At 43.5% G+C, this 72,089-nt stretch overlaps 2 protein-coding genes across 2 annotated transcripts; both read left to right on the top strand.

Moving 5' to 3' along the window:
• The first annotated feature begins 30,542 nt into the window (after positions 1-30,542).
• Positions 30,543-31,061, top strand: LOC146867038 (protein LDOC1-like). The gene has a single exon (XM_085619605.1). The coding sequence runs from the start codon at positions 30,543-30,545 to the stop codon at positions 31,059-31,061; it is 519 nt and encodes a 172-aa protein (XP_085475731.1).
• Positions 31,062-36,081: 5,020 nt separating this feature from the next.
• LOC146867037 (protein LDOC1-like) lies at positions 36,082-36,600 on the top strand. The gene has a single exon (XM_085619579.1). The coding sequence runs from the start codon at positions 36,082-36,084 to the stop codon at positions 36,598-36,600; it is 519 nt and encodes a 172-aa protein (XP_085475705.1).
• Positions 36,601-72,089: the final 35,489 nt, after the last annotated feature.

Here is a 72,089-nt window from a genome sequence, read left to right as displayed (position 1 = left end):
GGGAGCCATTTTTTGGTGCAGAAGCAGACTCTTAGCACACAGCCAGCTGCTTACCATGTGGAATCATGCACAGTATTCACAAGCGAGTGGGGTTTGAGGTTTCAGTCAGTAATGCAAATACATTCAGCATCACTAAGGCTGGTTGCCCTTGCTGGAGTGTAGGCAGTCACCCAGGTTACAAATGGTGCTGGTCTGAAAAAGCAGTTTGGACATGTGCTTTTTAAAAAATCTGAAAAGTGGATTCATAATGTGTCAGTCTGTAAAAGTGTTTATCACTTGCCAAAAAAAAGAGCAGTAAGTGTGCTTTCAAATTGGCAAAGAAATTTCGTTTAAGGGCCTAATGTGAAAACATGACTCTGTGTGCAAATAGGAATTACAGGCAGAGATTTATTGCGTATTGCTGTGGTGATTTCACAGTTGCATTAGATGGAAAGGGGGAGCCATTTTTTGGTGCAGAAGCAGACTCTTAGCACACACCCAGCTGCTTACCATGTCGAATCATGGACAGTATTCACAAGCGAGTGGGGTTTGAGGTTTCAGTCAGTAATGCAAATACATTCAGCATCACTAAGGCTGTTTGCCCTTGCTGGAGTGTAGGCAGTCACCCAGGTTACAAATGGTGCTGGTCTGAAAAAGCAGTTTGGACATGTGCTTTTTAAAAAATCTGAAAAGTGGATTCATAATGTGTCAGTCTGTAAAAGTGTTTATCACTTGCCAAAAAAAAGAGCAGTAAGTGTGCTTTCAAATTGGCAAAGAAATTTCGTTTTGTGACTAATGTGAAAACATGACTCTGTGTGCAAATAGGAATTACAGGCAGAGATTTATTGCGTATTGCTCTGGTGATTTCACAGTTGCATTAGAAGGAAAGGGGGAGCCATTTCTTGGTGCAGAAGCAGACTCTTAGCACACACCCAGCTGCTTACCATGTGGAATCATGGACAGTATTCACAAGCGAGTGGGGTTTGAGGTTTCAGTGAGTAATGCAAATACATTCAGCATCACTAAGGCTGTTTGCCCTTGCTGGAGTGTAGGCAGTCACCCAGGTTACAAATGGTGCTGGTCTGAAAAAGCAGTTTGGACATGTGCTTTTTAAAAAATCTGAAAAGTGGATTCATAATGTGTCAGTCTGTAAAAGTGTTTATCACTTGCCAAAAAAAAGAGCAGTAAGTGTGCTTTCAAATTGGCAAAGAAATTTCGTTTTGTGACTAATGTGAAAACATGACTCTGTGTGCAAATAGGAATTACAGGCAGAGATTTATTGCGTATTGCTCTGGTGATTTCACAGTTGCATTAGAAGGAAAGGGGGAGCCATTTTTTGGTGCAGAAGCAGACTCTTAGCACACACCCAGCTGCTTACCATGTGGAATCATGCACAGTATTCACAAGCGAGTGGGGTTTGAGGTTTCAGTCAGTAATGCAAATACATTCAGCATCACTAAGGCTGTTTGCCCTTGCTGGAGTGTAGGCAGTCACCCAGGTTACAAATGGTGCTGGTCTGAAAAAGCAGTTTGGACATGTGCTTTTTAAAAAATCTGAAAAGTGGATTCATAATGTGTCAGTCTGTAAAAGTGATTATCACTTGCCAAAAAAAAGAGCAGTAAGTGTGCTTTCAAATTGGCAAAGAAATTTCGTTTTGTGACTAATGTGAAAACATGACTCTGTGTGCAAATAGGAATTACAGGCTGAGATTTATTGCGTATTGCTCTGGTGATTTCACAGTTGCATTAGATGGAAAGGGGGAGCCATTTTTTGGTGCAGAAGCAGACTCTTAGCACACAGCCAGCTGCTTACCATGTGGAATCATGCACAGTATTCACAAGCGAGTGGGGTTTGAGGTTTCAGTCAGTAATGCAAATACATTCAGCATCACTAAGGCTGGTTGCCCTTGCTGGAGTGTAGGCAGTCACCCAGGTTACAAATGGTGCTGGTCTGAAAAAGCAGTTTGGACATGTGCTTTTTAAAAAATCTGAAAAGTGGATTCATAATGTGTCAGTCTGTAAAAGTGTTTATCACTTGCCAAAAAAAAGAGCAGTAAGTGTGCTTTCAAATTGGCAAAGAAATTTCGTTTAAGGGCCTAATGTGAAAACATGACTCTGTGTGCAAATAGGAATTACAGGCAGAGATTTATTGCGTATTGCTGTGGTGATTTCACAGTTGCATCAGATGGAAAGGGGGAGCCATTTTTTGGTGCAGAAGCAGACTCTTAGCACACACCCAGCTGCTTACCATGTCGAATCATGGACAGTATTCACAAGCGAGTGGGGTTTGAGGTTTCAGTCAGTAATGCAAATACATTCAGCATCACTAAGGCTGTTTGCCCTTGCTGGAGTGTAGGCAGTCACCCAGGTTACAAATGGTGCTGGTCTGAAAAAGCAGTTTGGACATGTGCTTTTTAAAAAATCTGAAAAGTGGATTCATAATGTGTCAGTCTGTAAAAGTGTTTATCACTTGCCAAAAAAAAGAGCAGTAAGTGTGCTTTCAAATTGGCAAAGAAATTTCGTTTTGTGACTAATGTGAAAACATGACTCTGTGTGCAAATAGGAATTACAGGCAGAGATTTATTGCGTATTGCTCTGGTGATTTCACAGTTGCATTAGAAGGAAAGGGGGAGCCATTTCTTGGTGCAGAAGCAGACTCTTAGCACACACCCAGCTGCTTACCATGTGGAATCATGGACAGTATTCACAAGCGAGTGGGGTTTGAGGTTTCAGTGAGTAATGCAAATACATTCAGCATCACTAAGGCTGTTTGCCCTTGCTGGAGTGTAGGCAGTCACCCAGGTTACAAATGGTGCTGGTCTGAAAAAGCAGTTTGGACATGTGCTTTTTAAAAAATCTGAAAAGTGGATTCATAATGTGTCAGTCTGTAAAAGTGTTTATCACTTGCCAAAAAAAAGAGCAGTAAGTGTGCTTTCAAATTGGCAAAGAAATTTCGTTTTGTGACTAATGTGAAAACATGACTCTGTGTGCAAATAGGAATTACAGGCAGAGATTTATTGCGTATTTCTCTGGTGATTTCACAGTTGCATTAGAAGGAAAGGGGGAGCCATTTTTTGGTGCAGAAGCAGACTCTTAGCACACACCCAGCTGCTTACCATGTGGAATCATGCACAGTATTCACAAGCGAGTGGGGTTTGAGGTTTCAGTCAGTAATGCAAATACATTCAGCATCACTAAGGCTGTTTGCCCTTGCTGGAGTGTAGGCAGTCACCCAGGTTACAAATGGTGCTGGTCTGAAAAAGCAGTTTGGACATGTGCTTTTTAAAAAATCTGAAAAGTGGATTCATAATGTGTCAGTCTGTAAAAGTGATTATCACTTGCCAAAAAAAAGAGCAGTAAGTGTGCTTTCAAATTGGCAAAGAAATTTCGTTTTGTGACTAATGTGAAAACATGACTCTGTGTGCAAATAGGAATTACAGGCTGAGATTTATTGCGTATTGCTCTGGTGATTTCACAGTTGCATTAGATGGAAAGGGGGAGCCATTTTTTGGTGCAGAAGCAGACTCTTAGCACACAGCCAGCTGCTTACCATGTGGAATCATGCACAGTATTCACAAGCGAGTGGGGTTTGAGGTTTCAGTCAGTAATGCAAATACATTCAGCATCACTAAGGCTGGTTGCCCTTGCTGGAGTGTAGGCAGTCACCCAGGTTACAAATGGTGCTGGTCTGAAAAAGCAGTTTGGACATGTGCTTTTTAAAAAATCTGAAAAGTGGATTCATAATGTGTCAGTCTGTAAAAGTGTTTATCACTTGCCAAAAAAAAGAGCAGTAAGTGTGCTTTCAAATTGGCAAAGAAATTTCGTTTAAGGGCCTAATGTGAAAACATGACTCTGTGTGCAAATAGGAATTACAGGCAGAGATTTATTGCGTATTGCTGTGGTGATTTCACAGTTGCATTAGATGGAAAGGGGGAGCCATTTTTTGGTGCAGAAGCAGACTCTTAGCACACACCCAGCTGCTTACCATGTCGAATCATGGACAGTATTCACAAGCGAGTGGGGTTTGAGGTTTCAGTCAGTAATGCAAATACATTCAGCATCACTAAGGCTGGTTGCCCTTGCTGGAGTGTAGGCAGTCACCCAGGTTACAAATGGTGCTGGTCTGAAAAAGCAGTTTGGACATGTGCTTTTTAAAAAATCTGAAAAGTGGATTCATAATGTGTCAGTCTGTAAAAGTGTTTATCACTTGCCAAAAAAAAGAGCAGTAAGTGTGCTTTCAAATTGGCAAAGAAATTTCGTTTTGTGACTAATGTGAAAACATGACTCTGTGTGCAAATAGGAATTACAGGCAGAGATTTATTGCGTATTGCTCTGGTGATTTCACAGTTGCATTAGATGGAAAGGGGGAGCCATTTTTTGGTGCAGAAGCAGACTCTTAGCACACAGCCAGCTGCTTACCATGTGGAATCATGCACAGTATTCACAAGCGAGTGGGGTTTGAGGTTTCAGTCAGTAATGCAAATACATTCAGCATCACTAAGGCTGGTTGCCCTTGCTGGAGTGTAGGCAGTCACCCAGGTTACAAATGGTGCTGGTCTGAAAAAGCAGTTTGGACATGTGCTTTTTAAAAAATCTGAAAAGTGGATTCATAATGTGTCAGTCTGTAAAAATGTTTATCACTTGCAAAAAAAAGAGCAGTAAGTGTGCTTTCAAATTGGCAAAGAAATTTCGTTTTGTGACTAATGTGAAAACATGACTCTGTGTGCAAATAGGAATTACAGGCAGAGATTTATTGCGTATTGCTCTGGTGATTTCACAGTTGCATTAGATGGAAAGGGGGAGCCATTTTTTGGTGCAGAAGCAGACTCTTAGCACACACCCAGCTGCTTACCATGTGGAATCATGCACAGTATTCACAAGCGAGTGGGGTTTGAGGTTTCAGTCAGTAATGCAAATACATTCAGCATCACTAAGGCTGGTTGCCCTTGCTGGAGTGTAGGCAGTCACCCAGGTTACAAATGGTGCTGGTCTGAAAAAGCAGTTTGGACATGTGCTTTTTAAAAAATCTGAAAAGTGGATTCATAATGTGTCAGTCTGTAAAAGTGTTTATCACTTGCCAAAAAAAGAGCAGTAAGTGTGCTTTCAAATTGGCAAAGAAATTTCGTTTTGTGACTAATGTGAAAACATGACTCTGTGTGCAAATAGGAATTACAGGCAGAGATTTATTGCGTATTGCTCTGGTGATTTCACAGTTGCATTAGAAGGAAAGGGGGAGCCATTTCTTGGTGCAGAAGCAGACTCTTAGCACACACCCAGCTGCTTACCATGTGGAATCATGGACAGTATTCACAAGCGAGTGGGGTTTGAGGTTTCAGTGAGTAATGCAAATACATTCAGCATCACTAAGGCTGTTTGCCCTTGCTGGAGTGTAGGCAGTCACCCAGGTTACAAATGGTGCTGGTCTGAAAAAGCAGTTTGGACATGTGCTTTTTAAAAAATCTGAAAAGTGGATTCATAATGTGTCAGTCTGTAAAAGTGTTTATCACTTGCCAAAAAAAAGAGCAGTAAGTGTGCTTTCAAATTGGCAAAGAAATTTCGTTTTGTGACTAATGTGAAAACATGACTCTGTGTGCAAATAGGAATTACAGGCAGAGATTTATTGCGTATTGCTCTGGTGATTTCACAGTTGCATTAGAAGGAAAGGGGGAGCCATTTTTTGGTGCAGAAGCAGACTCTTAGCACACACCCAGCTGCTTACCATGTGGAATCATGCACAGTATTCACAAGCGAGTGGGGTTTGAGGTTTCAGTCAGTAATGCAAATACATTCAGCATCACTAAGGCTGTTTGCCCTTGCTGGAGTGTAGGCAGTCACCCAGGTTACAAATGGTGCTGGTCTGAAAAAGCAGTTTGGACATGTGCTTTTTAAAAAATCTGAAAAGTGGATTCATAATGTGTCAGTCTGTAAAAGTGATTATCACTTGCCAAAAAAAAGAGCAGTAAGTGTGCTTTCAAATTGGCAAAGAAATTTCGTTTTGTGACTAATGTGAAAACATGACTCTGTGTGCAAATAGGAATTACAGGCTGAGATTTATTGCATATTGCTGTGGTGATTTCACAGTTGCATTAGATGGAAAGGGGGAGCCATTTTTTGGTGCAGAAGCAGACTCTTAGCACACACCCAGCTGCTTACCATGTCGAATCATGGACAGTATTCACAAGCGAGTGGGGTTTGAGGTTTCAGTCAGTAATGCAAATACATTCAGCATCACTAAGGCTGGTTGCCCTTGCTGGAGTGTAGGCAGTCACCCAGGTTACAAATGGTGCTGGTCTGAAAAAGCAGTTTGGACATGTGCTTTTTAAAAAATCTGAAAAGTGGATTCATAATGTGTCAGTCTGTAAAAGTGTTTATCACTTGCCAAAAAAAAGAGCAGTAAGTGTGCTTTCAAATTGGCAAAGAAATTTCGTTTTGTGACTAATGTGAAAACATGACTCTGTGTGCAAATAGGAATTACAGGCAGAGATTTATTGCGTATTGCTCTGGTGATTTCACAGTTGCATTAGATGGAAAGGGGGAGCCATTTTTTGGTGCAGAAGCAGACTCTTAGCACACACCCAGCTGCTTACCATGTGGAATCATGCACAGTATTCACAAGCGAGTGGGGTTTGAGGTTACAGTCAGTAATGCAAATACATTCAGCATCACTAAGGCTGGTTGCCCTTGCTGGAGTGTAGGCAGTCACCCAGGTTACAAATGGTGCTGGTCTGAAAAAGCAGTTTGGACATGTGCTTTTTAAAAAATCTGAAAAGTGGATTCATAATGTGTCAGTCTGTAAAAGTGATTATCACTTGCCAAAAAAAAGAGCAGTAAGTGTGCTTTCAAATTGGCAAAGAAATTTCGTTTTGTGACTAATGTGAAAACATGACTCTGTGTGCAAATAGGAATTACAGGCAGAGATTTATTGCGTATTGCTCTGGTGATTTTACAGTTGCATTAGATGGAAAGGGGGAGCCATTTTTTGGTGCAGAAGCAGACTCTTAGCACACAGCCAGCTGCTTACCATGTGGAATCATGCACAGTATTCACAAGCGAGTGGGGTTTGAGGTTTCAGTCAGTAATGCAAATACATTCAGCAGCACTAAGGCTGGTTGCCCTTGCTGGAGTGTAGGCAGTCACCCAGGTTACAAATGGTGCTGGTCTGAAAAAGCAGTTTGGACATGTGCTTTTTAAAAAATCTGAAAAGTGGATTCATAATGTGTCAGTCTGTAAAAGTGTTTATCACTTGCCAAAAAAAAGAGCAGTAAGTGTGCTTTCAAATTGGCAAAGAAATTTCGTTTAAGGGCCTAATGTGAAAACATGACTCTGTGTGCAAATAGGAATTACAGGCAGAGATTTATTGCGTATCGCTGTGGTGATTTCACAGTTGCATTAGATGGAAAGGGGGAGCCATTTTTTGGTGCAGAAGCAGACTCTTAGCACACACCCAGCTGCTTACCATGTCGAATCATGGACAGTATTCACAAGCGAGTGGGGTTTGAGGTTTCAGTCAGTAATGCAAATACATTCAGCATCACTAAGGCTGTTTGCCCTTGCTGGAGTGTAGGCAGTCACCCAGGTTACAAATGGTGCTGGTCTGAAAAAGCAATTTGGACATGTGCTTTTTAAAAAATCTGAAAAGTGGATTCATAATGTGTCAGTCTGTAAAAGTGTTTATCACTTGCCAAAAAAAAGAGCAGTAAGTGTGCTTTCAAATTGGCAAAGAAATTTCGTTTTGTGACTAATGTGAAAACATGACTCTGTGTGCAAATAGGAATTACAGGCAGAGATTTATTGCGTATTGCTCTGGTGATTTCACAGTTGCATTAGAAGGAAAGGGGGAGCCATTTCTTGGTGCAGAAGCAGACTCTTAGCACACAGCCAGCTGCTTACCATGTGGAATCATGGACAGTATTCACAAGCGAGTGGGGTTTGAGGTTTCAGTCAGTAATGCAAATACATTCAGCATCACTAAGGCTGTTTGCCCTTGCTGGAGTGTAGGCAGTCACCCAGGTTACAAATGGTGCTGGTCTGAAAAAGCAGTTTGGACATGTGCTTTTTAAAAAATCTGAAAAGTGGATTCATAATGTGTCAGTCTGTAAAAGTGTTTATCACTTGCCAAAAAAAAGAGCAGTAAGTGTGCTTTCAAATTGGCAAAGAAATTTCGTTTTGTGACTAATGTGAAAACATGACTCTGTGTGCAAATAGGAATTACAGGCAGAGATTTATTGCGTATTGCTCTGGTGATTTCACAGTTGCATTAGAAGGAAAGGGGGAGCCATTTTTTGGTGCAGAAGCAGACTCTTAGCACACACCCAGCTGCTTACCATGTGGAATCATGCACAGTATTCACAAGCGAGTGGGGTTTGAGGTTTCAGTCAGTAATGCAAATACATTCAGCATCACTAAGGCTGGTTGCCCTTGCTGGAGTGTAGGCAGTCACCCAGGTTACAAATGGTGCTGGTCTGAAAAAGCAGTTTGGACATGTGCTTTTTAAAAAATCTGAAAAGTGGATTCATAATGTGTCAGTCTGTAAAAGTGATTATCACTTGCCAAAAAAAAGAGCAGTAAGTGTGCTTTCAAATTGGCAAAGACATTTCGTTTTGTGACTAATGTGAAAACATGACTCTGTGTGCAAATAGGAATTACAGGCAGAGATTTATTGTGTATTGCTCTGGTGATTTCACAGTTGCATTAGATGGAAAGGGGGAGCCATTTTTTGGTGCAGAAGCAGACTCTTAGCACACACCCAGCTGCTTACCATGTGGAATCATGCACAGTATTCACAAGCGAGTGGGGTTTGAGGTTTCAGTCAGTAATGCAAATACATTCAGCATCACTAAGGCTGGTTGCCCTTGCTGGAGTGTAGGCAGTCACCCAGGTTACAAATGGTGCTGGTCTGAAAAAGCAGTTTGGACATGTGCTTTTTAAAAAATCTGAAAAGTGGATTCATAATGTGTCAGTCTGTAAAAGTGATTATCACTTGCCAAAAAAAAGAGCAGTAAGTGTGCTTTCAAATTGGCAAAGAAATTTCGTTTTGTGACTAATGTGAAAACATGACTCTGTGTGCAAATAGGAATTACAGGCAGAGATTTATTGCGTATTGCTCTGGTGATTTCACAGTTGCATTAGATGGAAAGGGGGAGCCATTTTTTGGTGCAGAAGCAGACTCTTAGCACACAGCCAGCTGCTTACCATGTGGAATCATGCACAGTATTCACAAGCGAGTGGGGTTTGAGGTTTCAGTCAGTAATGCAAATACATTCAGCATCACTAAGGCTGGTTGCCCTTGCTGGAGTGTAGGCAGTCACCCAGGTTACAAATGGTGCTGGTCTGAAAAAGCAGTTTGGACATGTGCTTTTTAAAAAATCTGAAAAGTGGATTCATAATGTGTCAGTCTGTAAAAGTGTTTATCACTTGCCAAAAAAAAGAGCAGTAAGTGTGCTTTCAAATTGGCAAAGAAATTTCGTTTAAGGGCCTAATGTGAAAACATGACTCTGTGTGCAAATAGGAATTACAGGCAGAGATTTATTGCGTATTGCTGTGGTGATTTCACAGTTGCATTAGATGGAAAGGGGGAGCCATTTTTTGGTGCAGAAGCAGACTCTTAGCACACACCCAGCTGCTTACCATGTCGAATCATGGACAGTATTCACAAGCGAGTGGGGTTTGAGGTTTCAGTCAGTAATGCAAATACATTCAGCATCACTAAGGCTGTTTGCCCTTGCTGGAGTGTAGGCAGTCACCCAGGTTACAAATGGTGCTGGTCTGAAAAAGCAGTTTGGACATGTGCTTTTTAAAAAATCTGAAAAGTGGATTCATAATGTGTCAGTCTGTAAAAGTGTTTATCACTTGCCAAAAAAAAGAGCAGTAAGTGTGCTTTCAAATTGGCAAAGAAATTTCGTTTTGTGACTAATGTGAAAACATGACTCTGTGTGCAAATAGGAATTACAGGCAGAGATTTATTGCGTATTGCTCTGGTGATTTCACAGTTGCATTAGAAGGAAAGGGGGAGCCATTTCTTGGTGCAGAAGCAGACTCTTAGCACACACCCAGCTGCTTACCATGTGGAATCATGGACAGTATTCACAAGCGAGTGGGGTTTGAGGTTTCAGTCAGTAATGCAAATACATTCAGCATCACTAAGGCTGTTTGCCCTTGCTGGAGTGTAGGCAGTCACCCAGGTTACAAATGGTGCTGGTCTGAAAAAGCAGTTTGGACATGTGCTTTTTAAAAAATCTGAAAAGTGGATTCATAATGTGTCAGTCTGTAAAAGTGTTTATCACTTGCCAAAAAAAAGAGCAGTAAGTGTGCTTTCAAATTGGCAAAGAAATTTCGTTTTGTGACTAATGTGAAAACATGACTCTGTGTGCAAATAGGAATTACAGGCAGAGATTTATTGCGTATTGCTGTGGTGATTTCACAGTTGCATTAGAAGGAAAGGGGGAGCCATTTTTTGGTGCAGAAGCAGACTCTTAGCACACACCCAGCTGCTTACCATGTGGAATCATGCACAGTATTCACAAGCGAGTGGGGTTTGAGGTTTCAGTCAGTAATGCAAATACATTCAGCATCACTAAGGCTGGTTGCCCTTGCTGGAGTGTAGGCAGTCACCCAGGTTACAAATGGTGCTGGTCTGAAAAAGCAGTTTGGACATGTGCTTTTTAAAAAATCTGAAAAGTGGATTCATAATGTGTCAGTCTGTAAAAGTGATTATCACTTGCCAAAAAAAAGAGCAGTAAGTGTGCTTTCAAATTGGCAAAGACATTTCGTTTTGTGACTAATGTGAAAACATGACTCTGTGTGCAAATAGGAATTACAGGCAGAGATTTATTGTGTATTGCTCTGGTGATTTCACAGTTGCATTAGATGGAAAGGGGGAGCCATTTTTTGGTGCAGAAGCAGACTCTTAGCACACACCCAGCTGCTTACCATGTGGAATCATGCACAGTATTCACAAGCGAGTGGGGTTTGAGGTTTCAGTCAGTAATGCAAATACATTCAGCATCACTAAGGCTGGTTGCCCTTGCTGGAGTGTAGGCAGTCACCCAGGTTACAAATGGTGCTGGTCTGAAAAAGCAGTTTGGACATGTGCTTTTTAAAAAATCTGAAAAGTGGATTCATAATGTGTCAGTCTGTAAAAGTGATTATCACTTGCCAAAAAAAAGAGCAGTAAGTGTGCTTTCAAATTGGCAAAGAAATTTCGTTTTGTGACTAATGTGAAAACATGACTCTGTGTGCAAATAGGAATTACAGGCAGAGATTTATTGCGTATTGCTCTGGTGATTTCACAGTTGCATTAGATGGAAAGGGGGAGCCATTTTTTGGTGCAGAAGCAGACTCTTAGCACACAGCCAGCTGCTTACCATGTGGAATCATGCACAGTATTCACAAGCGAGTGGGGTTTGAGGTTTCAGTCAGTAATGCAAATACATTCAGCATCACTAAGGCTGGTTGCCCTTGCTGGAGTGTAGGCAGTCACCCAGGTTACAAATGGTGCTGGTCTGAAAAAGCAGTTTGGACATGTGCTTTTTAAAAAATCTGAAAAGTGGATTCATAATGTGTCAGTCTGTAAAAGTGATTATCACTTGCCAAAAAAAAGAGTAGTAAGTGTGCTTTCAAATTGGCAAAGAAATTTCGTTTTGTGACTAATGTGAAAACAAATGTAGTAATATATTTAAATAAAATAAAGGAATTTTTTTTTAGTTTTTTTCAGGTATTGCTGAAGAGCAGTGAACAAAATTTAAGATGCCTACAAAATCCAGAGTAAAAAAAGACCACAAAAAAAACCTATATTTGAAGACAACTGGAGGACCTAAGTTAGTTGAAGATGCTCATGTTGCGAAAAAGAAAAAATCTGCTGGTAAGCAGACAAAAAATGTTCTAAAGAACATATTCAAAAAAAGGAAAAATGTACAAAATGTCTGTACTGGAAAGAATGATTTCAATCGAAAAAGACAGGAAAAAATTGAGAATTTAGTTAATGCAAATATACCTTCTGCAACTAAAAAGATTAACTTAAACAGAAAAACAGCGTTTAAAGAGATACGTAGAAAAATGTTTCAGAGAAGAGTTATGTCCAATTTGATAAAGGATGTGAAGAAATATAAGCAGAAGGCTAAGTTTTATAAGAGAAAAAAAGAAATTGAAGCCATTGCAGCAAAGGCATTAGAATTAAAAAGGAAACTATTCATTTTAATTTTGAATAGGATGCGTACATTAGACAAAATGGTTAATGTACTGAAATCACATAGCAAAAGGAAAAGAGTAGTGAACAGAACAAACTTTTCTAAAGTGTTTTTAGGAAAATGGATGCATAGTTCAAGTAGTGAACCTTTTTTTAATGAAGAGAGTTATTTTCAAAGTAATAGTTTGCTGCATGCAGTTGACACCAGAGGTCGTGCTTATGAAGTGAAAAATGGTTGCATAATGGAGAAGGAGATAATGGTTCCAAGAGATGAGGTACAAGTGATGGCGGATGAGGCTATGGGGAGACGTCCTAAAGCCCCAGTGTACACTTGGAATTGTAGTAGTATTTGCACTGTGCGTCAGGAATCTATTGATAAATTTTGTGAGTTTCTAAGAGAATATAGTAAAAAAAGTGTAAAACAGAAGATTAAGGTGCTTCAAAGTTTGGATCCATGCAGAGTGAGAGAGAATACTGGTTTGCAGGGTCATTCTCTGGCTTGTCTATCTAGAAAAGTGTGTAATAGTGTTTTCCATCATTTTAGGATGCTGGCTGTTCATCATACTGAAATGAGAAAGTTTGTGAGACGGTTGTATTTTGCTAAAAGTCCAGCAATAAAGTTAGATGAATTGAATAGGGCTCTGTTCCGTGGAACGGTATCAGATGTAGAGAAGGTTGTTGATGAAATTCAGTTTTGTTACTTTGGTCCTGAACAAAACAGTGCAGAGAAGGACACAGTAAATGAGGAAGAAGTGGAAGAGAATGTAGAACCCTCTGTAAGTAAGACATTTAATGATCACATAACAAAATTTGCAATAATCTCTAATGAAAGACCAAATATTACTTGTATTTGTTGCCGCAGAACTCATTATAGAAAACAAACCAGGTATGTTGATCTCTACAGAAAGAGTGAAAATGAAGATAATTATAAGTGGAAGGATTTTGCCACATATATATTTCTTGAAAATTGTTTTGAATTGGGTGAAGTTCAGCGTATTTGTAAATACTGTTACAACAAGTTAGAGGAAAATAGAATGCCGACCAGAGCTGTACATAATAATTTAGAATTGGATGCTATTCCTGCTGAACTTTCTGAATTAAATACATATGAGTCTATACTCATTCAATGTGTTCATCCGTTCCAGACCATAGTACGTATGGAGCCCAAAACTGGTAAATTACCTCCTTCAGATTTACTGAGAGGTTTAAAAGGTAGAGTGGTGTATTTGCCCTTGGATTTGAAAAAAAATATGGAAACTATTGATGCGGATACTTTGGAAACTGAACCATTAATTATTCTGGTTAATGGTGTACCTACAAAGAATAAGAAGATTTGGCAGGAGCTGGTAGATGTACGGAAAGTACAAAGAGCAAATTTGTATTTGAAAAGGAATAACAAATGGTATGAATCAATTTATATAGAAGAAGAAAAAGAAGAAGATTTACAAGAAGACACAGAACAGAAACACCAACTGGACAAATTGAAAAAGTGGACAAGTCAAAGGAAGAAAAAATTTATGAACATTTTAGCATACATCCTCTTCATTCAAAAGAAGTTATGGGAGACAATATTGATCTATTTCAGATGAAGAAAGCAAAAGGAACTCCCGTGAGTGTATGGGAGGAGAGCTTGGAAGCTCGATGTTTTCCCCAGCTGTTTCCTAAAGGAAAAGGAGGACGATACGATGAACGTCCGGAACAGATTCCAGCTTCTGAGTATCGGACTACAAGACTATATGCTGAAGATCCCAGATTTCGACAAAGTATTCCTTATTTGTTCCATCTTTTATTTGAAAGCGACTTGTCGGCATTGTCTTATGCAGTAAATCACATTTTAAAAAGTGGAGTACATTTGCAAAATGTGTCTGCTAAGGATTTTATGGAGAAAGTGCAGCACCGAGATGATCATTTGGAAACACAACTGATCAATCTGATGGCTTGTCAGCGTGGGACAAATGAATATTGGTACCGACGCCATGGTGAATTAAAATGCATGTTACGGAATTTAGGAACACCAACATGGTTCGTTACCCTAAGCTGTGCGGAGTACGCTTGGGATGATTTACTGGATTTTCTACGAGAGGCAAATTCAAACATTAAAAACATCGAATACAAGACAGCATTAGAACTGTGCTCATTGGATCCGGTTAATGTTTGCAGATATTTCAATCATAGATTTGAGGCTATGATGTCCTTCATCTGCAATAAAAAAAATCCACCTCTAGGAGAAGTAGTGGATTTCTTTTGGAGAAAAGAGTACCAGGCAAGAGGTGCTCCTCATATTCATATGCTGTTGTGGATCAAGGATGCTCCAAAGTTTGGAACAGATACTGATGAAGCAGTGTTATCTTACATTGAAGAATATGCAACATGTGCTATACCAAAAAGCACAGAAGAGAAAAAGTTAAAGGAGCAAGTTTTACGTTTCCAAAGTCATCGGTGTGGAAAATACTGTCGACGGAAATACAAGAGCAAAGATAAATACTACACTAAATGTCGATTTGGATTTCCTAGACCTGTTCTTTCAAATGGAAGAGTTAACAGTTTTATGTCATCTGTGAGACATACTATCACAAGAAAATCACCTAAGAATACCTACAACCTTAAAAGAAAAGAAGGATCAAAAAATATAAATGACTACAACCCAGTGATTTTATCCATGTGGAACGCTAACATGGATATACAGTATGTAGCTGACAATTCCATTGCTGTTGCTCGATATGTAACGTCTTACATTACGAAATCAGAAAAAACAGAATTGAAGGAAATGTGGGAAGAGATTTCCCACGAGAAAACTGTCAGTAAGAAGCTGTACAGTTTCAGTTTGAAGATGTTATCGCATCGAGAAATTGGATCCTACGAATGTTCAGATAGGTTATCTTCTGCAAGTCTCTACTCGAAATCAAGAAGAATAATTTGGGCAAGTTTAGGCCTTGCAGCAATGAGAAATCGGGTACTGAAATCTGTTGGAGAAATTGAATATTTGGCCGAGAATGACCCAGAAAGTACAGATATTTTGAAATCAAACATGTTGGACACATATTATCCCAAGAGAAGTCATCATCTGGAGAACATGTGTCTCTATGAAGTGCTGCAGAACTACATTTATTCACGGAAAGCCGCAGAAGACATCAATAATGGAAAATATAAAGTCATTGGTGAGGAAGGATGTTTGGTGAAGCAAACAAAAGGAAGTTTGATAAATCACCGGAAGCTGAGTTGCGCCACTACTGACAAAAAGGAATTTTACTACTTGGCTCTTTTACAGCTGTTTAAACCATGGCGTACAGAGGATGAACTACTGGGAGAATTTCAAAGCTATGAAGTTTCTTTTAATGCTTGCAAAGACAGCATACAATGCAATACATTCACAACTTATCTGCAAATGTTAAATGAAGAAATTGAACAGGAAACTACAATTGCAGCAGAAATAGCTAGAGACAGTTCTCAGGACAGCCAAAGTTCAGGAACACTCAGTCAAGATCCCCTAGGACAACCAATCGTTGAAAATGAAGCATCAATAGCCATGAATGAAGTGGAAACGGCTATGAATCAAGCTCAAGGAGAATTTATAGACTTACAAAATTTGGAAAGACAACTGAACGAAGAGCAGCAACAAATTTATGAAGAGATCAGAAAAAAAATTGATCACGGATTTCTACATGAAAAAAAAGAGTGCTCATGCACATCATTTCATCCAATCAGGATGTATGTAAGCGGACAAGCTGGAACTGGAAAAAGTTTCCTAATAAAAGTCATCAGAAGCTACCTACAGCAAAAAAAGGATTCTACTTTGTCTTGTGTGGTTACTGCTCCAACTGGGTTAGCAGCATATAACATAAAAGGAATCACTTTACATCGTTTGCTAATGTTACCAGTGGAGCATGAGAACAAAATACAATACAACAAGCTAACTGGAGAAGCATGCTTGGAAGTTTCAAGAGTATTGAAGAAGATGCAAGTTCTCATTATTGATGAGGTGAGCATGGTATCAAACTTAATGCTTGCCTTTGTGCATTTAAGAATGCAGCAAATTCTGAAGACAGACTATGACGTGTTATTTGGAGGAAAACACGTCATAGTTTTTGGAGATCTTTTGCAACTTACTCCAGTTAAAGGACAACCAGGGTTTAATACTGTGACACATGAAGACACGAAGAAGTCATTGGGAAGCATCGGTAATACAAATATTTGGTCCTTCTTTGAGTACAAGGAACTTACTACTAATATGAGGCAAGCAAACGATGAAGAATATGGAAGTATTCTGAAAGATATCAGAATTGGACTACTCACTGAAGCTGGCAAAAAAGCATTACAGAGTCGGCTGCTACATAATTTATTTCCAAAGGAAGAAATAGTTGCAGAGAAGATATACAAGAACATTGCAGAAAACAAAAGTGTCATCTGCTTAATGCCAACTCTACGTGAATGCTCAATATTCAATGAGGAGCTTTTGAAATTGGAAAAGGAAGATATCAGGAAATTGGAAGCAGTGGACAAAATTGAGGATGGAAGAATTACTGTCACATTAACAGGCACACTGAAAAATAAATTGGATTCACTAGAGAAGAACATTTCCAAAACAGCTGGATTAGAAAAAAATCTATATGTTTGCATGAACTGTAGAGTATTTTTAAGGAGAAATTTGGATCTTGAAAAAGGTTTAGTTAATGGAGCTATGGGAAGAGTTGTGGGTTTTATTAATTATCAGAAAAAAGATGGAATTGAATGTTTAAAAATAAAATTTGATCAGATAGAAGAAGTTAAAGACATTTGTCGTTGTTCAGTTCGTTTCATGCTTGTGAAAGACTTATATGTACGTAGGAAGAAGTTTCCGTTTTCGCTAGCATATGCTGTAACTATTCACAAGTCTCAAGGATTGACTGTAGATTGTGCATTTGTGAACATTGGTTCAACTGTGTTCAAAGAAGGTATGGCATATGTTGCTTTGTCACGAGTGAAAACATTATCAGGTTTATTCATGATAGACTTTGATGATTCAAAAGTTAGTGCTGATACAAATTGTGTAAAGGAGTATAATAGATTAAGAAGAAGCTATGCTCCTCATTTAGGTCAGTATCCTGTGTTGGAGAAACGTGTAGTTTCTCGTAAAAGGAGAAATGAGAATATCTGTAATGAAGATGTAGAGAGGAAGAAAAAAAAGAGGAGTGATGTAATTGCAAGCAAAAAGAATAAGGAAAATGAAGAACAGGTTGTAGGATGTTATTTTGAAAATAGCTCTGGTGTCAACTGCTACGCTAATGTAGTGCTGAATGTTGCATTTTATCTGGAAAGTTTCAAGAGCAGATAATAGTAAATCAGGGAAAAAGATTCTGTTCTGTGCTGAGTCTCCGTTTTGAAAAGCTGAGTAATGATAAAACTCAAATAGAAAGTGCTACTGAAATTAGAAAAGTTTTAGATGTATGTTCAGGACGAACACAGTTTTCTCAAAATGTACAGCAAGACGCACAGGAATTCTTGATTTATTTTCTTCAGGTACTGGAAGAAGAAGGGGTTCCCATTGAAAATGTATTTGGTCTCTCTTATAAATGGGAACATAGTTGTGAAAACTGTTATAATATATGTGGCTCTAATGTTGATTCTGAAAGGTTTATTTATTTAACATTGCCAGAGAGTAAAACAGTCACTTTTGCTAAATTAGTTAAAGATGCTAATCATAGCATGCAATGCGGTGAGTGTAAATCTGACATGTTTTCAACATTAATTTTAAAGGAATACAGACAGTATGTAATTTTAATGATGCAACGATGTAGAGCTGATGGTTCAAAATTGGATACTTTAATAAAGAAGTTTACAGGACAGCAATTATCAATTTCAGGAAAAACTTTTGTAACAGTTGCAATAATTTTCCATGATGGACCTACTGTAACTTCTGGTCATTACACAGTTTATCTTAAATGTGAAAAAGGCTGGACACTGTGTAATGATTCCCAATTGATTTTTAAGCAACATTTGCCTTTTGATTTAGCAAATTCCTATCTAATCTTCCTGAAACCTAAATTTTAGAGAGATTTGGCAACATCTGGACAAAACAATTTTACCATTTTATTGGATTACCATTTGGAATTTACAAATAAAAAGATTTAACAAATTATCATTTGGCCTAATGGAAAGGTAACCAATTGTAATGTGGAATTTTTCCATTTTTTAAGGAAACTTTGGAAAACCAAAAATTTAGAAAAAATCGGTAACATCTGCACAATTTAAATTTTGGAATGTTATTGGATTGCCATTGGAAATTTTTTCAAAAAAGATTTTTAAAATTACTATTTGGCCATGCGGAAAGGTAAACAATTCTATTGTGGACTTATTTAATTATTAATTAATCTTTCGGAAACCAAAATGTTACAGAGAATCGGTGACATCTGTACAATTTAAACTTTAGATTTTTATTGGATTACCATTGGAAATTTAACAAAAAAAGAATTTTAAAATTACTATTTGGCCTAAAGGAAATGGAACCCGATGTATTGTGGAGTTATTTGAGATATATTATTGTGATTATACTTCTGAAACAAAAATATCAGATGGTATTTTAAAGAAATAAGTATTGATATTAGATGATATTTTTTAAGAATATTATGCATTTCTATAAAGTTATGTTTATGCAAAAAGAGATTGTGGGCTTTTTTAAAACAATCTTTGAGATTGTTAATTTTTTTTTTTGCCTGCTGTTAAATGATGAATGCAATTGCTTTCACAATTTATAGTGAAATGCAATATTTTCTGAAAACAGCAAAAAAAAGGCAAATTTTTTTTGTGAAAATTATGTAAATATGTGTACTGTATTATAAAATGTTTTATTAAATATTAATACTTTTTTCTTTTTTTTCAGATTGAGATAGAAAATTTTCGAAAACTAGAACCATTTTTAAAGCAATTAAAAAAAAATTTAAATGAATAAATCTTTTTTTTTTAGTGGGTATGGTAAGTCAATAATATCATGGTCCCTTTTTTCCACTTCTCTACAATCACATTTTCAGTTTTTAATTGTAGTCTCTCAAGGACCTTGTAATGTGATAATTGATTTTTAGTGTTTTAAAAAAAAAAAAAAAAAAATTACGCGTACCGTACGCGTACGGTAAAAAAAAAATAAAAAAAAGTTTTTAAAAACATATATAAAAAATAGATGAAAGGTAAGGTTGGCTCTTAAAAGAGCCGTTGTGTTCATGCAGGGACAGAGGAAAGAAAGATTGGGAATATTAGACGGTACGACAAGTGTGCTGATCTATTTTACAGTTCACTAGGGAAATACTGGTCTCCCTATAAGTAATTAGATCATGACAAGTGGCGCACCGTACTTCAACCCTCGCAAACCGAGGGTTAATTTCCAGAGGACCAGAAAAAGGAGATGCTCCCCCCACAGATGAAGGGCTCACCTGACCTGCAGAAGAAGGACTCGGCCCTGCAGATGATGGTCCAGGCTGAGCTGCTGTGGATGTGCTTGGTTGATTTACTGAAGGGTTACCTTCAGTAAGTCGAGCATGTGTCCTTCTGTGTACATCCTTAAGGTGTCTCATCATGGTGTGATTCCCAAAGGAATACTTCCTGTCAGGATTCCCTCTTGAAAGTACACGCTTACACAGCTTACAAGTCACTAAGGGTGCATTTACCTTTTGCTGGCCTTCTGGAAAAGTAAAATACTCCCATACGTAAGAGGTCTTTTGTTTCCTCGCTCTCTGCCTCAAGGTAGTGCTGCTAGCCTCACTCTCAGAAGAGCTCTGCTGTTCTGCCATCATATCACAAAGACAACCCAGCTCCTTCTCCTAAGGGATCACAAGCAGAAATGAGGGGAATGGGTGTGGTGTAGGAGAGTTCTAGAACTGAAAGTAGTTTCAACCAATCAAAAGTTGTGTTTCATGATCACATGACCCACCGTACGCATACGGTGCGCTTACGGCAAAAGTACGCATGCGCGTAAAAAAGACACGCGCTCGCGCGCATGCGCATAACAGTCACTCCCCAACACTTCCGCGTAACGTGCGCGTGTAGCGTACACGCGTACGCGCCCCACGCTTAGTACGCGCGGCTACGCAAATTGCGTAACTATACGCAAACAGCGTAGATAAATTACGGACATTGCGTAAACCGTACGCTTACCGTAAGTTTACCGTACGCGCACTAAAAAAAAATTTAAAAAAAAGGAAAAAATGTATTGCTAATAAATGTTACCTGTTTATTTTATAAAAAATGTAAAATAAAAACATATTGTAGAATTTTAAAAATTTAACCATAGTCTTTAAAAAAGGATAGAAAATTAAAATAAAAATATGTAAAAAAAAAAAGAAGAAAAAAAAAAAAATAGCATTTAATAAACCTTGCAAATTCACTGAAAAAACCATGGGTTTCACACACGTTATAGTTAGGAATTAGCATTTAAAAAACCTTTGAAATTCACTGAAAAAACCATGGGTTTCACACACGTTATAGTTAGGAATTAGCATTTAAAAAACCTTAGAAATTCAATGAAAAAACCAAAGGTTTCACACATGTTATAGTTAGCTGGACATTTCACTCGTAAAAAACCAATGAAATTCCCCCATTATAGTTAGTTCAGCTAACTATAACTCGCGCGCCCGCAATGCACTACTGATGACGTCACATATTACATCACTCATGACATGGTCAGTGACATCACTCATGACATCACTGATGACATCTCAAATGACATCACTGATGACATTATCCTTGTGACAGAGTGGTAGACCTCCTCTCACCCTAATATAACCTTTGATACAAACATTCAAAAATAGAGACTGACATTTTCAAAAAAAGGACATACCAATAACAGTTACAACAACCTATTCAGTAATTCTAAGATCCACATACACATCCACTCATCCACCAACAATCCTATACAGTCACTCATACATGTACTCACACATCATATGTACTCATACACCTAAACATCCTGTAACACAATGCCACTCATCCATAGAGTTACTCACACATAGTCACTCATGCTAATAAAGAATCAAACATCCATTTACTTGCATATACAGTTATACACACACCACCACACTTACTTTTACAGAAACTTACACATACTTAGTCTTTTAAACAATCACTTATAGAAACACATACTTATTCATACAAGAAGTCTACCAATCTCTCACTCTCACATATACTCACTTATAAACACCAATAGTCACATATACTAGTTTAAAACATATGTAGTTACTTATGAAGACACTATTGAGACAGTCATTCACTCACTAACACACCCATGCACACACTCATCCACCCATACAGTCCTGCACACATGCTGTCTTCAACACATACAAACAGTGAGTCACTCATTCATGCATCTATGCACTACGTAATACCCCCCACCGCACCATGAAGACACTCAGACACTCATACTGATACTCAAAAAACCAACTAATAACCTATATAGACACTCATGTAGCTACTCACCAACCCATGCAGCCACTTATATACAAAGTGAGAGACTGATACAGGTATTTACACATTTAAACATTACTCACTTAGCCATGTATTCAAAAAGATACACTTAATCAGTCAGTATGCAATCAATTTTTCAAAAACAAATCATCAATTTAGACACTTATATACTCATTTATTCTTCCATCGACCTTGAGATATACATATATAAAACATATTTAATTTTCAGAAAAACACACATTCACTGGATGATGTCATCAGTGATGTCATTTGAGATGTCATCAGTGATGTCATGAGTGATGTCACTGACCATGTCATGAGTGATGTAATATGTGATGTCATCAGTAGTGCATTGCGGGCGCGCGAGTTATAGTTAGCTGAACTAACTATAACGGGGGAATTTCATTGGTTTTTTACGAGTGAAATGTCCAGCTAACTATATCATGTGTGAAACCTTTGGTTTTTTCATTGAATATATATATATATATATATATATATATATTATTCACTGAAAAAACCAAAGGTTACAGGATCGGTATAGTTAGGGTTAGATTTCACTTGTGCAAAACCAGTGAAATTCATCAGTTATAGACCTGAGCTACCTATAACTCACGCCCCTGCAATGCACTGTTTATGAACTCACATATTACATCACTTATGAGATGCTCAGTGACATTGCTGATGACATCACTGATGACATCTCAAATGAGATCACTGATGACATCACTGATTACATCATCCACACAACCACTCACACCTACTCAAACCCCCATACAACCTCTTGTATGCCCACTCATACACTCATACACCCTTACAACCATCGACATACTCATACACAGACCTATACCAGTACTCACATACCCACTCATTCCTCCATAGAGCCACTCACAAATTCACTCACTCACTCATATAACCACTCACACAACCATTCACTCACCCATACAGCCACTCATACAAACAGTTACTCACACATACAGCCAGCCACATAATCACACACTCACCCATACATCTAATCACATACCCACTAATTTACCTACAAAGTCACATTCACACTCACTCATCCAATCAACCTCTTAACATAGCCTCTCTCTCACCCTTAGAAGCCCTCATATACTCACTCATACACACACTTACATACCCATTGACACATCGGTCTACTCACCCATACAGCCATTCACACAGACACTCACTGTCCCATATAGTCACTCACACACAAAGTCACTTAACAAAACACCTACTCAAACAGCCACTCACTTACACACCCAATCCTTTACTCATACATCCATTCAGACATCCATTCACTCACCCATACAGTCACTACACACCCACTTACCCACTGATAGAGCCACTTACACCATCACTCACCCACCCATATATCCACCGACACACCCACTCACTCATCAATACAGCCACTCACCCATACAGCCACTTACACACCCGGTAACTTACTCATACAGCCATTCAGACATCCACTCACTCACCCATACAATCACTACACACCCACTGATAGAGCCAATTACACTGTCACTCACCCACCCATACACCCACTGACATACCCACTCACTCATCAATACAGCTACTCATGCAGCATTTCACTCACCCACACAGCTACTTACACAACCACTTATACACCCATACAGCCGCTCACACACCGATATGCACAAGGATATATACAGTCCCACAGCCACTCACATGATATATATCAAAAGTAGTATTACTCATTAGAAGTATACCTAGTATACAACTTTAAGCTTTGTAGTACCTTACTATATATGTTTAACAATCATAAACTCTTACAAAATACTTACACTCACTGAATGATGTCACCAGTGATTTAATTTGAGATGTCATCAGTGATGTTAATGACCATGCCAAGAGTGATGTAATATGTGAGCGCATAAGGAGTGCATTGCAGGGGTGTACGTTATAGTTAGCTCAGGTAATTATAACTGCTGAATTTCACTTGTTTTGTACAAGTGAAATCGGACCCTAACTATAACATCTCTGTAACCTTTGGTTTTTTCAGTGAATTTCAAAGGTTGGTTTTAACTCTAGTTGCTAACTATAATGTCCTTGTAACCTTTGGTTTTGTCAGAGAATTTCTAAGGCTTTTTAAAAGAGAATTCGTAGCTATAACGTTCCTGTAACCTTTGTTTTTTTCAGTCAATTTCTATTGTTTTTTAACAAGTAATCACATTTGCTGAGTGGATGAGAAAGCTCGCTGGTCCTCCGACCAGCTCTCAGGAGTCCTGCTGTGTAGGACTTACATGAGGTACCAGGAGGGCTTCTTGGCACCCATGGTCCCTCTTGAGTAAAGTGGACTTCATCTTCCAACCAGTAACCAGTAGTGCACCAAAAAGCCCGGGTTGCAGAGTGGTGGAAAAAGGGGGCATGGCCTCCGAAGAACTCTTAGCATTTCCACTGTGTAGGACTTACTGGAGGTAACAGGAGGGGTAGCTTACTCTCAAGGATGGAGGCCACACCCCCTTTCTTCACTACTGTGCAAAGACATCTCCTGGCACACTACTAGTAGGGGATGAAGTTCCCTTGGCTCCAGGGGGTCCTTGAGGGCCAACTACCCCTCCTGTTAACTCTAGTAAGTCCCACACAGTGGGTTGGCTGAGAGGTGTTTGGTGGCCACTCCCCCTTTCTCCACCACTCTGCAAACGTGCCTCCTGGTGCACTACTAGTTGGAGGAGGAAATTCCCTTGGTTCTTGAGGGTCCTTGGTGGCCACCACCCTCCTGTTACTTCCAGGAAGAACCCATAGCTGGATTTCTGAGAGGCCACACCCCCTTTTTCCACCACTCTGCAAACATGCCTCCTGGCGCACTATGAGCCAGTCCCTGGGGCAGCGGGGGAGCCACAAGGCTCATGTGCATATAATTATAACACTACCCTAGGGAAGTGGTGGTCCCTGGGGTTTTGAATATCCCAAGGAGGGGAGTCCCATGCACAGCCTCCTTTATTTTTGGCATTCTCATTGGTTTATTTAAAGGAAGCACAGAAGCCTGCACTTTCTTATTTGCTAAACGTGTTGCTTCGAAGGCTCAATTATCACCATTTTGCTGAAAGATGAAAGAAAAATGCTTTTAGGCTATGGCGTGTCCCAGGGGGACCCCAACACCATAGCTGGTATTCCTACACTGACCCCTTTTCTTTATATTCACTTTTGTTTTTCAGACTCAGTGAAGCCGAGTCCCAAGATGGCTGGCCAACACTTCCTGGTTGAAGTGTTGGCAGCCAATCAGAGAGGTGCATTTCCCTGCATGAGCTCATCCTTTTTCATGAAGGCTTTGTGGCCAGAGATATCACTATAATTTTCAACTCAAATTTCTGAAAAACTAATGAGTGGATTTGCACCAAATAACAAAAAGCACAATCTGCATAACATCATCTACCTTTCTGCCAAATTTGATGTAATTCCGTCAAGCGGTTCGGGCTGTAGGTTCGACAACACGTTACTATAGGAATTAACATTAAAAAAGCACACTTATTTCATGCCCCTATTTGTCGGTCCCCACTGCACGGATCTCCCCAAAACTTTCCATGACACACAGAATCTACTTTGACAATTTTTTGGGACAAGTTCATGAAGATTGGTCAAACGACCCCAAAGTTGTAGGCAAGTCAAAAGATGTTTTTCCTATGGAAACTAGGTCCTAACTATAACTACCTAGTGTAGATCCTAACTATAACTACCTACTGGTGACCAAGGTGAGGATGCACCGAAACGCGTCGGGCGTTTTGCTTGCTACATGTTTAAATAATAATTTCATGTTTCATGGATCGGGGCTCAAGTTGGCTTTTTGTGGATGGACGAAAGTTTTGAGGAAAGTATTTGAGGTTTGCGACCTCACTCGAGCCCGCCGTCGCAGAGACCCATGACTTTATTGGGGATATGTATATATGTTTTTGGTGGGCCCAATGATTAAACCAAGAAAGGCTGGAAGGGTATGGCACTGAAGTTATTCCTGGCCAGTTATCACAGCAAAGTCTGTAAGATGGTAGTTGCTCGCTTCCCTCTTTTAACTCATGTTAGAACCATCAGCGGGTATATGAGGACAAAGTGAGAAAAAAAATACAACTCAATTTGGAGAAAAGGATGAGCAAGCTTTGCTGGAATTTAAACTGAAGTCCTGCAGGTCACACTAGATATAAGCGTGAAGCACTTAACTCATGGAGCCATTATGACAGCCCTTACTATCCCCAGAGAATTTGAGAATTAAACGTCATAAAATATTTTGTGTAGAAAGTTTTCCTTTTTTATTTATGGTGTTTCAAAATTTCACAACAAATTGCACGCAATACCTTTAAAAGTGCTATTTTTACCCACCTAAACACCGGTCATATGACTTATGTAGAACCGGAAATCAACAAAAGCATAAAAACAGTCCCAATCTGGAACTGTAATAATCCTTCTGAGTTGGTGGTAAATCATGGTATCTGGTAGAAATGGGGATTTCTAGTTGGCAGTGGTATGCACCTTGTCTAAGTTGTGACTGTTCCTTCTAGTCAGGGTAAGGGAGTTACACAATTAGATAACCCCTGCTCACCCCCTTGGTAGCTTGGCACGAGCAGTCAGGCTTATCTCAAGGAAATGTGTAAAGTATTTGTACATAACACACAGTAACACAGTGAAAACACTACAAATGGACCCCACACCAGTTTAGAAAAAATAAAGTATCTTTATCTAAACCAAACAAGACCAAAACAACACAAATCCAACACACAGTTCAAAATATGACTTTTAAAGGTTTTAGCAATTCTGTCCATAGGAAAATATCGATGTTGTGATTTTTCACAAAGTACCTTCAGATGCGTCAAACGTTCATGAGGAAAACAGGCGCAGAGGAGAAAAGCGTCGGGAAACACAGCAATGTGTTGGTTCCTAAGACCTTTGGGGAGGCAAAGTGTTAGTTCTGCCTCATGCAGGAGAAGGGTTGCGTGGAATCCAGATTGTAAGGGTAAGTGAGGCATTGAGATCCAAGGTGGTTCGGGTCTGCGGGTTGAAGCATCGGAAAATCTTGGTGCACATGTGCGATGTGTAGAAATCCTGAAGGTTGATGTAGTGGTGGTCAACAGGCGGTGCATCAATTTCTTCTGCTGCAGTCCCATGATGAGTCAGTTCTTTTAGCCACACAGCAGGGCCTGCATACTTTGGAGACACAGTGGGCTAAACTCGGGGTGCAGCAGTTACCTCAGCCGCAGGCAGGCACTGAATTGATTTCTTTAGCCACACAGCTGCGGTGCATGGAGATTCTTTTCACACAGTGGTGCTGCATCAGAAAATCAGGGGCTGGAAGGGCAATGTATTGATTTTGATGATTTCAAGCAGGAGAACATCCTACAAGGGCCCAGAACTAGAATTGGAACCACAAGGCAGATCAGAACTCCCAGCAGTGGAGTTCAGGGATGCTGCAGATGAAGTGTTTGATGACCCTTAGACTTCTTAACAGGAGGCAAACACACACATGCCATTGGAGAAATGTATCAAGCAGGATACACAACAAAGTCCATATCCTTTTCTTCTCCAAAGCAGAAGCAGAAACTGCATGATGCTCCAGCAAAGCAACACTCAGCAATGGGATAATACTCCTCCTCACAGCTCTGGGGTTTTATATCCAATACTTATACCCCTTTTGGCTTTTGAAGTAAGCATACTTCAAAAGAAAGTCTTTGTTGTTTACAAACTCCTGCTTTGCCCAGCCTTGGCTCCAGACACACTCCAGGGTGTAAAGAAAGCACTGTGAGAGGAGAGGCACAGTCTTATTTAGGCGTCAGTGTCAACTTGTCCCACAATTCTAGCTAAGGAAGACCCATCAGCCGGGTGACGAGCTATCAGGATATGCAGAACACACCTCAGCTCTGTCTAGAATGAATGCACAAACAGGACCATGTTAGTCTATACCAGAGGTTGATTTCACAGGCAGGCAGAGGCACATGATGGTTAGACAAGAAAACGTGGAAAAACAGAAATAGTATGCTGGTCCTATGAAGGAAAATGGGGAGAAGTGGGGATTAAGGGGGTTACAACCAGGTGCTGGAAGAAGAGAATGCGTAGTTGCACTGTGATAGCTCCAATAAGGAGCAAGGGCCCTCACACACCCCGAAGGCTGTCATGCTTCATAATAGGGCAGCTCCTCATTGGGCCGGCGCTGCAATGCCCAACGGGCCCCGAGAGGGGGCTCTTTGCCGGATGTCTTCTTGGTTGCTGTCGTGAAGCTAAGGGTGTTTGGAGAGGGCTTTTCTATACTGAGTAGAGGTGGGATGGAGTGAGTGTGATTTAAAAATAGCTACAAGGATCTCCAAGGGTTGTTTATTCACTGGGTTCTTGTGCTATGAAGTAAAACACCGACTGGTAAGTCGTGGACTAAAGACAGAGAATTATACCTGCTTCAGTTCAAAGGAATGTATAAGGTATGTGGGGCGTTGACATGTTTCATGCCCTATACTGTCCAAACGGATCTAGGCATTTCATCAGGACCTAAATATCATCTTCTACTCATAGGGGATGGCTTTGACTAAGTGAAACTCAAAATGAAAGTCACATCCCCTAAAGTCTGGACTCAAAAGTAGTCCTTTTAAGTGGTGAAAGAAAGAGGTTAAATTGTATACCTTCTGGGAAAAAGGCGCCTCTTTAGAGGAATTGATCATCCTCAAGTGTGTCTGGCCAGAGTAATTGCTAATTTAACAACTGAGAGCAACTCGAGTTGAGTTACTCATCCGTGACGGCCAGATGCAGGTAGGTCCCGCTCGGATGGTAACTCAACTTGAGTTAGCTATATGTTCATTGGCTAATGGAAAACACCTGGCCTCAATGGATTCCCTTTAGAATTTCATAATATGTTTACTGACATCCTAGGACTGTGTCTTGAAACACTTAACAACACTGAGCTTGATGAGAGGATCCTGCCTGCTTCTTTCCAAGAGACAGAATTGGTTTCTATCCCTGAACCAGGCATAGATATCTCAAAATTAGCATCATATCAGCTGCTGGAGATATCAAATACTATAAAATTCTGAGTCGAATCCAGACCGAAATGGTTTTGTGCCAACTACTTTATGTGCAACCTGTGGTGCGGTGTGAATTGGTCAGAATATATCAGATGCACTCCCAGTTCAAAGGGGCATGCATCAGTGCTCTCCACTCTCTCCCCTTCTCTTTGCCGTGGTGATGGAACCTGTAGCAATATGGCTGTGCTGAGGTGGAGTACATTGGGTCATTCCTCTTGGGGACAAAACCCATGCCTTTTCCCTCTATGCCGATGACATGCTGTTATACATGAGCGATGTCACCAAGTCCTACCAAGACATAACATTAGCCCTGGACGAATTTCATGCAGTCTTTGGCTTGCATGCAAATTATCAAAAGTTATGCCTCTTTCCCCTCTGCCAGCAAGACAAAGCAGTACAGCTTTCAAAAGGCCAGTATGCAGTGCCCTGGCAATCCCATACCTTTCGCTCCCTATGAATACATGTCTACCATTCTTATCTAAACTTACTCAATGGAAACATTACGTGTGCTGTTGTGGCCCTTCGGGCAGATAACCTTTTGGAGCTCTTTGCCCTTGTTTCTAATAGGTAGGATTGCATTGTCCACAATGATCATGCTCCCCCGCTTACAGTACTATTTCATTAATTTCCCTCTTTACTTACGAGCCAGGTTCTTCTATCACCTAAACTCGATGCTCTGTGAGGTAAATTGTAATAGAGGCCAGCGTTGTATAGCATTGGCAAAGCTCCAGCACCCCCATGAGCGGACAGGGCTAGGCATGCCCAACTTTGAGTATTACTATCTTTGTCAGGTCCGGTCAGCCTCGGCGTCAACAAACCCCGTAATGAGGAAATAGCATGGAGTACTACAACTCCCATGAGGCCTAAGTCAGGGCTCATGGGTATTTCTGGCAGTCACGCACGCCGACGTACGTGCGTAATTCGTTGTTTCAATGGAGCTTTTGGGTTTGAAGCTGGAGCAGGTATCAGCGGCATCCAAGGGCTCCGGTGTATCCAGATCGTGACTGCTGAAGTGTAGCTGGGCTTGCTTACACTCACAGCAGGACGGAGAACCCGGCTGCGGTGCGGTGATACTCGGCGGGTGATTCAAGGAAGCCCTCAGGTACTTTTGTTTCTCTATGCGCACGAGGGAGTGGAGTGCGATAGATCACGGTCAGAGGAGAGGAGCTTCGCTCCTGGAAGACCGACTTTGTAAGTTGGGGACAGGCAAAAAGGATTGCCTTTTTCCCGTTATTTTGGATGTTAACAGGAACGGGTGTTCCACCTCATTTGTTATAGACTTTGCGCTTTCTGTGGATTAACGTTCATTGTGAACGCGAAGGCGTGCAGGACGCACGAGTAACTGCAACAAGGAACCTGGCTGTGTTGGGTATATACATTAATTGACTGAATAAGGGATACTTTTCCACTGAAGCACCTCAATGTTCCTTATTTCGGAGTTCCCCTTTTTAGTTCTTCTTTACGTTTGCCAGCAGGGGTATGTATGAGAGGGTATGATCTGGTCTGGTGTATGATGTAAGTGTAGACTAGAACAGATGTCTGATGACCTCTACACCTTTGTTTTGTTAGGTGTATGCAAGAAGCCAATCACGGAGTGAATGAAACTCTGAGGTTTACCTGGAGGACATTGGCTGGATGTTTGTCACAGGTATATGATTACACCTGCAGTGAGAATTTTACAGAGTGTAGACTTGTGGTGGTTTAGTACTCATCCTGTACCTTTTTGTTTCTTCCCAGGTCCTATTCCCTGCCGTACCCTTCCTATCCCTTATCCCTCGCTTGATCACTTCATTATTCCGTGTGTAATTGCTAGCGGAATTGGGGAGATCAGGAGGTGGACTCTTTGCGCATCGTTCCAGTCCTGAGGAGCTGTTCGGAGCGTGACAGAATTACGCACCCACGACAGTAGCCCCTCCTGGCTGGAGCGTTGTGTCAGGGATGGCCACTTTAGAAGATGTTATGCAGGCTTTGGCTGTAGTACAGCATGAACTAGCCACATCTAGAGCTGAAACAGCCGCTCTCAGAGAGAGATTAGACAGACAGACATGCAACCCTTTTGATGTCAACCCTTCTTCATCACAAATACAAGTGCACATTCCACCCTCCATTCCCTTAGCCACTACAGAACGCTTCTCAGGGGATCCCCACAAAATTCAAATATTTCTGACACAAGTGATGCTGCATTTCTCTTGTAAACCGTCCTCGTTTCCCAATAACCATTCAAGAGTGGCTTTTGCCATATCATATTTGATAGGGGATGCTGCCAACTGGGCCGTGCCGTTAGTCAAACACGATGATCCGATCCTGTCAGATTGGGATGCGTTTCGTAGGGAGCTAGAAAGAGTATTCGACAGAAGAGCCACTACCTTTAGTGCCGTTAAGGAGTTGCTAGAATTAAGACAGGGTAAGAAGGAATTGGTGACCTATTTAACTACTTTTAACCGTCTGGTGGCATAAACAGCCTGGCCTGAAGAGAAGAGGATGTCATTATATTACCAGGGGTTGCGCGATGACATGAAAGACGTGCTTGCACAAATCGATCCACAACCCACTAACTGCACTGATTTGATGAATCTTACCCTTTGTTTAGATCATCGTCTCTCAGACAGAGGTGATAAAAGAAAGGGAGAGAGATTCAGTCCCAGATATGATCGGGGGTTTCGGAAGCCTCCTGTGGAACAGGACTTGGTGGTTGAGCCAATGGAAGTGGGAGCCATCAGATCACCCCTCTCTAAAGATGAAAGAAATGCACGCAGGATAAATGGGCAGTGTATGTACTGCGGCAAGAAGGGGCATTTTGTACATGACTGTCCTACCAAACCTAAAAACCCCTTTAACGGTGGAAAAAAGGTAGCAGTCGCTGTTTTTCGGGAGGGACTTGAGGTTGTAGAGCAGAGGCCGTTAGCCATGAAGAAGGCAGAGAGAGAGGGCCCTGAATGGAGAGTACCATCTCTGTTTGTATCTGAGGTTAGAGACACAGAGTCCCATATCGTGCTTCAAATGGATTTAAAAGTTCCAGGCCTTTCACAACAGGTTCTGGTGATGATTGATTCGGGGGCCACAGGAAATTTCATAGATGAAGGATTGGTACAGAAATTATCCCTATCTCGTGTTCCCAGAGGTATCCCAGAGAGGGAACTGGCTGTCGATGGAAAACCCTTAGAATCCGGGCCAGTGACAGAACAGACGGAGTTGGTGGAGTTGTCGGTGCTCGACGGTACGCAGTCCCACAGTGAATCACTTTCGTTAAATATCATAGCTGCTCCGCAATACGAGGTGATCTTGGGTATGCCATGACTGTGGCACCACAACCCCACCATAAATTGGAAAAATAAGACAGTGCACTTCCTTTCAGAGGAATGCCAGAAGGGTTGCATGCACAGTTGACCATCACAGGCAGCTGCTCTGGCCCATCCATTCTGTATAGTCACGGCAGCAGAAAAGGCGGTTGAGTTACCTTCTCATTATCAGGCGTTTCGTGATGTGTTCAGTGAGACACAGGCTGAAATACTTCCGCCCCATAGAATATATGACTGTCAGATCGATCTGGGAGCAGAGACCACATTACCTTCTTGTAGGGTATATGCTCTGTCGGTATCCGAGACCAAGCACCTACGAGAGTATCTAGATCATTACCTAGAAATAGGGTTTATACATCCCTCATGTTCTCCGGCAGCCTCTCCGCTTTTTTTTCTTTCTAAAGCTAACGGAGAGAAGAGAACGTGTATTGATTAGCGTGTACTGAATAAAAACACAGTCCGGAACAGATAGCCTCTCCCCCTAGTGTCTGTGTTGCTGGACCAAGTGAAGGATGCTTCAGTGTATACTAAATTGGATTTAAGAGGTGCCTCTTGGTTAGGATAAGAGAGGGGGATGAATGGAAGACGGCATTCAAGACCCGTTACGGTCTTTACGAATATACTGTTTTGCCGTTCGGGTTATGCAATGCCCCGGCGGCATTCCAGTATTTCCTAAACGATGTGTTGAATGAATACGTGGATTTTTTCGTGGTGGTCTATATCGATGATATTTTGATATATTCTGAAAACGATACGATACACAAACACCATGTTTTGTTGGTGTTATAGAAGTTCAGAGAGCACCACCTATTTTGTAAATTAAGTAAATGCGATTTCCACGTGCGTGAGGTAGAGTTCCTGGGTGTAATGTTATGCCCAGTAGGGCTCCGTATGACTGAGCAGAAAGTGAAAGCTGTTTTGGAATGGCCGGTCCGGCAGAATGTGCATGATGTGCAAAGCTTTTTGGGTTTGGCTAACTATTATAGAAGGTTCATTCTACATTTTTCACACATGGTAGCCCCCATCACAAGACTTCTGAGAAAAAGGGAACCGTTTGTGTGGACCAGCGATGCTACAGAAGCTTTTGATCATTTAAAGAAGGCTTTCACCTCAGCCCCGGTATTGAAACATCCACAACCGGAAAACTCCTTTATAGTGGAAGCGGATGCTTCGGATGTTGCGACAGGGGCGGTGCTCTCACAAAGGGACCAACAAACGGGACAGCTACATCCAGTAGCATATATGTCAAAAAAACTCAATGCCGCGGAGTTAAATTACACTATTGCAGAAAAAGAATTGCTAGCAATAAAACAAGCCTTTTCGGAATGGAGACACTATTTGTGGGGGTCCGGACATCCTGTAACAGTATACACGGATCACAGAAACTTACAATACATGAAAACAGCTAGACAGCTGTCACAGCGTCAGATGAGGTGGATGCTTTTCTTTGCGGAATACAATTTTGTCCTTACCTTCCGGCCAGGAAGCGAAAACAGAAAGGCAGACTCCTTATCCAGGCTAGGCATCGACTGTTGTAAACGGAAGGGGCTCAACGAGGCGATCATACCATCTACTAAGGTAATATGTGCTTTAACAGTCAATAACTTTTTGGAAGAAGTCAAAAAAGCACACCCTTCGGAAACATGGGATGAGTGGGTGGGGACAAATGAACGCAGAAGCCTCCAACAAGGATTGCCTTTTTTTGATCACAAATTGTACCTCCCTTCAACGGCCATGCAACGGAAAGCATTCGAATGGTGTCACAGTTCTGTTTTAGCTGGGCACCAAGGAGTAACCAAGACCATACAACTGGTACAGTGTACCTTTTGGTGGACTACTCTAAGCAAAGATATTAAAACCTGGGTATCTGAATGTGAGGTCTGTGCCAGATCCAAGGGTGAGTCAACGAAAGCAAAAGGAAGGCTAGTGCCTATGCCTACTCCAAAACAACCTTGGCAAAACATAAATCTAGATTTCGTCACAGGACTGCCGAATAACCATGGCAACACAGCCGTATTAGTTGTAGTGGACAGCCTTACAAAAATGGGGCATTTTATTCCTTGCTCTAACCTCCTGACAACAGGTCAGACTGCACAGCTATTGTTGGAACATGTGGTGCGTCTTCATGGATTGCCGGATGTCATCGTCTCGGATAGGGGACCCCAGTTCGGTGCCCGGTTTTGGAAGAAATGGTGTAAGGCCTTACAAGTGACACCAAATCTGTCCACTAGTTTCCATCCTCAGACAGATGGACAGACTGAGAGGCTCAACCAAACAGTGAAGAAATACCTACGGTGCTATTCCAGAGAAGCAGAAGACTCCTGGGTTTCATTGTTATGGTTGGCCGAAGTAGCCTACAATAATGCATGGCATTCTTCCATAGGGGTTTCCCCTTTCTACGCAAACCATGGATACAACGCTAGGATCCTTCCTATATCCATGCCACTGGACCTTGAAGAGCAACCAACTGTAAAGAAACGTATTCATGAACTCCATATCATCCACAAGAAAGTTCAAGGGCATTTGATTAAAGCCAAGTTACAGTACAAGAGATGGGCAGATGCGCACCGAAGAGATGGTCTCACCTATCAACCAGGGGATATAGTGTGGTTCTCAATCAAAAACATACGTTTTAGAAGGCGCAGCATCTTTCACCCCAGGTTCATCGGTCCATATACTGTGGTTCGACAAATTAATCCTGTGACGTTCAAGCTGCGGTTACCTATACACTTACGTATACATCCCGTGTTTCACTGCGGATTGTTGAAACCAGCGAAGGGAGAACGGAGAAAAGCGGCACTACCTATGCTAAAGGACGGGCAATTGGAGTACGAAGTGAAACGTATTCTGGATTCTAAATACAGAGGTAATAAGCTGTGGTACTTGGTCTCCTGGAAAGGGTATACCGCCGAAGACGATTATTGGGAGCCGGTGACGAACATTCATGCCCCGAGGGCGATCCGAGCCTTCCATGCTTCCCATCCTGCCAAACCTGGTGCAAAGAAGTGCTTGGGGGAGGGGTATACTGTCAGGTCCGGTCAGCCTCGGTGCCAACAAACCCCGTAATGAGGAAATTGCATGGAGTACTACAACTCCCATGAGGCCTAGGTCAGGGCTCATGGGTATTTCTGGCATTCATGCACGCCGACGTACGTGCGTAATTCGTTGTTTCAATGGAGCTTGTGGGTTTGAAGCTGGAGCAAGTATCGGCGGCATCCAAGGGCTCCGGTGTATCCAGATCGCAACTGCTGAAGTGTAGCTAGGCTTGCTTACACTCACAGCAGGACGGAGAACCCGGCTGTGGTGCGGTGATACTCGGCGGGTGATTCAAGGAAGCCCTCTGGTACTTTGGTTTCTCTACGCACACGAGCGAGTGGAGTGCGATAGATCACGGTCAGAGGAGAGGAGCTTCGCTCCTGGAAGACTGACTTTGTTAGTTGTGGACAGGCAAGAAGGATTGCCTTTTTCCCGTTATTTTGGATGTTAACAGGAACGGGTGTTCCACCTCATTTGTTATAGACTTTGCGCTTTCTGTGGATTAACGTTCATTGTGAACGAGAAGACGTGCAGGACGGACGAGTGACTGCAACAAGGAACCTGGCTGTGTTGGGTATATACATTCATTGACTGAATAAGGGATACTTTTCCACTGAAGCACCTCAATGTTCCCTATTTCGGAGTTCCCCTTTTTAGTTCTTTATACGTTTGCCAGCAGGGGTATGTACGGGAGGTTATGATCTGGTCTGGTGTATGATGTAAGTGCAGACTAGAACAGATGTCTGATGATCTGTACACCTTTGTTTTGTTAGGTGTATGCAAGAAGCCAATCACGGAGTGAATGAAACTCTGAGGTTTACCTGAAGGACATCGGCTGGATGTTTGTCAGAGGTATATGATTACACCCGCAGTGATAATTTTACAGAGTGTAGACTTGTGGTGGTTTAGTACTCATCCTGTACCTTTTTGTTTCTTCCCAGGTCCTATTCCCTGCCGTACCCTTCCTATCCCTTATCCCTCGCTTGATCACTTCATTATTCCGTGTGTAATTGCTAGCGGAATTGGGGAGATCAGGAGGTGGACTCTTTGCGCATTGTTCCAGTCCTGAGGAGCTGTTCGGAGCGTGTCAGAATTATGCACCCACGACAGTAGCCCCTCCTGGCTGGAGCGTTGTGTCAGGGATGGCCACTTTAGAAGATGTTATGCAGGCTTTGGCTGTAGTACAGTATGAACTAGCCACATCTAGAGCTGAAACAGCCGCTCTCAGAGAGAGATTAGACAGACAGACATGCAACCCTTTTGATGTCAACCCTTCTTCATCACAAATACAAGTGCATATTACACCCTCTATTCCCTTAGCCACTCCAGAACGCTTCTCAGGGGATCCCCACAAAATTCAAATATTTCTGACACAAGTGATGCTGCATTTCTCTTGTAAACCGTCCTCGTTTCCCAATAACCATTCAAGAATGGCTTTTGCCATATCATATTTGATAGGGGATGCTGCCAACTTGGCCGTTCCGTTAGTCAAACACGATGATCCGATCCTGTCAGATTGGGATTCGTTTCGTAGGGAGCTAGAAAGAGTATTCGACAGAAGAGCCACTACCTTTAGTGCCGATAAGGAGTTGCTAGAATTAAGACAGGGTAAGAAGGAATTGGTGACCTATTTAACTACTTTTAACCGTCTGGTGGCATAAACAGCCTGGCCTGAAGAGAAGAGGATGTCATTATATTACCAGGGGTTGCGCGATGACATGAAAGACGTGCTTGCACAAATCGATCCACAACCCACTAACTGCACTGATTTGATGAATCTTACACTTCGGTTAGATCATCGTCTCTCAGACCGAGGTGATAAAAGAAAGGGAGAGAGATTCAGTCCCAGATATGATCGGGGGTTTCGGAAGCCTCCTGTGGAACAAGACTTGGTGGCTGAGCCAATGGAAGTGGGAGCCATCAGATCACCCCTCTCTAAAGATGAATGAGATGCACTCAGGATAAATGGCCAGTGTATGTACTGCGGGAAGAAGGGGCATTTTGTACGTGACTGTCCTACCAAACCTAAAAACCCCTTTAACGGTGGAAAAAAGGTAGCAGTCGCTGTTTTTCGGGAGGGACTTGAGGTTGTAGAGCAGAGGCCGTTAGCCATGAAGAAGGCAGAGACAGAGGGCCCTGAATGGAGAGTACCATCTCTGTTTGTATCTGAGGTTAGAGACACAGAGTCCCATATCGTGCTTCAAATGGATTTAAAAGTTCCAGGCCTTTCACAACAGGTTCTGGTGATGATTGATTCAGGGGCCACGGGAAATTTCATAGATGAAGGATTGGTACAGAAATTATCCCTATCTTGTGTTCCCAGAGGTATCCCAGAGAGGGAACTGGCTGTCGATGGAAAACCCTTAGAATCCGGGCCATTGATAGAACAGACGGAGTTGGTGGAGTTGTCGGTGCTCGACGGTACGCAGTCCCACAGTGAATCACTTTCGTTAAATATCATAGCTGCTCCGCAATACGAGGTGATCTTGGGTATGCCATGGCTGTGGCACCACAACCTCACCATAAATTGGAAAAATAAGACAGTGCACTTCCTTTCAGAGGAATGCCAGAAGGGTTGCATGCACAGTTGACCATCACAGGCAGCTGCTCTGGCCCATCCATTTTGTATAGTCACGGCAGCAGAAAAGGCGGTTGAGTTACCTTCTCAGTATCAGGCGTATCGTGACGTGTTCAGTGAGACACAGGCTGAAATACTTCCGCCCCATAGAATATATGACTGTCAGATCGATCTGGTAGCAGAGGCCACATTACCCTCTTGTAGGGTGTATGCTCTGTCAGTAACCGAGACCAAGCACCTACGAGAGTATCTAGATCATTACCTAGAAATAGGGTTTATACGTCCCTCACGTTCTCCGGCAGCCTCTCCGCTTTTTTTTCTTTCTAAAGCTAACGGAGAGAAGAGAACGTGTATTGATTACCATGTACTGAATAAAAACACAGTCCGGAACAGATATCCTCTCCCCCTGGTGTCTGTGTTGCTGGACCAAGTGAAGGATGCTTCAGTGTATACTAAATTGGATTTAAGAGGTGCCTATCACTTGGTTAGGATAAGAGAGGGGGATGAATGGAAGACCGCATTCAAGACCCGTTACGGTCTTTACGAATATACTGTTATGCTGTTCGGGTTATGCAATGCCCCGGCGGCATTCCAGTATTTCCTAAACGATGTGTTGAATGAATACGTGGATTTTTTCGTGGTGGTCTATATCGATGATATTTTGATATATTCTGAAAACGATACGATACACAAACACCATGTTTTGTTGGTGTTACAGAAGCTCAGAGAGCACCACCTATTTTGTAAATTAAGTAAATGCAATTTCCACATGCGTGAGGTAGAGTTCCTGGGTGTAATGTTATGCCCAGCAGGGCTCCGCATGACTGAGCGGAAAGTGAAAGCTGTTTTGGAATGGCCGGTCCCGCAGAATGTGCATGATGTGCACAGCTTTTTGGGGTTCGCTAACTATTACAGAAGGTTCATTCTACATTTTTAACACATGGTAGGCCCCATCACAAGACTTCTGAGAAAAAGGGAACCGTTTGTGTAGACCAGCGATGCTACAGAAGCTTTTGTTCAGTTAAAGAAGGCTTTCACCTCAGCCCCGGTATTGAAACGTCCACAACCGGAAAACCCCTTTATAGTGGAAGCGGATGCTTCGGATGTTGCCACAGGGGCGGTGCTCTCACAAAGGGACCAACAAACGGGACAGCTACATCCAGTAGCATATATGTCAAAAAAACTCAATGCCGCAGAGTTAAATTACACTATTGCAGAAAAAGAATTGCTAGCAATAAAACAAGCCTTTTCGGAATGGAGACACTCTTTGTGGGGGTCCGGACATCCTGTAACAGTATACACGGATCACAGAAACTTACAGTACATGAAAACAGCTAGACAGCTGTCACAGCGTCAGATGAGGTGGATGCTTTTCTTTGCGGAATACAAATTTGTCATTACCTTCCGGCCAGGAAGCGAAAACAGAAAGGCAGACTCCTTATCCAGGCTAGGCATCGACTGTTGTAAACGGAAGGGGCTCAACGAGGCAATCATACCATCTACTAAGGTAATATGTGCTTTAACAGTCAATAACTTTTTGGAAGAAGTCAAAAAAGCACACCCTTCGGAAACATGGGATGAGTGGGTAGGGACAAATGAACGCAGAAGCCTCCAACAAGGATTGCCTTTTTTTGATCACAAATTGTACCTCCCTTCAACGGCCATACAACAGAAAGCATTCGAATGGTGTCACAGTTCTGTTTTGGCTGGGCACCAAGGAGTAACCAAGACCATACAACTGGTACAGCGTACCTTTTGGTGGACTACTCTAACCAAAGATATTAAAACCTGGGTATCTGAATGTGAGGTCTGTGCCAGATCAAAGGGTGAGTCAACGAAAGCAAAAGGAAGGCTAGTGCCTATGCCTACTCCAAAACAACCTTGGCAAAACATAAATCTAGATTTCGTCACAGGACTGCCGAATAACCATGGCAACACATCCATATTAGTTGTAGTGGACAGCCTTACAAAAATGGGGCATTTTATTCCTTGCTCTAACCTCCTGACAACAGGTCAGACTGCACAGCAATTTTGGAACATGTGGTGCGTCTTCATGGATTGCCGGATGTCATCGTCTCGGATAGGGGGCCCCAGTTCGTTGCCCGGTTTTGGAAGAAATGGTGCAAGGCCTTACAAGTGACACCAAATCTGTCCACTAGTTTCCATCCTCAGACAGATGGACAGACTGAGAGTCTCAACCAAACAGTGAAGAAATACCTACGGTGCTATTCCAGGGAAGCAGAAGAGTCCTGGGTTTCATTGTTATGGTTGGCCGAAGTAGCCTACAATAATGCATGGCATTCTTCCATAGGGGTCTCCCCTTTCTACGCAAACCATGGATACAATGCTAGGATCCTTCCTATATCCATGCCACTGGACCTTGAAGAGCAACCAACTGTAAAGAAACGTATTCAAGAACTCCAGAACATCCACAAGAAAGTTCAAGGGCATTTGATTAAAGCCAAGTTACAGTAAAAGAGATGGGCAGATGCGCACCGAAGAGATGGTCCCACCTATCAACCAGGGGATAGAGTGTGGTTCTCAACCAAAAACATACGTTTTAGAAGGCGCAGCATCTTTCACCCCAGGTTCATCGGTCCATATACTGTGGTTCGACAAATTAATCCTCTGACGTACAAGCTGCGGTTACCTATACACTTACGTATACATCCCGTGTTTCACTGCGGATTGTTGAAACCAGCGAAGGGAGAACGGAGAAAAGCGGCACCACCTATGCTAAAGGACGGGCAATTGGAGTACGAAGTGAAACGTATTCTGGATTCTAAATACAGAGGTAATAAGCTGTTGTACTTGGTCTCCTGGAAAGGGTATACCGCCGAAGACGATTATTGGGAGCCGGTGACGAACATTCATGCCCCGAGGGCGATCCGAGCCTTCCATGCTTCCCATCCTGCCAAACCTGGTGCAAAGAGGTGCTTGGGGGAGGGGTATACTGTCAGGTCCGGTCAGCCTCGGTGCCAACAAACCCCGTAATGAGGAAATTGCATGGAGTACTACAACTCCCATGAGGCCTAGGTCAGGGCTCATGGGTATTTCTGGCAGTCATGCACGCCGACGTACGTGCGTAATTCGTTGTTTCAATGGAGCTTGTGGGTTTGAAGCTGGAGCAAGTATCGCGGCATCCAAGGGCTCCGGTGTATCCAGATCGTGACTGCTGAAGTGTAGCTGGGCTTGCTTACACTCACAGCAGGACGGAGAACCCGGCTGCGGTGCGGTGATACTCGGCGGGTGATTCAAGGAAGCCCTCTGGTACTTTTGTTTCTCTACCCACACGAGGGAGTGGAGTGCGATAGAACACGGTCAGAGGAGAGGAGCTTCGCTCCTAGAAGACCGACTTTGTTAGTTGTGGACAGGCAAGAAGGATTGCCTTTTTCCCGTTATTTTGGATGTTAACAGGAACGGGTGTTCCACCTCATTTGTTATAGACTTTGCGCTTTCTGTGGATTAACGTTCATTGTGAACGAGAAGACATGCAGGACGCACGAGTAACTGCAACAAGGAACCTGGCTGTGTTGGGTATATACATTCATTGACTGAATAAGGGATACTTTTCCACTGAAGCACCTCAATGTTCCCTATTTCGGAGTTCCCCTTTTTAGTTCTTTATACGTTTGCCAGCAGGGGTATGTACGGGAGGTTATGATCTGGTCTGGTGTATGATGTAGGTGCAGACTAGAACAGATGTCTGATGATCTGCACACCTTTGTTTTGTTAGGTGTATGCAAGAAGCCAATCACGGAGTGAATGAAACTCAGAGGTTTACCTGGAGGACATCGGCTGGATGTTTGTCACAGGTATATGATTACACCCGCAGTGAGAATTTTACAGAGTGTAGACTTGTGGTGGTTTTGTACTCATCCTGTACCTTTTTGTTTCTTCCCAGGTCCTATTCCCTGCCGTACCCTTCCTATCCCTTATCCCTCACTTGATCACTTCATTATTCCATGTGTAATTGCTATCGGAATTGGGGAGATCAGGAAGTGGACTCTTTGCACATCGTTCCAGTCCTGAGGAGCTGTTCGGAGCGTGACAATCTTGCCTGGCAGCTCCTCTGGGTGATTTGCCGGCTAGCCAATAACCAATTGGATGACACAGTCACTATGCGCAAGGCATGGCACCTGTCAGAAATGCTCTGATGGTTTTCCCTGGTGGGCCCCTCTTTGCATCCACCCTCCAAACACACACAATTAGCTCACCAATATTACAGAAGAGCTCTGAGTCTCACATCCCTTCTCTTCCTCTACCCCCACGATGCCACTGCAAAGTCTGCTACACCTGGGAGCTCATGAGATCCTCACCCCCACTCAACAGTGGCAAATGCTGGGCATCGTGGTCTTGGGAGATCTTTTTGAGGATGGCTCATTGCTCCCTATTCACACCATGGTGGAAAACTACATGCTATCCCACGGACCCCTCGTGGCCTATAATGCACTATTGCATTTATTACACACTATTGTCAGATCACTGCCAATGAACCACCACCAACACACAAAGTGCTTGAATTGCTGCATTCCATGGGCAATGGCCATCATCTCATTAGATGGATTATCGCCACACTAGTACCTCACACACTGACACCCTTTGCTACATTATGAGTCGCATGGGAAATGGAGCTGGGAAGAGTGCTCCACAATGCAGAATGGAAGCAGGTACTTCCCTACACATCTATGGTGACCAGGAATGCCTGTTTGAAGTGAATACAATTGTATGTGTTACATAGGCATATATGACTCCCAAGAAAATAAGCACCCTTTTTCTGGGAGCTGACTCCTCCTGCCCCTGCTGCCAATGCACTGGAGACAGACTACAACACATGATCTGAGCATGCCTGAACCTTGAAAATCTTTGGGCTAGAGTCACTAACCAACTCTGAGAAATCTCTGGTCAGACTGACCTCCAAAGATGGAGTTCCACAGGCCCTCTCTCATTTCCTTGGCCTGGCATCTGTGCTTTCGATTTGCTATGTGACATGCCTCTGGAAGGCAACAACCCTGCCTACAATTAATGCCTGGTGGCAAGAACTCGTCAAATGGGCGTGGGCCAAGCGTGTACTGCTGCACCCCAAAGAAGCTCTTGGGATCCAAAAACACTGCTATCGATGAGCTGTGCCTGTGATGTCCTTTTTGATGCTTTCCGTGCTGTACCCAATGTGCTGACATGCTCCCGCCATGACATTCAGCCCAAAACTGCCTTCCCTGGGACTGGTAGCTGTGCAACCTACTCTAGCGCCCCGGCATCACCTACCTCACAGATGCGAGAGAGTCAGCAAGACTCTGCCCCCACCATGGCTGTACGAGGTACCTGCGGTTGGTTAAACAGATACCTAGGATCTTCATACATCATATTTAGCATCAGCACATTTGACAGTCATGCAGGCCACATGACACCGCTCCATAAGTACTTGTCCTTTAAACCTCCTTTCCCCCTTATTCAGTGAACCTACCCCTTCTAATGCAAACTACAATGAAATACCATGTGTGATGCCTTGCCATCCTCCCTGACAGTTTTCCTAGCTGTTATTATTTGTTGTTCACAATACAATTATGTCTCCATTGCCAAACTGTCTCTGGACTTTATTTGATTTTGCACCACTTACTTTTATTATGATATTCCTACTGTACTTTGCATTTATCCACCACAATGTGATTTATGCCTGAAAGTACGAAGCATTGTAGTTCTTTTAAAAATAAAAATGTAGTAAAATAAAATAAAAACATAAAAATAATTTCTTACACTGATCGCACTCAACTTCTCCTAATGTGTGAGAATGGTTCTCAGGCTGCTCAGGAGTCTCTTAAAGCATCTGTAGAAGCAGTTTATCCCTGTAGGTGGGACAGCAATATACAGTGAAAGTCAGATGATACCAAAATGCTATTGTTAGCTCCAGTTTCTATCAATTGGTGGAATAACTGCTGGCCAGCGGCACATTCTCCCCCCCCTCCCCCTCCCCACTTTGGTGGCTCAAAATTTGGAAGTATAGTTTGACCACTAACTCTACTTTCATTCTCAAATTGCAGTGATGGTAGCATCATTCTTCTCTATCCTAAAGTCACTTAAGAAATTCCTTTATATGTTGCTGTTTGAAGCCCAACGAACAGTGATCCATGCTTTAATTAAATCCAGTCTAGTTCATGCTAATGTCCTCTATTTTGTCCTCCAGGTTTTTCTTGTTAAGCATCTTCAAGTGTTCTAAATGTGGCAGCACAGGTCCTATTGAAACTACCCTGGTGTATCTCCAAGTTAATCACCTGACCAAGCTTCACTGACTTTAAATCATTGGTGTTCATGCATCATGCTTTTTATGGGTTAGGCCCACAGTATCTCTTGGAGATGGTTAGGCCTTATCGACAGGAGAGGGTAATTTGCTACTCTTGACTGACTGTGGTTTCTCGATTTAGCCCTCCAGAAGAGGTGGCACTTTCTTCTCTACTATAGTGCAAGTGGCCATCTTGTTTGATGTCATAGTGTGCGGTGAGAGGCAAGATGGCGGTCGTCTGAGACCGTAGCGGCGCACATACAGGCAGAGAGCCAGCACCAGAACTAATGCTGTGACAAGAGAAGGAGATATGCAGCAATGATACCCGAGATACAAAGTGAAACACTACGGGACCCCTCAAGATTTTACGGGTGTTACTTGCATTTAGTTGGTACGATTATTGGTCTGGCAGTACTGAGACACTTTAAGAGTTTTTTTACAACGATACCTCAGTGTCACACTGAAGAGGCGTATCTGCTGGCTGCGGAGTCGGTGGATTCTGTGGAGTCCAGCAGGATGGGCCCGAAACCAACAGCAGTAACAGCCAAGGTGAGGATGGCGCGTCTCATGCCCAAGGGTCAACCAGAGGCTGGAGAAGTAGGCCCAGATGCAGCGGTCCAGATGCCTAGGCAGGGATGCCGAGGCCAGCAAGCAGATTCAATCCAGGAGAAGAAAGGAACAGGCGGGGTTGGAGTGAAGGCACGCCCGGCCGGTCCTACAGTGGTCGACCTTCTGAGAGGTCCCACAGGAAAGGTAGCTCCGGTTCACGCTGAGGCAGGACGCAGTAGCAGCAGCGGCAGCCCAGAGCGAGGTGTGGAGGAACCGAGAGTGGAGGAGAGTTCTTTGGTACAGTCTGCAGACTGCCCAGATTTGGACTTAGGCTCAGGACAAGGTAGGCAGAACAACCCCCCTCTCCCATTGATTGTTAACGGGGGAGGGGGCAATTGGCACTACTTTACATGATGTTAAGCTCGATTCCACTGAAGCCGTGGAAGCCAACCCTTGTGGGGCGAATAAGGGAGAGCAGGCTTCCGCTCTGGTGGATGCTGTAACCCCTTTTCAGGATGTTCAGGGAGCCGGTGGTTATAGCGTGGACAGCTTAACAAGCTTAACATACACTGATCTGACCAAAAAGGTACAAGGTTGAAACATAGCAGATAAGGTAAACTTGGTCAAGGAACCTGCTAAGGAACCTGCTAAGGAGCCAGATAGGGAGCCAGATAAGGAACCTAGCGATTTTTTTTTCTGTATCAAATGGAGGGGAGTGGTCAGGAAACTCCTCGGACGACAGTACAGACATGAGCAATTGCAATCCTGATGTGGCTGATGGGGGTAAGACAAAAACAATTCTGAGGAAAAAGAAAAGGAGGTCGGGAGATAGAGATCTTACAAAAGGAGGTCGGGAGATAGAGATCTTACATGGGATTACACTCCATTAAATCAATTTAACAGACTTTCGGCAAGTGGACATCCAGTTTCTGATCCATGTGGGCCTAACCCCCTGACTTTAGAAGCTATTTTTCAAGCCATATCTTTGCACCGCGAGGAGACACGACAAGATGGAGGAAGGCCCAGGCAGCGATGCGAAAATGGCAGGGGGTGGTACAAAAGTTGACCAAAACTTGTAGTGCTTTTGGGGAACGACTGACTGATCTTGAGGCAAGGGTTGTCACTGCAGAGTCTGATCTTACAACCCCCCAGGAGTTAACTAAATCCCATGAGGCGCAGATAGCTGACATACACGGGAAGCTGGAAGAGAATGAGAATTGCCAGTGGCGTAACAGTTTACGGGTCCTTGGGGTTCCAGAAGGGGTTGAGGGAGCAGATGCTCATATGTATGTTGTAGACCTGTTAAGAGATATGCTCCACGAACTTACAAACTGGAACTGGGCAGTAGAGGTGCAACGCGCCCATAGAGTCCCATTTGTACAAAAGCAGCCAGTGAAGGCAGGGGCATTACCATGAGCCATTTTGGTATATTTTGGTAGCTTTTTGTTACGCCAAGCCATTTTTGAAAAGGCCAGGCCTGAAGCTAAGAGAACCAGGAATGAAGGCGGTGGAGGTTATGGCAGCTGATCAAAACTTTTCAAGAGAAAAATGCACAAACTTTTTTGAATAATCCGGCTTGGCTAAAGGTTGTCTGGGGTGTACAAATATGATTTTTCATGTCTTAAATCAATGCACAATAGTACTTAGATAGTCTTACAGGATAACAAGAAAAGAATATAAGGAGCACGGTTGATTTTGTACTCTAAATTAAAAAAAAGGAATAAAGGGGGAATGGCAGGTGTACAAAAACTGGTTTTTTGGGTTTAAAAAGCAGCATGCATAGGGAAATGGATTATAAAAACTAGGGCTCTCGGGTCTGTGCGGCACATCCATCATGCACAGACTTATGTCTGAGTGCCTCTCGAGGGGGAGGGGAGGGAAGGGGAGGGGTGGGGCCGTTGGGCAGATGGAGGAGGGGGTGTAGGGGCGTTTGGAGGGTTTGGGGGGGAAGAAAAATGGAATAAACATACCCAGAGGTAATAATGAAAGATGTTTACAATCAGAAGGAAATCGAGAAAATCAGTTTATTGTATTGAAGATGGCAGAAAGAATAATAGGTACGTTAGGAACACTAGGAATTGATAAAACTAAATACATATGGGGAGGATAACCATTTGCTCTGAGAATGAGGCAGGGCTGAATGATGGAGCACAGAGGGCAAAATGGGTCTAATTAGTAAAGCCAAAAACATTTGATATAGTGTGTCTTCAGGAGACCCATATTCCATGGGGGAAAAAAGGTTGGCTGAATTTTCGGGGATATAATTTACTGGCATGTACATCTCAAACTTAAACTATTCGAGGAGTGGCTATATTGGCAAAAATAACTTTGGGACAAGCTAAACGTAAGGCGGCTGATGCTTTAGGGAGTTGGGCTATAGTAGAACTAGCAGTAGGGCTTACTATGTGTTCGATTTACGGATCAAACTATGACGACCCCCAGATCTTTGAAGATCTTGAGTTGGAACTTGCGGCTTGGCCTAGTCCATTAATTCTATGCAGCGATCTTAACATCGCTCTCGATCAACCAGGCCAGATTAATCAAGAGATATACCAGGGGCGAATGCCTCGGGTACATAGGGCATTAACTTCTCTTAAGAGGAGTCATGGTTTGGCTGATATTTGGATTGTTAAAAATCCAAATAACCCCGGATATACGTATTATTCTGGTCCACATAGGAAATATGTCAGGATTGATTACTTCTTTGGAACAACGGACCTACTTAACCAAGCTAGTATTACAAAATTTCCAAAGATAATTTCCGACCATAATCCGTTAATTTTAGAGATTGAAATTGCAAGATTTAAGAAAATGCGGAGTAAATGGTCATTTGATAGGAAACCTCTTGTTAATAATGAATATATCGAGCATATCAAAAATTGGTCATAAGAATATTTTGATATAAATAGGTATAGCACCCCCAAAGCAATTGTTTGGGATTTCTTTAAAGCCGGCCTTAGAGCGGAACCCATTCGCTTTATTGCTAGGGCAAGGACCCTGTGCAAGATTAAGAATCAAGAATTAATGCACAAGCTTATAGAGGCAGAAGAGGTGCATGTTCTACTAACTAAGCAGGGACAAGACGTGACCCAAATTCAGGATCAAATAACTGATCTCAAATCAGAAATGAATAGCTGGCTAGTGCAAAGATCGGCAGAAGATTATCAATCCCAGCGGAATAATTACTATGAAAATGGAGAATTAGTTGGAAGGAGATTAGCTCTTCGTACTAGGCAGAATCGGATATCCTCTATCAAAGTGAATGGAAAAACATATACTGACTCAGATGATATAATTAGGGGGTTCCAGGATTATTATCAAGCACTATATCTAGACGAAAGGGATAAGAAAACATCCATGTCACTGCAGGACATTTCTCGTATGGTGACTGCTACTGAGGTTGGGAAGGGGTTGGATAGCTCTCTTAAAGAAGACCTAGAGAAAGAAATCTCATTAGAGGAAGTTCAGGTAGCTCTTCAAGGTATGTCTTCAGAGAAAGCTGCTGGCCCCGACAAGATACTTCTCGAGCTATATAAGATTTAGGAATAACGATAATCCCTCTCCTATTAAATCTCTTTAGGGGTTTTCAATATAGTGGCAATCCTCCGGAGTATTGGAGAGAGACGGATATTATAACCTTTCCAAAGAAAGGAAAACACAGCCTCATACGGGCCAATTTCTCTAATCAATTCGGATACCAAAATGTATTCGAAAATATTGGCTAACCGGTTGGGGAGGATCATAGGACATCTGGTCTCCCCTTGGCAACACAGATTTATCCCTGGAAAAGTAACAATTGACCATATTCGTAGGGCTATCTCACTATTTGACGTCATGTCCGGGACGGTGGGCCAGATGGCTATGATCCTCCTTGATGTCAAGAAGGCATTTGATCGGGTGTCTTGGAAATTTTTATGGGGGATTCTGGATCTAAAAGGGATTGGACCGGAAATTATAAGGGCAATTAAAGCCATGTATTGTGATCCAAGAGCCCGGCTACAATTGATGGGGAAAGAGTCTATTAAGATTTTAATAACAAGGGGAACCAGGCAAGGATGTCCCTGTTCCCTTATATTATTTGCTATGAATATTAATCCCCTAGTTGTGAAATTACTGCAGTCCCAGAAGATCAAGCCCATAGTCACTAGGGGGTATAAGACAAAGGTTTTGGCTTATGCCGACGACGTGGCGGTTCTAACAACAGATCCAACAGAGGCCATAGGGGGAATTAGCCATATAACTGAGAGTTTTGGGCTCCTTTCAGGTATATGCTTTAAATAAATAAAAAACAATTGTTATTTGTACAGATAATATTGATTTTAATGATCCCAGACTAGCAGAATCGGCAGTTTACCTTGGGGTCCGAATTACTGTGAAAGTGGATGAAGTTGTTAAATGCAATTTTGACCCTCTGGGTAAGTCAATAGCCATGGAATTAAAGAGAGTAAACGGGCTACATTTATCGATAATTGGGAGAGGGAACGTTTTAAAAATGACTATCTTACCTAAAATGTTGTATTTGATTCGATCAATTCCGCTTGCCTTGGATGACTATCTATTGAAGACTCTGGACTCTATCTTCTCCAATTTTATTTGGCAGTATGGGAAAGTGAGGAGGGCCTTAAAATATTTAACCCTACCTCAAGATAGAGGAGGTCTTACAGTTCCAAACATTACACTGCATTACTAGGTGGCCCTTCTCCACCAGATGACTTCTTTGTTAGTAGTAGACAGAGGTGGTGAAGAGGATCGGGGGTGAGAATTCCTACAATATATGAACTTTCTATAGGGAAGGAGGCCCCTGGGCTGTTATTGAGACAACTGGAGCAGAGCTATTATAAAAAAGTTTGTTTTAAGGTAATATATGGCTCATGGAAGGTATGGAAACAAGTCTCAAAATTCATGGCGATACCGAAGATCACTCAATATACACCCCTGTGGCGCTCATCACTATTTCCACCCCAGGTTTATGATACTATGGGGAGAGGGTGGGAAAAGCGGGGTTTGGGTACAAAAGGAGACTTTTATGGGGAGAACAAGTTGCTCAATTCTCTAAGCTCCAACATGACTTTGGAATTTCAGCCAATCAATATTTTAAATCTGTACAGATTAGGAGTATTGTTACTCTATGCAGACCAGCGATTAAAATAGATAGCATTCCATTGATGGATGTTATTACTAGTAAATCAAGCAGAATTAGGAACATATACAGTTTGCTACCAGATGATATGGAAAGAACTGAGTCATCCTGTGCAAAGAAGTTAGATAATCCTGATGTGGATATTCATATGAGTTTATTTTTAATAAGGGTGGGCGCAGTGCTCCGCTCCACCCGCGGAGTGTGCGTAGTGCTGCCTACTTCGCGCTTCGCAAAGTAGATGTAGCAGGCACACTACACACACGCCACGGCGGAGCAGAGTTACCCGCCACCTGCCTCCCTCCCGCCCTCATTTTAAAATTACTTCGAAAGTTAAAAATAAAGAAAATTACTTACCTGAGCTGCCGCGTCCCGGGGCTCCATCTTCCCCACAAATGTGCCCGCGCATTTGTGAGGAAGAAGCTGGCGAGGAGTCAGGAAGATGGAGCCCCGGGACGCAGCAGCTCAGTTAAGTAGTTTTCTTTATTTTTAACTTTCTAAGTAATTTTAAAATGAGGGCGGGAGGGAGGCGGGCGGCGCGTAGTGGGGCTACGCGGAGTGTGCCGGTGCACGTAGATTTGGGCACACTCCGTGATGCTCCGCCTAGCCGCACTACGCCCACTACGCCCAGGGTTAATTTTTTTTTTTTATTTTTATTTTTTTAAACCGTTTATTACAAAATTCTAAAAATATACACAGATGGGCCTACAACCTTCAGGCCGGCCGCTAGCAGACAGAAGGAGCATATGGTACAAACAATAGCGCGCATGCTGCGGCAAAGGGAAATGCACCGGAGTTAACAGCGTTGATAGCCACACCATCCGGACCCCAGATAACGGTTTCTTTTTGATATAAATAACAACAAAAAACAAATCCACAAGGTAACCCACAATATGGGGCCCCATACTTTCACCCATGTCCCAGGCTTACCTCTCGCAACATACACCACCTTTTCCCGAAACATGCACCAGTCCATGTTGTCCTTCCAGGCCGAGACGGTCGGCGACCTCTGGGAACCCCACAGTTGGGCAATGTCGCGTTTGGCCACCATATATCCCAGAGTCACCCACCACGTCTGCGGCACCGAGTAGTCGGTTGGTTCCCACACATTCAGAAGGCATCTCCTCGCTTCAGGCGGCAGCGACACACACGTAACCACCCGCAGGACCTCATGCACACCACGCCAGAATCGCTCCACCTCCGGGCAGTCCCACAAAATATGAAGAAAGGTCCCCAAAGAACCACACCCACGCTTACACAGCCTGTCCACAGCATAGCCCATACGCAATAGCCTTGGCCCCGTGACGTAGACCCTATGGAGTATCTTGAGCTGGACGAAGCGAAGGCGGGCCGGTATGGCCACCTCTTTCGGGGAGGCCACCGCAGAGACCCAGTCCTCGTCGTCCAGCTCCAATCCATCGGCGACCCATGCCTCACGAAGGCTAATTAGCAATCCCGCGCGGTCATTAATAAGTTTTTTATAGATTAGTGAAATCGTGCTTTCCGGTACATGTCCATCTAGCACTCTGTCCTCCAGAGGGGAATACTCCGGGATGGAGGCAACATCCGGGAAGACGGAGCCTAGCGCATGACGGATCTGCATATACCGAAAGTACTCCCTGTCCTGCAACTGGAATTCCGTCTGCAGCATCTCGAACGTTTTGAATCCCCCCCTAGTCCAGAGATCACCCACCCTGCTGATGCCTATCATGTCCCACCTCTCGAAGCCCTTCGAAGTCCACAGGGTGCCCAACTGCTCAGCTGCGTATAGTGGCGACGCCCGGGTCAAACGATCTTCTCACCCCATCGCTACATTAGCCGCGTGCCACACTTGTACCATGACACGCGTGGGGCCCGTCAGACGTGCGTCGAGCGAGCTGGAGTAAAGCGCACGGTTATAATCACCACCCGGCAGTAACATCTTATCCATTTCAAAGGCCGGGTTTAGAGCGGGCCCGTACATGCCGTGATTAATCGCAGCCAGCTGGGAGGCCCAATAATACCGTTTGATATCCGGGAGGGCAATCCCCCCGTCATACCACGGGAGCGTCAGCTTCGCCAGAGCGATACGCGGTCTCCCCTCCCAGAACAGGCGGCGCTGCAAACTTTCTACTTCGCGGAAGTAGCGCGCCGGGACGACGTCCATTGTGTTCTGCAGAGCGTACAGGAAACGCGGCAGCGACATCATCTTAAACAATGCCGCCCGGCCGAGCGGCGAGAGCGGCAAGCGCCTCCAACGTGCGACATCCTCCTTCAGGCGCTGGAGGGGGGGAAGCAAGTTCTGACTATATCGGGCCTCCGCATCCAGGGTAATGAAGACCCCCAGGTACCGAAATCCCCGCGGGGCGATCTGGATAGGACAGCCCCGCGGAAGGATAGGATCCTCCCCAGAGAGAACATAGACGCACGATTTAGCCCAGTTGATGACAAGGCCGGAGTTAAGTCCAAATGAATGCAATACATCAACCAGTACTATCAATGACTTATGTGGGGAAGCCAGGTATAGGAGAATATCGTCAGCGTATAGAGATACGCGGTCCTCATACTCGGGGGTCCAGCGGAGACCACGAATAGAAGGTTCCCATCGCAGTCACTCCGCCAGGGGCTCCAAGGCGAGCGCGAAAAGGAGCGGCGATAACGGGCAGCCCTGCCGCGTGCCTCTGCCCAGCTCGAACGGAGCCGATACTCTACCGTTCACGACCACCTGTGCCAGTGGGCCAGAGTACAACAATTTAACCCAACTGATAAACCCAGGGCCAAACCCAAATTTCGCGAGCGTCGCCCAAATATATGGCCATTCCAGTGTGTCAAACGCCATAGTGGCGTCCAAGGACGCCAAGATGGCCGGCTCCCGTATGTACGGGACACGTGCAAGCACCCCATGCAAACGCCGCAGGTTAAGCGCTGTGTTGCGATGGGGGATGAAGCCGGACTGATCCTGGTGAATCAAGTCACACACTACGCCGACCAGCCGATTGGCCAATACTTTGGCAAGAATTTTGGGCTCCGCATTCAATAGCGAAATGGGCCGATAGGATGTGACTCGGTCCCGCGGCCTCCCCTCCTTGTGGATAACCACAATTGTAGCCAGACGCTGGTCTAGCGGGAGGGAACCCGTCGAGTGGGCCGCAAGGAACACAGCACGGAGATGTGGTGCCAGCGTATCCAGTCGCAGTTTATACAACTCGATGGGAAGACCATTAGGACCCAATGCCTTGCCGGAAGCGACCAAGCATATGGCGAGGGCAATTTCTTCAGAAGTTGGAGCGGCGTCCAACGACACTCTGTCCTCCTCCGAAAGGGAAGGCAGCGCGATATCTCTGAGCAGGGCATGGGAATCCTCTTCAGAGCGGGAGGACACCGGGGAATACACCCCACGGAAATAGTCTGCAAAGCAAGAAACAATTTCTTCTGGTTCAGTGACACACACACCATTCTGTTTCTCAATCAAAGGGACAACTCGACTCGCTCTCTCCTTTTTGTCCAGCCACGCAAGCAATTTACCAGCCTTATCACCCACATCATACAGTCTCCCCTGTTGCTCTCTACTGAGGCCCCTGGCCGCCTCCGTGACGAGGGCCTTATAGGCCGCTTGCTTGAGTCGGAGAACATGTAATTTGTTATCCGTCACCCCACATTCTAGATCACCCTCCAACTCGGTTATCTCAGCTTCAACACGGGTCACCTCCTCCTGCTCGCGCCTCCGGGAGTGGGCAATAAGGGATAGGGCCTCCCCTCGGAGTACCGTCTTGAACGCCTCCCACAGTGAGACCGCCAATGACACAGACCCCACATTCTCGTCAAAGTAGCGCTTAAGGGATTTAACCAACTCCGCGCGAATGGTGGGGTCACGCAGGTACCAGGGATTAATCGGGACCACCCTACCCTCTCCCCTCGGAAGAATATCAAAGCGCAACAAGAGCGGGGAGTGGTCCGAGATACCCCGTGCCAAATGGCTCACCTCTCCCACCCTCCCCACATGAGCCGCCGGAACCAGGACATGATCTAGCCGTGAAAGACTACCATGAGCCCCGGAATGGAAGGTATACTGGAGCTGCGTGGGATGTTTCAAACGCCAACAATCTACCAGCCTCAAGGTATCCAAGAGGCCAGGCAACCACGCCTGGGCCCGGGGGAGATCCCTAGGGGGGTGACGGTCCACAGTTCCGGAAACCACAGCATTAAAATCCCCCCCCACCACTAGAATCCCCTCCAGAAGGCCAAGGAGGAGGCACCCCCGGATCTGCAAAGGTGGTCGTCTGCAGCCCCGGCGGGACATATACTGACACAAAAACGACCACTCTGCCCTCCATTCTGCCCACCAAAACCGTGTAGCGTCCCCTGTCGTCATGGAGCACCTCATCAATCTCCAACGGGAGCGAGTTCTTAACCATAATGCCCACACCCCTTGAACCAGACGTGAAGCCCGAATGGGCCAGAAGGCGGTAGCCCCGTCGATTCATAGCACGAAAGGAGTTGCCAATGAGGTGTGTCTCCTGCAGAAAAACTATATCGGGCGAAATTCGCTTCAAGAACTGCAGGACCACACCTCGTTTTATCCTGTCCCCCAGTCCATTAACATTCCAGGACAACAAACTCAGTCCCCTACCCCCCATCATAAACAGAAGCCATCACTCGTCCCCCAGAGAGCACTTTAAAGATAACACAATGATACATTTGCCTTGTGGTGTAAACGAACAACACCCCAACCCACCCGCCCCAACAAAACTCCCCCCTCCCTGCACCCCTGCATGAGCCCGGACAGCCCCCCCAACTTGCAGTGTGCCTGTCGCCCCTATATAATGAAACTAACTAGACCCCCTAGAGGAGGAAAGAGTACCCCTTCCCCACACAACCTCCATGGGAGAGGAAAGAACAAAGACAGAAGCTTAGTCGAAAGTGGCATCATAGTCGTCCAGAGTGAGGACCAATATCAACCCCTCAGTCCCGATCCAGTGGGCCGTCTCCTCCCGCCACCCCCCCCCCCCCCGCCATCCCGACCACGATCCCCAGACAGAGTATCCAGCCAGTCCCCGGCCGCTTCGGGACGATCAAAAAAGTGCGTGCGACCATCCACCTCCACTCGCAGCTTGGCCGGGAAGAGCATGGCATATTTTAGGTTCATGTCCCGAAGTCGGCGCTTGACGCCCAGGAAGCTCAGTCTCTGCTTTTGGACCGCTTGGGTAAAATCAGGGTAAAAGTTCACCTCCATATTTTCCAGCTTAATCGGCCCTTGCAGTCTGGAGGCTTGCAAGATCGCGTCCCTGTCCCGAAAGTTAAAAATCCGGGCAATGAGAGGTCGCGGAGGGGCTCCGACCTTCGGCCTTCCCCCGGGAACTCTGTGGGCCCTCTCCACGGCAAAAAATTTACTCAGTCCCCGAGGCTGGAGATGGGTAGCGATCAGGTCTTCCACAAATAGATCTGCCGCCGCTTCCTCCCGTCCCTCGGGCACCCCGATGATGCAGATGTTGTTCCTCCGGGCCCAACTCTCGGAATCCTCAAGGCGCCGATCCATAAGCGCACTCGCCTGACGAAGTCGGTGCAGCTCCGTTTGTAGGGCCGCCACCTCAGTCGTGAGGCCCGATGCGGTTTGGGCCAAAGAATCAACCCGGTCGTTGGTCTTAGAGAGATCAGCCCTCACCAGGCCAACATCCACGAGGACCGCGTCGATCTTATGTGCCAGGGTATCGAACCGCTGGCCCACCGAGGCCTTCATCTCGGCAATGGCGCCCATGACGTCTTGCAGAGTCAGATCCGTGGGCAAGTCCGGGGCATCAGAAGGGCCCTCAGAGGACTTGTGTGGTCTGCCAGGAGATCCCCTCTGGAGGGTATAGCGGTCCATGATGTTGGCCTGGTGCACGGCGCCACGCCGGGTCGACTTGGTCTTTGATCGATCTCCATCTTGTTTCGTGGCCATTGCCACAGTTCTCACACTCGCACCAGCGACGCCGTCGAGGGCAGGCAATCGGGGCCACAAGCTCCGAGGGGGGCCACCCCAGATCGGCGGGGTGGGTCACAGCCGGCAGGCAGGCAGGGTCCCCCAGCGAGGCCACACCAACGCAAAGAGCTCCGCGATCTCACTCGCAGAGAAGGCGAGGGGGTGCGAAAGTGAAAGCGAAAGTGCGGGGTACGCGACCCACCAGGCCCAGCCCGCCGTTGTTGTTCACTTTGCCACCAGGTCACCCCGCAGCGCAAATCCGGGGTTCGGCGAGGAGAAGGCCGCAAACTTCAATCGGTGCTCACTCCGGCACCCGAGGTCCGATTTGAGAACGGGAAACGGGTACCACCTCAGCTCAGGCTCACCAACACAGTCCCCTCAACCGAGGCAGGATGAATACAGGATAAATGTAGGAGGTTGCGGAGGTCCTCAGGAGCCTCGCACCTATGCGGCCATCTTGGTTGCGCGCTAGGCTCCTCCCCCCAGGGTTAATTTTTAACTGCCAAAATATTTATATTCTCAAGTTTAAAAGCACAATTGTATACAACTATATTCAATTTATATTTTACACCTTCCAAATTATTTATTTGGGGAAAAAGGGCAGATGATAAATGCCCCATATGCGGAGTAGGCCAGGCCACACTGATTCATATGTTTTATGATTGTGACAAACTAACCCTTTTGAAAAAAGGACTACTTGGTTTTTGGGAAGAATTATTTGGCCTTAGATTTGAGTTGACCTCAACATTACTGATCCTAGGATATGACAGCTCTCTGGGCCTTAATAAAGCACAGGAATATTGCTTATTTTTAGGTACAGCAATTTTTAGGATAATGCTAGCCAGGAGGAAAGATATAGAACCTCTGACATTCCGGATGTGGCTAGTCAGGCTTCTTGGAGTATGAAAACAAGAGACGGCTCTGTACGCATGTTGGGGCAGACAAGCCAGAATTCGGGGGCTAAAAATATGGGCACTTATTTCTGAATGGCGCAGAGAAACAAGGGGATAGGAAGTAGGGAGGGGCAAGGTTCTCACACTTGAACGCTCCTGCTAAACGAGATGAATAGGATTTCTAGGGTCTCCTTTTTGGTTGAAATACATGCTTATTTGGCCTGGAGTTAAAAGTAGCCTTAACTGTATAAATTGATGAATGAATTGTAAGAATGCACAACTACTCGGTGTGGGTTTTAAACTTGTAGAATGTTGTCAAATTTAATTTTTGTAGTAAATGTTCTGAAAATTTGGATCAAGTAATATATGATGACTCAGCTTCTTTAAATTGCTGTGGATTGCATCAATTGTTGTATGAACTGATTAGGCGATATTTATTCTTGTGTACTGTATTTAATTGCCGTAAGTACTGATTAAGTGATAATTATTTCTCTGTATTGTAATTAATTGCTTTAGGAATTGATTTGTTGATATTTATTCCTGTAATGGTCTTCTCTGGGTATGAATAAAAATTAAAAAACATTTAAAAAAAGATGTCATAGTGTGCAAGTGTTGGAGAATGGCCCTCTCTGAAGGGTTACACCAAACAGTTTGCCTTCCTCCTCTTTTTCTGACCTTCTTTTTGCTGTCTTTAGGACTCTGAGCACTTTACCACTGTTAACCTGTGGTAAAGTGCATGTGCTTTATCCTCTAAACATAGTATAATTGGTTTACACCCATTTTGCAGCTTTAATTTCCTTATACATCCCTGATAAAGTGGTCTACCATATACCCATGGCCTGTAAATCAAATGCTCCTAGTGAGCCTGCAGCACTGGTTGTGACAGCAAAACAACTAGCCTTCCAAACCGGTCTCAGGCCTGCCATTGCAGGGTATGGGTATGCAGTTTACTGCCACTTTGACTTGGCATTTAAGACTACTTGCCAAGCCTTAAACTCCCCTTAAATTACACATGTCACTACTAAGGTAAGCCCTAGGTAGCCCTAGGGGCAGGGTGCTGTGTAAGTAAAAGGTGAGACATGTACTATTTTTACATATCCTCGTAGTGACAAACAGCTAAAATGTTTTACTACTGTGAGGCCTATTCCACTCATAGGCTATCATTCTAGCAGTGGGAATTCTTTAACACACTTTTAAGCAGTAATTCATGATTAGAAAGGAGTAGCTGCATAATGTTTCATATGTTTGAAATTGTAATGATAAATCCTCTTTACTGGTAAAGTTAGATTTAACATTACTATTTTAAAAATGCCACTTTTAGAGAGTGGACATTTCTCTGTTTTTACTGCTCTGTGTGTCTTACAGCTTTTCTCCAGTACACGTCTGGGGTGGGTGACAGCTACACTTTGTGCATTTCTTCTACACAGCCACAAGCACAGGAATGGTGGGTTGTGACAGAGAACTCATCTGCATTCTGATAGCTCTTCCTGGGCAGGAAGAGAGAAGAGGAGTTGATACTTATACCTGAATAGGCAGTGTCCTGTTTCCCACACAAAGAGCTGATTAACTGCTACTGATAGTCTGGAGTCAGGGTGGGAAGAAAGGACCTGTGTGCACTTCAAAGACCCTCCGCTGAAGTCGCCCACACTTCAAGGGCACAACTGAGTATAAGTACTGGGGATCTGACCCTAACAAGACAGTGCACTGCTGGACCGGTGCCATGAGTAAAGATTGCTGTGCTAAAAGGATTGCCACTCCGTTTGTCTGCTGCTCTGGAAGAACTGCTTTTCAGTTTTGCTATGCTGCCCTGCTGCCTGCTGATCTCTGCCTTGCTGAGGACAAGGACTGGACCCATCTCACTTGATCACAGAGTGACTCCAAGGGTTTTCTGGCTTGCCCCCTGTTCTGAAGTCTCAAGGCCATCAAAGACTTCCTTCAACCTTTTCAACAGCACCTGGACTCTGCCATCTATGAGTCCTGCCAAGTAGTGCCAACCGAGTCTTGTGCCCTTGGAAAGGTGACTTCTGCTGTACAAAAGCATCAAAATCGATGTAGTGGCGAGTTTTCACCGATCGGAACTTACGCATAGCTCTTCAACACGACGCAGGAGCCAATTGACGACATTGCTGTGACGGACTGCACGGATCTACAATGATGGACAGCGTGGCTCAAGAACGACACAGTGCCTGCATCATAAAGGGGTTCTTCAACAATGCTTTAATCACTTGTGCGGATGTGAACCGATGCATTGAGCCTTCGACGTCAAAGCTTGCTCCATCCAAAGTACTTTTTTCAGTGGAGCTTGTGTGAGTCTTGTAGCCAGCCTGCCCTCCATCATGGTCGGCCTGACCTTTGGATTTGCCCCGGTGCAGCGTAACCTCAAGTAACCCCTGTGCACTATATTTTTTGAAGGCCTACTTTTTGATTTATTCTTTAAGAATTCATAACTCCGGTTCTACTTATTGGATTTTTGACGTTTTGGTTATTTTATACTCATAAAAATAGAAATAATGTTCATTGTGTTACTGTGTGTGTGTGTTGCACAAATACTTTACACATTGCCTCTTTAGAAAAGCCTGAGTGGTCTGTGCCAAGCTACCAGAGGGGGAGCACAGGTTATCTTTTAATGTGTATCTAGCATACTCTGACAATAGTGGTGGCTCCTGCTTCTACAGGGTGCAATCAGAAGCCCCATTTCTAACAGCAAGTTTTTCACAGCAATGAAATGGAGACATGGCATTTATGCAAAAAAGAAAGAACCCCAAGTTTTTTTATTTTATCCATTTGCATTTGAATTTTCACAGAGATCTTGGTTATCCATTTTCTATGTAAGGCTCTCATAGTGATCCTCTATCATCATTTATTTCAGTTTCTGAATCTCATAACCAACTGCTATGACATAGTAACAGTTGCATTATTCAACTGCCCCTGCGTAGGAGTTGAAAGGAGAGGCAGATAATATTGGGGGCCATACATACATAAAATTATAGGTGAGTAAAATGTGAACTACAGGGATGTTTTTCACCTCAAGGTTATGGGTGACATCATAGACAACTCAAGGTCTGCAACCTTCACACGCTAGTAAACTCTTAACTGAGCCTTTCCTGCTCCAGTCTCATCTAATGCTGCTTTTAACTCGGTGATTATTTCTCGAGGTCTACTCTGTGATGAAAAGAGCTTGTCAACTTTCAGTTCATGAACCGAATATTTCAATTGAGAAATGATTTGGCTCCCAAATTCAATAATACAACACAGCAAACCCCGATGGAATTGCAAACCCACCATGAAAATAAGTTCCTGCTCCTCGACATACAATCCACGTATCTGAATTTCAAAGCTGAATGTTTCTTTCTGTGATTGTCAAGAAAAAAATTAGAGGCATTCTTCATAATCACATATCTGAAAGAAGAAGGGTACTTTATTTTTTATGTGGCTGCCAGCTGCTAACTTTTATCCTGAATGAGCTACTCACACTAGAACCAAAACATCAATAATGCTAATAACCCTTCCTTCCTACAATATTCTGTTCTCTTATGTTCCATTTCTTTTTCTGGATGTTTTATTCTTACTTTATCGTTTGCAAGATTAACTGTAAGAAGGTTTCCAATGGCGTGGTTGCTTGTCTTTTGTTCTTTCTACAAAGACATTTTTTCTAATGCAATATTTGCAATTATCTTCAGAGCCATAAAACCGACAGATGTGTGCACTTTTACACTAGCGCTTTATTGACAAATCTGGTACAAACACTGCATTGCAAAATCTCAAAGAAATATATTCAGAAATGCTTGTATCTTTTGGCTAATACCAGCTATTGTTTTCTTTATCACCCAGATATGTTTGAACATTAATGTTAAATGTGTTTGCCTCTTCATGTATGTATTATTTTTCATAGGGCCCAACATTACAGACATTCTTGGGGGCAATACTGATGTATTATTTATTGACATAGAAACAGAAGCATTTATACCAGCAATGCTATACATGGTTACAGAGGTGGGAGAAATCAGGACCTGTGTGCAGTGTCCCTCCACTTTTTGCCCCAATTTTGACCACTAGGTGTGTGTTTTTACTGTCTCTGATTGTGCCCTGGGCTCTGCTAACCAGATCCAGGACCTGTGCTCTGATTAAAAGTTTATGGTTGGATATTATTATAATTGTTGTCAATTACAGACCCCTGTAAGTCCATAGTATATAATAAAGCACAGGGATTTAAACTACTTATAAGTCCCTAGTATATAATAGGACAGGGAGGTTTTGAAGCCCAGTAGATTTCCTGCATTAGAGTGTGCATTGCTCAGTTGCCTGCTCTCATTTTAAAAGCCAGCCCTGCCTTGCAGGCTGCTTTTAAATTATAATTACAAGCAAATTCGACTTTCAAATTAAAGGTATTTCCATAGCAGTAATTTACCTTATTCTTACATATAAGTCATCCCTATGGTCCGCCCTAGTTGTCTCAGGGGTAGGGTGCCATGTAACTATAAGCAGGGACATTATAAAATATGTTTTATAAGCCCCAGGGAGGGAAAAACTGCTAATTTCGTTTTTCCCCATTGTAAATAATGAGCTCCATAGGCTAAAAGTGGAAAAATGTATTTAAGAATAAATATTGACATGACCCACAAATATACTTCAATGTATCTAATTGATACTTGAGATAAATCCAACAACTTTCCCCTGTTAGATTTAAAATATCTATTACAGAAGTGCTTAAACTTTCTTTTCCGTGAGTCGATATCCAGCTTTACAGCTACCATCTCCTGTTTTTCCAGCCTTTCCTGGGTTTAGTCAGAGCTGCTTGATGAGGTGCGAAGTGTCCTGTCAGAGTAGACAATGGATTTCCTGTGGGTGAAGAACTTCAATTGCAGAAGCCAAAAGGCAGGAAGAGGTTGGGGAAGCCAAAGTGATCTTCTAAGGGAAAAGGACAGTTTGGGACCAGCACAGTCTGACCCCCACATCCTGCACCCCCAACCACAGAGGAGCCTCAGTAATTACATTAGTCAGTGGGTTGGAAGGGGTGTGTTAGTGAAACTTAGCCACACCAGTGGGTTGGCTTAGCCAGATCTAACCCCAAAGGAGAGTCTTTCTCCATGTTGGATTTTGCGAGAATGTTGCTTTCTGGGACAAGTATCTGCCACACTTTGGAGGAAGTCGTCATTCACCTGGGTGGCTCTCTGCATCCCATTGGCCAGGGTTGCCCCCTGCATAACCCCAGAAGCTGTGTATTAATATGGCAGAGCTGCATAGCTCCTCAGATCTGCTGCCTGAAACTACAGGAAGAAGAAGGACTGCCCTGCTGGAATCTGGATCTGCACTGAAAGGTCTATATGCTGAAGGACTATACCTGCTGCACAATCTGGTAATACAGCCCTAAGGACTTTGCCTTGCTTCAAGAATGATTAAGGAGTGGACTCCCTGCAAGCTACAGCTTAACAGAGCCCACCTGCATCATCTTCACCAAGAGTCTCCATCCTGGAGTGCGACCAGTAGACTTTTAAGGATTTGATCAGGTGCATTGTGGGAATATAAGTCCAAACATCCCAAGGACCATCTAGGAGATTCCAAACTCTTAGATTTTTGTTTCCTACACCTTGAACCCCCAAGAGGAACTTCAGGAAGAAGTCCCAGAAGTTTAGAGAAGTTTGGAGAAACTTTTGGAAAAAGCTCCATAAGGTGACTGGCTTGACTTCAACCGTGAAAGCTCTGGAGCTCCAGACTTCCAGGATGTGACTGAGGCCCCGCCTAGAAGCAATCCAGTGATGTCACATCAAATTCAGCCTGCAGGATGGGATCAATCCTCCAGAAAAGTTTCTAAGTTTGATGGTAACATTTTGACTGAGGCCTTCCACTTAGTGTATCCGACTAAGGGCTTCATCATGGTTGGCCTCAAACTGTTCAATTAACACACATAGAAACTGTATCAGAGATAATACAGTTAAAACTCATATGGTTGTGAGCTGTAGTTTAGAGTGGGATATAGAGAAGGGACCTTTTTAAGGCTACTGTCCTCTATATGAAGAGGTGGGTTTCAGAAAGTTTTTGAAGGACATAATCAAGGTGATTGCTCAGATTTCAGCTGGGAGTGAATGACCCTGCAGCTGGCCCAAAAAGCAGATTCGGAATCAGAATCTGGATGCAGCACAAGGTAGTGCAGTCTAGCCAGTAAGGCATGGTGTGCCAAGCTCAAGTTTCACACAGATGTGTCATGGCAGAGCCTAGGGTTCATTACATTAATGCTGTTCCCTAGATTATATTGAGGAGTACTCATTGGTTTATACACTGTTCTGTTTTTGCAATCTAATGTTTTTATTATCAAATGGGTGTCTGTTTTGGTATGTTCCAAAGTGGTCACATCCTTTGCAAGATAAAAGGACAATTCAACATTGCAGCTTGAAGAAGATGCATTTACCACCATGGAATGACTGTGAGGACACACTCTTTCCCATAGGTATAGGCAATTTATTGTTATGGAGGCTAGTGGTACAGAACCAGGCAGAAAAGTTCACTGCAATGTAACCCCTGACAGCCCTTCAATCCTCTTTGTCATGGACAAAAGGTTTTGCTTTGTTTGGCAGCATAGGTCACGTGGGCCATTCCAAAACCCTTTTGGGTTATGTGTTTAATACCTGCATCCTCTCAGACGATCTGACTGTGTGTCAGGGTAGTGCAGTATGCCACCTGCATACTCTAGAGTGGCAAGTATCTGCTCTCCTCCTCAGCAAATCACAGGACTGTTTCTCACAAATTCCTATATTTTGTTTTGACTGATTTCTTTGAGAACAGTAAGCTAAAGGAAATTTAGGATCCTCATAGGTTAGTTGTGTGGATATACAACAAAAGTCTTACCTGAATAAACTGGTTCTGATGAATCATTTTAGTTGAACCATTTATGACGAAGTTTTGTCCAATAATCTCTATAACCAAGTTGACAACACCAAACTGATGAAAATTCTTCTTGAAGGAAATTTTTCTGAAGGTTGGTTTTTCCACTTGTATTGAAGATTCAGACTCAGGAAGAATGTCTATATAATCCTTTATTCTCAACTCTGCAGGGAAGCAACACTTTCCTCTTATGAACTCCTTTTCGCAACTGCCCTCCATCTCATATCATCAATACTACCTCATAAGTAGATGACCGCACATATTCTGCTGCATGCAAGCAGCAACACCACACTACTCAGGGGGATATGCACAAGGAAGTGGGGGACAGAGGCATTAGCCTTCCTGGCTTAACGCCTCTTTCCTCCACTTCTGAAACGCAAGGCTGCACCATATTTACAGGAATGTGGTGCACCCTTGCATTTCCCCCTGTAATGGTGTTAAATTTAGTAACATAGCGCCAACGCAGGCACCCTTGCACCAGAGTGCAAGGGTGTCTGCATGCAGGGGAGGATTGTTTATGTGTAGGAAGGTGTCCCTTCCTGCACATAAACAATCCTAGAAATGCATACATAGGGGGCAGCGTCAAAATGAATGGGTATTGCGATGGAACGCCCACTGCAACACCCACTGCTTACCCCTTTCACGCTAACCATAGCGTGAAAGGGATCCTTATGTACAAGGCAGCGTTAAGCCACGTTAAGTGGCTTAACACTGCCTTGAACATAAGGTGCAGCCCCTATCGCCACCACAACGTTACTATAGGTAACATTGTGGTGGCGATAGGGGCTTGTACATATGCCCATCTGTTTTTCTAGGCAGGAACACCCTCTACCATCTTCTCCCTGTCTTCATCTTTTCTTTTTATAAGTATTATCTAAAGGGGAGGCTGCCTTACAATCCTGACTCTTCCACCTGCATTTAAACTTCTCATGCCCCATGAGCTATCCTTTCCCATTCCCAATGGTACTTATTTAAACTAGGCCCTCCTAGCAACCACCAAGCCATTAAGCCATCAAAGCAACACTCCTTCTCAATACCACCCTGTTTCCCTTTTATGTTTCCTTCATTCTGTTTTCTGAATAAGCATCCCCTTCTCTTGTACTACGGGGTCATAGTAGGCATAAATGAAAGAGTACCACACCCTTTTTAACATAAACATTGATTTGTGCATGTCCTATTGTATCAGTAGTTGTAAGAACCTTTTTTCTGAACTCTGGATTTAATCCCAGGCAATCCTTGTCGGTGCCTGCAGTGACCTCCTTATCCATGGATGCCCTCACTCTTACCCTCCTTGATTTTAGGAAGTATATTTTTAAGAGTGCTTGGTCTGGAATAGCACAAACTCAAGATTTAAAATGTTCAGAGAGGTTGGGATTGGTGGTTCTACCCATATAAACCCTTTTTAGCAAGATTAGGATAAGTAAAGACAGGGAAAAAACATAACGTTCCAACATATGCCTTGCAGTTTGCGTGCAGCTCTTTGAGGCCAGTTCATAGCTCACTGTGCTATAGTAGGATTGGAATTTAAGAACTGCATGTAACACACGGATCTCTGTGACTATGACTGAACTCACTTAGCTAGGTACATAACATACAATTCTGTGATCTATATGGTACACGTTCCTTGCAGGAGTCATATTAACCATGTGCACTATTTTCTGATGAGTCAAAACTGCCACTAAGCATAATTCATCTCTCTCCAACAGGTACGTTATTCACCAGAGTTATTTTGACATTTTTATTGTTGGCTGAAAATTGGCCACATCAAGGAACTCTACAGGAGGTTCTTTTAAAATCCATAAATTATTTCAAAACACAGCAACCCCCGGAGATGGGTGCCCGGTGCAGTCGCACTCATCGCACCAACCTGAAGCCTGCCCTGCTTTCAGTGCTCACTTCATTTGAGATATCCCAAGAGCTTTGCAAGGGCTGATGGATATTTATATTGACATGAATGAATGTGCTTAGCAGCATAGGCACGTTTTTCAATGACAAAATGTGTAAAAATCATGTGGGTTTCACTTGAGGCCCTTTAGGAAAACGTTGTCACTGTTGGTTAAAACTTCGAGGCGAGAGATAAAAAGAGAAGAGATCCTATAAAGGTATTGGTTGACAAAGAACACTGCGTATCCTACACGCTAAAGCTGGTACGTTTCCAAGAGTTTAAAAGTGTGTTTTTTTTGTGAAATATGGAAAACAGCACCATACTAGTCAGTTGCAGTATTGGTAAAGAACAAATAATGACAGTCTTAGGAAGAAAGAACTCCTAACAAGAGCGCAGATTTGAGAGCCACCATGTTCCTGTAAACAGTCTTATATTCTGGTGCCTCCTACTGCAAAAAGGTAAGATCCAGTGTGTAGCTGTCTAATTTCATTGTTGTAGTCCTTTGACTTCAAGTTTTTAATAAGGTAGTTGCAAAGTACATCAAGATATATAACGGTCATCTAAAAATATGTCAATCACACAAAATAGTGTTCAACCTTCAGCAAAATCCATTTGGAATTGTAAGAAGACATGGAAAGCCCTGAAGGTAAAGCACAACCTGCAGTTAAAAATATCTCTTCCGTGCCAGTGTAACCCAGCAGCCCTGGTGGTGCTCTCTTTAAAGGTCACTATCAATAACACATAATGGCAAAGGTCATCTGTCAAGATAGAAAGCAAACAGGCCAGATTGCCAGCCTATTAGCTGATGTTCAACAAGGTTAAAATATAGTCCCAATAGATTGTCACTATGTCTATTCCATCAGTCTATTTAATTGTGGAAATTAGTGAATACTTAATGCAGTAAAATAAGGTGCCTGTAGATCTGGCGCTAAATTCACACCGAAGCGTGCAAATTGCACAACTTTCCAGCGAGGGCATCATCAATACTCGAAATTGAAAAATGTACGCCGCGCATCCCTAAATTATTCGTCATTCAAATCGTATTTTTTTGTGACACTGTTTACTAATTTAAAACTAAAACCAGAGTCTCATCCACGACTTTCTAGCCTTGATATCTGTCGTGCTGTAGCCTTTTCTCAGTTTCATTTTAGGAGTTTTGGGGGCCCAGGGCAAGACATTTTTTGGGGGGCTCCGTATGGAACAAATTTCAATTGTATTACCCAATTCCTGCTAATTCAAGCAACATGATTCCAAACAATACAGAATTATATGGTAAGCTTTGACAAGGTTAGAAAAAACTGTTGAAATATGTCTTGTACAGAACCCCCAAAAAACCCTTGAGATGACTGTGGGTAGAGAGAGAAATATACATGTAGGCATCGAGGGAGACAGCTTTAGAGGGAGAAACCGAATAAACAGAGGTTTAATAGAGGGAAAGTTCACTTTCCAAAGGGGCCTCTAGGATGGTGGGGGCCTTGGGCAAATTGCCCACTTTGCCCAAGCCTTAAAACGTGACTGTTGACTGCTCTATCTACCACTGTCTAGGTCAAGGTCGAAGTCGAGGCCTCCAACTTCACTTTCCTTGCTTGACATCCATTGCTTCAGTACCTTTTTTGCTGCTAAATTTACTTTAACGTTTTTCTTGGGAGTGGAAACATGGTCTATATTGAATATGAGCTCTTGCATTAAAGAGGGCAGGTGAGAGTAACAGAGGTCTGTCTAAGGCCAAGATTAACTGTCAATCATGCGATAGAGCGCTGTGTGAAGTACAAAAAGTAGTCAAGCAACACATTTTGGAAGGGTTGCCCTATTTATCACTTATCCATCCCATATGGCATAACGGCAAGCCAGCAGGGTCTTACATAGGAATTGTACCGGAGGTACAGTCTCCAGTTCAAAATACTACATGTTCACAACTGCACAGGAGTCAGACATGTAAGATATGTCTTTTAGTGTGAAGCAACCATGTTGCACGTGGGTATATCAAAATATATACCTCAATACCATTGCTTGTTTCTAGTTTCAGTATACAGTAGTGTTAGAAATGGGGGTCTCTCTTTGGAAATGGTTTGCAACTTTGTCCAAACTGGGACACTTGCTTCTAGTCAGGGTAAGAGGGATACACCCCTGAAATAACCCTTGCTCACCCCCTTGGTAGCTTGGCACGAGCAGACAGGCTTACCTCAGAGGCAGTGTGTAAAGCATTTGTGAACACAAGCAGTACACAGTGAAGACACTACAAATGGACACCACACCAGTTTAGAAAAATAAGTATTCTTTATCTAACCAAGACCAAACGACAAAAATTCACAATACAGGTTCAAAAATAAGACTTTCAAATGGTAGAAAGAGGTCAGTTCAATGCAAGTTGTAAATGCAACACTTTTCTCACAAAGTACCTTAGATGCGTCACTCAAAACAAATAAAAGGGTCGCAGGGAAGGTGATGCACCAGTTCCTTGCTTCGGGGGATGTCATGCATCGGTTCCTTACTGCAGCGCAGGGGAGGGGATGCGTTGGTTCCTTACCGGAGAGGAGGGGATGCATATGTTTCTTACTGTGTTCCGGTTACGATGCGACAAGATGGGGCCTCGATGCGTGGTGACAATCTGGTGTGATGCAACCAAATGGCGGCTCGATGCGATGGTCTGGTACGATGCGTGATCTTTTGTAGCTGCACGGCAGGTGCTGCAACAGTATTCTCTGCGATGGGTCGGGACCTGGTGTGAATGCGGCGCGCCTCTTCCTAGTTGCTCGGCGATGCGTCGGGAATCAGTGCGGATGCGACACACTTCTTCTCGTTGCGTCGATCTTCCAGCTCCCAGAGAAAAACAGTCTCTAGAGGTCCTAGAGGCACCTCTGTGAAGGTTAGAATTCCCAACAAGGAAATTCAGGGGAGCTGGTGGTAAAGTCTATGTGTCCCTGAAATTTCAGAACAGGAGGCAAGCTCCGCTTCAAGCCCTTGGAACTCTTTTCTTCAAGCAGGTGGCAAAGCTAACAGCAAAATCCTTCTTCTTCTTTCCTTGGCAGCAAGCAGCCACTTCAGGCCAACCCCAGACAGCAAACAGCACAGGGGCAGTATTCCTCCTCAGCTTATCCGGCTCTTCTTCTTGGCATAGGTTCCTCTTGATTTCCCAGAAGTGATGTAAAAGTCTGGGGTCTGGGCCCCTCTTTTTATACACACAAATCCTTTGTCCTCTGAAGGCATAGAGTGTCTGTACCCAGCCAAAAAACAGTTCTGTCCTCACTGGTGCAGCTGTCTCGCAGGAGGTGGAGACAGCATTGTTGAAGGCAGACCAGGTCCAGGCAGGTGAAAGGAAATCTCCTCACCTACTCTAAATACAAGCCAGGTCCCATTCAGCCCAGCCCTGACTCATCAGACCTCTGGAGCCACAGACCTTTCCCAGCTCCTGTCACTCACAAGTCAGACAGGCAATACACAAGCCTAGCAGAGGCATACTGGATGGTTAGGCAAGACAATACCCACTTTCTAGAAGTATTTTACTTTCAGGAGATGCCACAAACATCAGGGCATGTCCTACCTTTCACATAAAATGCACCCCGCCTACAGGGGTACCTTGGGCCTACATTGGGGGTGACTAACATGTAGAAAATGGATGGTTAGGGACAGGCACGTGTGTGCACTTGCCAAGTCGACATGGCAGTCCCAGACTGCACACAGGGTCTGCAATAGCAGGCCTGAGTCACATTTTACAGGCTGCTTCTGTGGGTGGCACAATCAGTGCTGCAAGCCCACCAGCAGCATTTGATTTACAGGCCCTGGACACACATGGTGCACTGTACTGGGGTCTGATAAGTAAATCAAATAACGGAAGGGAGACCCACGCCAATGGTGCCAAGTCTAACAAGTAGGATTCAACAGGAAGCAGGAACATCTAGCTTGCAGCAAAACTGAGATTTTTTGTACTCTTTGATCCCCCACAAAAACTCTGACGTGGATTTATCAATCTTTCACGCAGAGCAGCAGCCAAGTTGGGATTAAGGGAGGAATGTGCCTCATTTAACAGTATATGCCACATTCTTATCCTTTTCATGAGCTGGCTCACAATCTACTGCCTAGTGCCAACGCAGGCATATTTGTGCCGTGGTGCAAGGGTGCCTGCGTTGAAGACAGTATGGTCTATATGCAGGAAGGGGCACCTTCCTGCACAAAAACAAAACTCTGAGGCATTTTCCTCTTTCTATATATGCTGCAGAATGCAGCACACATTTAAAAAGGGAAAAATAAGGACAAGTAAAGATATTTCCTCTTATTATGCCTCACCTGGAGCGGCGTAGCATTTTGATGCATTCCCAGGTCTACCAGTAATGGTAAATCAAGTATTGAGCCAAAATCAATGGGTGGATGATTGAGAACACACACTCTCCACCCATGGATTGCCTCCCTGGGTTTGAGTAATGCAAGGCAGCAGTTTGTGCTGTGTTACATTACTCTATATTTATCAACACACGCAGAGCAACTCAAGGTGGCCTTGGTTGGCTTGATAAACATGACTTAGTAGTTGCTTTGCCCTTGCGCCCCATTATGTGGTGTAAGAGCAACACAACTGAATGATAAATATGCCCCTCTGTACTGTAACAGGAGGATGGCACAAAATGGTATAAGTGTTGTGAAAGAGTACATTTTTGATTCAAATTAGTTTTTACATGATGATGTTGATCATAGGTCCTGTTTGCTCTGCTTTGCATTGTTTTGTCCCTGGTAAACACCAGCAGAAACCCTTATATCAATGCATATTTTGTTAATTAGATCAAAGATGGATGCCAGTGGGGAATGCTGTGAAGGTTTTGCATTTTTTGCGTTTGTAATTACTGCTTTCTGTTGTTGGGAATAATCTTGATGCAAATACTTGTATATCCCAGCTGTCCTTCACGGATATTTTTGGAGGATTATAACGATGATGTCTGTGAGACAGTTCTTAAAATTTGAGTGCCACAAGCTACGTTGAAGCTGGAACAATTTAGTGTGGATGCTGCCGCCAGTGGTACATCACTGAATTCATAGCGATTGTGAAAAATCCAAGTGTCAAAAAAGAATATGTGTAGAAAATGTATTAAGCAGGAGAGGGGCAAGGGTGTAGTATCTAGCCAGTGGTGAATATTGGAGCACACTGACACAAATCTATTACGTTAACTGTCAGAAAAGTTTCCATGGGAATGGCCACAAATTTTTTTCGAACTGTGAATTTTACTGATAAAACTGCAGCGCTTAAACGATAATGTGTGAAAATTAGGTTTCAGCAAATATTTAGCATTTTCACATCACTTAGGGCCTGATTTAGATCTTGATGGTCTTACCCCATTCCCGCCGGGGCAGCGGTCCCAAGTACTCTGCCAAGTCGGCAGTCTTTTGCCTGCCATATTTAAATGCATGCCGGCTGACATGCCGTCTGCATCGACAGAGTTTCCCGTCGCAGTCATGGCACACCACTCTGGACTCCTGTGGTGATGAATAGTACTCCATCCCTGTCAGGACAGCGGTTTCCTGCCGAGCAGATTTAGATGTCACAGTTGTGCTGGCTGTATCCTAGTGGCAGTTCCTTTTTAGCGGTATGGGTGTAACAATGCACCATCATTGTGGCCATTGGTTGTTGATGTCTACTGGCCAAATGGAAACACCTGCATAAAATACTATAAAACACACTCCATTTCATACCATGATCCTTTGCCATACCACTGCACCAAAACATTTTCTAGTAGAGTGTTTGCCAGTTAAGTGAGGTTATTTTGTTCCTTTTCCCTCTTTCTTGTCCCTTTATCTTCTTTCATTTGTTACCTTGTGTTTACTTTTTTTATTCAATTATATTTCTTTGCATAATGCCAGGCCCCAAAAATACACATTTACTGAGGGAGAATTGTCAATCACGGTGGATGAAATTAGAAGAATAGAGCCACAATTGTTTGTAGTCCAAGCCCAAAATACACCGCTATCTCAGAATATGCGAATGTGTGCCAGAATAGTGTAGCTAACAATCTGCGCACACAGGAGGAAATTAGGAAGAGGTGAAATGACAAGCGTCATATCAGGTCCCAGTGGACTGGTGGTGTTTCTCACAGGCCCCCCTTACAACTCATGCCCTGGGAGGAGAAGGTCTTGCAGATCCTGAATCCTAAAGACTTGACAGGAATACCTGGTAAGTTACACCTTACCAAGTATCACTAAACCTCAATGTCTTGTTTGTTTTCAACTCAGCTGTTGCCAATGTGTTCTACACATATTACCATAACGTAGAAACCTCAAACTATCAGTTTCAGATAATTTGAATTGTTTGTGTGAATGCATTGTGTTGCAACTAAGATTACAGATTTGAAGGCAGCCGTATCAGGACACTGGATGTTATTTTGCAATCCATCATGGCACATCAGGAAGAAACAAGGCAGGACAGTAGGCGCTCTCAGACAGCTATCCTTAAGGTGCAGGGGTCAGTACAGAAGTGGTCAAAGTATGCAACAATATTTGCGATCGCCTGACAGAGTTGGAGACAAGAATTAGATCTCTTGAGAAGGGAAATCGCAGAAACTCAGAGCCAGACTGAATCGCAAGAGGCTAGGCTAGTAGATATCCAATGGAAGTTGGAGGATCAAGAAAATCGCCAATGTCGGAACAACCTGGGGCTCCTGGGTATCCCAAGAACAGGGAAGGCACGGACATGCATCTTTATATGGTAGAGCTACTAAGAAAGGCATTCCCTGACGTGGAAGAGTGGAACTGGTCTCAAGAAATCCAGCATGCTCACCGGGTCCCCTTGACTTTGAGACAGCCAGTTAGAGCGGATGTAAAGCCCAGAGCTGTACTGGTATACTTTGGGAACTATCTTCTTAGGCAGAGTATCTATGAGAAATCCGGACCAGAAAGTAAACGCAAGTTGGAAGATATTGTGTTTTTTGCCCGGCCTGACTTTTGTCACGTAACGTTTGAGAGGCGCTGGAGGTTGCGACAGATGATCAGTCCATTCCAGGCAAAAGGTGTACAGCCCTATTTGAAGAACCCAGC

This window comes from Triturus cristatus, chromosome 1_2 (assembly GCF_964204655.1).
Source record: "Triturus cristatus chromosome 1_2, aTriCri1.1, whole genome shotgun sequence".
Classification (NCBI taxonomy): domain Eukaryota; kingdom Metazoa; phylum Chordata; class Amphibia; order Caudata; family Salamandridae; genus Triturus; species Triturus cristatus.
Note: the sequence above shows the minus strand (reverse complement) of the source record. Positions and strands in the feature narration are given on the sequence as shown.

Excerpts from the sequence above, each read along its gene's own strand:
- LOC146867038 (XM_085619605.1), top strand. The coding sequence starts at position 30,543 with ATGGCCACTTTAGAAGATGTTATGCAGGCTTTGGCTGTAGTACAGCAT.
- LOC146867037 (XM_085619579.1), top strand. The coding sequence starts at position 36,082 with ATGGCCACTTTAGAAGATGTTATGCAGGCTTTGGCTGTAGTACAGTAT.